Consider the following 60,948-nt stretch of genomic DNA (forward strand, 5'->3'; position numbering starts at 1 on the left):
TCTCTAATCCTTATTGCCTTGAAAGACTGTATTGTTGTTTTCATCACTTGACCCATTACTCTTTTCATCATTTAATTAAATTATAAACTCTGTTGCTGATGCCGCTTGCTTGGATATTTTCCCATCCTTTTTTGTATGAACTCCTGGTCACCTACTAGTTTTTCAATTTTCTAATCTGCCTTGCCATTAACATCACTGCTGGAAGTTAGAAGCTGACACACAAATCCATTTAAAGTAAGGTCTGGGTCTATTTTTTGATCTGATACACATTTAATCAAAAAAAGCTTGATGAAATTGCACCATTTCCACTCCTTTAAGCAAGTGCAAGAAGAATGAATAGCTGTCTGTTCTCCCATCATGCGTAGGAGGTGACCTGGCCTGCATTTGTATAGAGTAGATGGGCTTTTGGAGGTATGCTGTAGAACAGTCACAGTTCTCTGTAACAGGAGAACACTTTTCTCCTTCTTTCAGGATAATCAGAATGATTTTTGCAAAGTAAAACCAGCTCAGCAAGTTTCCACTGACATATCATGAGCAATGCTTGCAACGATTTATTTTCATTAAGTCTGTTCAATTTATCATGTCCCCAAGCTCCTGAAAAAAAGAAGAGAGAAATCTCTCCCCACAGCATTAACTGGTACTCTTGCCACACCATGAGAACTTTACTAAAGCTGGTATTTGTCATTGCAGAAAGCCTCCTTTCTGGAGAGATGTGGCTGCACACACCAGCAGAACTAGGACAAACAAGGTAGCATATTCATGTTTTGTTTGTCTGTCTCAGTGCTACCATGCTGACAACATGCATGCTCTGTGTGCTCTGCAGCGCTCACTACCACATTTCCAAGAAAGGAAGAAGATTGCAAATGAAAGTGCTTTGTCCATCATGGAATCAACTTCCTAACTTCCAAACCAAGCAGGTCTAAAGTCTGATATAAGTTTACTTCACTGTGGTGCTGGAGGGGAACTGTATGCTGTGTTTCTGATATGTATATCTAAGAATTTCCTTGCAGAGCTGGCAGGCGTGCATGGATACACAAAAATAATTTTCTGTAGTTAGAACTGTTAGATGTGGTCCATCTGCATCGCTGCTATTTGTACTGGTAGAAAGTTTCTTCCCTTAAAGCTGGTTTAAGTAAAATGATTTAATTATTATCTATGATCACCTGGGCTGTACTTCTGTATCATTCCCCTTTCATGCTCTGGTTTTGTTTTCTTGCTGAGAACAGCAGCTTCTATACCATTAACGTTATAAATAGCAGAAACCTTTTCCAATTGAGCCGATTACTGTGATCAAGGCCAGTCTGTTAATACTGGACGACAGAGAATGTTAAATGAGGGTGTTTGTAAATCAAGTAAGTGAATACCACTTCTTTTACAGTTACTCTGCTTCCACTGAAATGTCTTCATTGGCTACATATCCCTGTTGTGAATTCCTTGATTGAAAAAGTAAATACAACTACTTTTCAACTTCAAGAGTAGCATCAGGCCCTAGAAGTATTCATAATAAGATATTCAGCGTCTTTCCAGAACAGTGCCCTTACTATCATTACCTCATTTAATATACAGTACTGTATTGCCAAGAAGGCATTTTCCCATAAAATCACAATCACTACAGAATGCATTGAAATAATTATTTAATTAACAAACTAGTTAATAATTAAGTTTTCTACCTATATTTCTTCTCTTATTTGTACTGCTATTGCATGTATGCACAGGCCTCACAAAGCTAGAAGCTGTATACCCATGTAACAAAAAACCCCCATCTGTACTCAAGCAACAATAGTCTGGTGAAAGGAGTTCAGTCTTGATTAATGAATGGTAAGATACAATAATTAAAAGGTACAGGTTGCAGAAGGAATAAAAGGAAAGCCAGAAAATTTCACACCATAATCCATAACCTCAGCCTACCACATGCTCTGCAGAATGCTAATATGCACAAAGCACAGGAGAAAACCACAACTGATACTTTTTTCCCTGCTCATTTGTGGTGAACAGTTTTTTATTATGTGGCCTGAATGGCTCTGATGTCATCACGCATCTACATTCAGTGTTTCTTACATCATTCAAGCCAAGTGACTGCTAGGAAAGACATCACTCATTGGAGGTTTTCCATCAGTGGATTTTCATCCATCATCCTTTCCATGTACACAACAGTTCATCCAGGCTTCCAGAGGGCCTCACCTCTGGCAGATCTCTTTTACAGGTGAAAGTGAAAACCCCAGCTTTGAGAGAAAAGCCACACAAATAAAAATTTTCTTAATTCCCTTAGACTAGGAAGGAAATACACGCTTTCATCTGGTTACTCTATTCAAGGCCATCCCTTTGTGTTTTGCCTCTCATACCATACAGATTGGAGAGTTTGTATCACCTTCCTCCCACATGCTTTCCCTTAGCCCAGGGAGCAGGTTCTGGCAGAGGGGCACGTGTCTGTGTCAGGATCTGACCTCATTCTAAACAGGAGAGCAAGGAGTAATGTTTATTCACAGACTCTGCTCTCCACCTTCTGATTCCTAAGGCTTGTAAGCAGACTCTTAATGCTTCCAACATTTGGTTGGAATTTTTGGATTGGAATGTTTTAAGATGCAGTTGATGTTTTGGTTTAACGTAACAACCAGCCTTCCAGTTTGGTATGACTGACTGAAAAGCTGACAGGCTGAGCAACCGATTACAACCAACTTGTCTTTCTCATCTGAAGGGAAAAGAAGCACGTTTAGAAAAATCCAGTGACAGTCTGCTGTATAAGTTCAGATGTCACAACAGGCTGAAAAAGCACATCTTCTGTTTCACAGGGCTCCCTAAGGAGCTTTTTACACATAAAAAATGAATTAATAAAAAAATAACTAGGTTTAGTCATGAAAACATAGTTATGTAAAATACTGTCACACTGCAGAGATCACTAGATCAACATTGTATCGCCCTCTCTATAAGCTTCCTGTGTCCCCAGGGCAACATTTGACTTCAGCTCCATTCATCCTGGTCTCTCTCTGTATTGAGCTACTGAAAAATAGATCCTCTGCCCCATGCTATTTATCTTCCATAGCTCCTCCACTGCCACAGGTGTGCTGTGTCAAATAATTGGCAGGGCAGAGGGGGAAGAAGGGGGGAGTACCCTCCTCAGCTGTGTTTAGATTCCAGCTTGGTGATAACGTTATGAAAGGAAATTCTTTAATTTGAGCACTGAAGGCAGAGAGACTTGCAAACCAATTGCTCATCTACATTGAAGAACAGGAGCTGGCCCAGCAGTAGTGCAGGGGAAAGATCTTTTCACACAGACTGCTTCAAAAGGCAGTAAGAAATTAAGGCTTACTGGATCAGATCAGAGTTCTGCCTTGCCCAGGATCTTGCTTCTGACAGTAATTGGTAGAAGGTGTGTAGGGCAAGTAAAAAAGCAAAAGGACTATGTAGTGGTACATCCCCACAATGTTCTCCTATCTTCCAGTGATTTGTTGCTCTCAAAGCAGAAGTGGTGTTTTTGCATTTAATAATCCTTGAAAGAGTTTTCTTCAGCAACTTTGTCCCATCATTTTTGAACCTATATAAACTCTGATTGCCCACAATGTCCTGTGGCAAAGAAATCTATGGCTCATGTATGTGTAATGTGAAAAAGTATTTCCTTTTGTTTGTTTTGAAAGCTCTGGCTTCACCTGATACCTTCTAGTTCCTGCACTGAAAGAGCTTCCCAAACATCATCCCCAGCTTCATGTCCTTCATGACCTCTGTCACAAGGCCATCCACTCCTTCCTTTTCCAGGTATAAGTGTGCCCCCAGCCTGTTTGGGTCTTGTGTTGAAGCCACTCCACACTGCTGTTCCTCCCCTCTGTGTCTGTCATAGCCCTATGGTATCTTTTCTGAGATAAAAAGGACTGAACACAGAAAAAGGCCTCAGTAGAACAGTACTGAGCACTGAGGCAACTATTTCATATATGTATTTATTAAAACATGAAGATTTTATTCCTGAGTGGTAACAGTAACTCAGAGCCTATCCTAACAGGTGTAAGGGTTGGGGCAGTTGGAGGTGGAGCCTGCATTTTTCTGTGTTGAATTCCATCTGACAATTACTATGACAATGTCTTCCTGAAGTTTCACATCATTTTTAGGACCAGTTGGAAGCAAATCATCTACTGCATCCTGTGCAAAGAAGGATCCTAGTGTAGAAAAATTTCCAAGCTGCTGCAGTGGAAACAAAATTTTGCACGTCTTCTTAAAGAGAATGTAATTCAGCTTTTTATGACTAAATCACGTCTTGTCCTACAGATCCTCTGGCAAGCTACCTCTTCCTAACATGTTTGAAAAATGATTTATTATGCGTGTTCATGTCTTTTGCAAATAGTTTCTCAAACTTACTGTTTTTGAGGGTGGGGGGAGGTATTCTTCATTTTAAAGTCCCAGAGCTTATGATCTTTGCTATTTTCCTGAATTGGACACAACCTTAGTATGATGAGGGATGCCTTCTTCAATCTGTTGCCCTCCTACCAGCTTGCTTCTTGTCTTTCCATGGTCTTTTTAAAGACTAGTTATGTATTTGCTCTGTGCCTCTGATATACCATTGCTGTGGTTTAACCCGGCAGGCAGCTAAACACCACACAGCTGTTCACTCACTCCTCCCTTGTAGGATGAGGGAAAGAATCAGAAAAAAGGTAAAACTCATGGACTGAGGACAGAAAGGAAGGGAAAATAATAATGATAAATGAATATACAAAACAAGTGATACACAATGCAATTACTCACCACCAGCTGACCAATGCCCTGTCTGTCCCCGAGCAGCCTGTTTGCCCCCCCCCAGCCAACTCCCCCCAGTTTTACTGTTCAGCATGATGTCATATGGCCTGGAATATTCCTTTGGCCAGTTGGGGTCAGCTGTCCTCACTGTGTCCCTTCCGAGCTTCTTGGGCACCCCCAGCCTCCTTGCTGGCAGGACAGTATGAGAAAGCTGAAAAAGTCCTTGACAATGTAAGCACTGCTCAGCAACAACTAAAACATCAGTGTGTTAGCAACACAATTCTTATCCCAATCCAAAACACAGCAACATACCCGCTACTAGGAAGAAAATTAACTCCATCCCAGCTGAAAGCAGGACTACTGCCTTTCAATTATCTGCATGTCATCTGTAAAGACTTTATTCTTTACAAGTTTGAAGTTTCTTTTCTTATGTAATCCTGCATGTTTTCAAACACATTTTTGCACAATTCCCCTTTTTGAAATTAGGCACAATGGTATACATATTGAGTGGTTTTATGGGTCCTGCTAGGGTGCCGGATCTGAAGATATTTTGTCCCCTGTTATAGACTGCTTGTTCCACAGCAGCATTTATGAATCAAGTCCAACATTGCTGAGGGCAAAGTAAAGAGCTGATCGTTCCATCTGAGGTTCCCTGAGTACTTGGTCCAGGAGGACATCATTAAGAATAACTAAATGCTTAACTTTGACATCACATCCCAGCACAGCGTTGACCAATATACCCAGGAGCGTTTGCAGTCTTGTGCCACAGCCGAGTTTCCTGTTCTTGTGTTCTCATCTCCACCAGCATGTCACAGGCACTGCCACATTCCAGTGGATCACTGGGTCATATAGGTGTCGTACAGATGACACAGGAAGGACAGGCCCATTAAGCCTTGCCAAAAGTAATGCAAATGACAAGAGGACAGGAATATTTCTAACCTGCTTAGAAAAGTCAATGAAGTTTCAAGGACTGAAACAGACAGACTGATGAATTTAGAAATATAGAACTAGTGTTGGAACTAACACTAGAGAAGTTCTAATACATATGAGGGTCTTGCCTGCTGTAAGTGCTTAACCTGTAGGCAGCTTTGAATGTATCACCCAAGAGACTGTTTCTACATCTTTGCACTGTATTAAACTGCAAAGAGATGCAAGCAGAAAACTGTTCAGTAAGGTTGGCTTATTACTGTAGGAGGTCCCACAGGGACTGATACTCTGTAACAAAACTGTAATGATTCACACAAAAGCCAGGCTAGCTACAACAGCTAGTGAAGGTAAGGATGGGGGAACGGAATGAAAGAGTATTTAAAGAAATGGTACAATAAAAAGAGGGATAAATATAAATAAGTCTCTTGTCTTTCCAATCTTGAAACATTCATGCCCTTGTTCATTCTGAACAAGATGCCCAAGACAAGTAGGGTATTGTACTGAAAAATATTGGCTGCCTGATGGCTTTGGAAAAAAAATATGCCATGTTCACAATTACCGCCCCTGACCTGTTTATTAAAAAGGACAATAAATGACTGAGCAGTATATATATTCAGGGCCTGGGAGATTTTATCAGACATAATGTTTCTGAAAAAAATTGTATGATACAGTTGGCTGTGGGAAGAACTATGAGTTCAGATCTTTCTCAGGTCAGCTGATTCTGTCCCCTTTCCAATTCCATGTACAGTTGCTATTTAACATTTTGCCTGTCTTCTGGGAAAGTCTGTCAAACAAAGGTTTTGAACGTTACTTGCACAGATTGCTGACTGCCTTTCACAGTCTGAACATTTTATGAAGTCCTTCACGGATGACCGTGTTTTGTTGTATTTTTTAATGTATTCCATAAAGGAAGAATTCTGAACTAAGCCACTGTGATTGCACTTAATCAACTTGCAAACAACACACAGAAAAGAATTCATTCTACTACTATAATGAATTCCTGCTATTTAAGGATAGTATCGTTATGAATAGATCTTATTGAAACCAAACTGCCCAAATTTATTTATAGTTCTTATGTACAAATGACAGGAGCAAGGGAGTTTGAAAACAGCCAATATGCTTGCTCTGATGTTGACTTTCCTGGAAGTTTGCTGCAGTAGGGATAGGTCACCAAGAGTAAGGCTTTGTGCTCAATGTTCAGCTGTATCTACTGCTGTTGAAGGCTGCAGGAAATCCTTCGTTTACCTCACAGGAAACAGAATTATGCCAATGCTAAGCTCTTCCAAAAATACATTTGAAAAATACAGACAACTGCAACTAATATAATTCTAGTGTTTCAGCAGCACTAGGAAGCAGCATTTAAAAATGCTAAGTGTTTTGCTCTTGGAACTATAGAAATGTTTTAGAAGTCATTATCAGGCATTCAGGAGGGTTGATTTTGTAGCCAGAAGTAATACAAATAAATAACCCCTCAGTAACATGCGCTCCCTGTGCCATGATGCTTAAAGGTACTTCTCTAAAAAATCCCCAATAGATTTACACAATATATTATTAAGATAATATTCTTTTTATCTGCCTGGGAAGAGTAGCAGCTTTACTAAGTTACAAAAGAGAACTTTTTTAGACCATATTTAATCACATGGAGGAAAGATGATCCAGTTAGTGGTTTCAAATATTTCATACCACTGTGTAATTTCTGGTGCCAGCATACCACTAACATCTGTACTATTTCACAGAAAGGAATGCTACAGACACTGTATCTGCTACCAAATATTCATGGCTTACATATCAAGGTACTACTGCTACACTGCACTGACGTCAGTCAAGAAGAGCCCCACAGGAGCAGTGGAGTTACCCCAGCAGAGGAGAAGGGTTCAATCAAAATCAGACCTTATATCACCACTAAAGAACTATTGTTTTTTTATTAAATGTGTAACACATTAAAAACAAATACCCCACTAATTCAATCTCTTTCATAATCAGGGAGTTAGGCATTTCCTGACCCTGGCCTAAGTCATATATCACGTTAATTTATTGAAAGAACTGCACAGATTGACTTTTGACAACTTTTATTATTATTATTGTTACTACTATTTACTTATGATAATCAGAGCACACAGTCTACTAGTCATTGTCCCAAAGAGCTTACTAAAAGGGCTTTCTCCTTGCCCACTGACTTCCAAGGGACATGGACTGAAGCCAAGTGGAGTTGCAAGACATTTTCACTTGAGGGTCATATCCTAGCATGGAATCTATTTTAAGCTGAGCTGACTAGGAATTTGGCTCACTTGTACTTTGGCTCACGGTGGTGTTGCCCATCAGGTTCATGATGACAAGTGAACAGGAAATTTCACCACTGCGTCATCAGATTGCTCCAGGTGCAGCATGGAGCCAACCTTTCTGTACAAACCCTGAGATGTGATACACAATGAAATCACTGTCTCTTGCTCTTCTGACAGCATGCTTGAATAGACTGTGGTGAAACCTCCCCCGAGAAACAACGGAAGCCCTATCACTTCAGTGATTTAGAGCTGGATAGTAGGAAACACTTATGAATGTACTGTAGGGAGCAATTCTTCTTGGCAGGGGCTATGTTAAGTGATGTAAGAGAGGGCTTTTCAGCTCTTACTTCTATGCCTTTGAGGATATAGTGTTGCTATTTGGCATTTTTAAGCAGATGCCTGAGCCTAGGAATGATACAAATGAGGAGATAATCAAATAGCTGATTTCCTTGCATGCTTTCCCTGTATTCAGGGAGTCTTCAGAAGTGAGATACTGGGCTAGAGGTAAACACTGATAGAGTTATGAGGAGCTGAGAAGAAAAGTGTCTATTGTGTCCCTCTGGGTCTGCTTTTTCTGTTATTATTTTCATATTTGCTGTCATACAACCGTGAACAGATGCTTTCCTTGAATAACACTTCAAGGTTTCAAATTCCTGTCCAAGATTTTTATGTGCTCTGACATCTACAAGAAACTGGTGGATAATCATAGCTTTGTAGATTCAAATTGGGAATAGTGCAATTAAAAAAACTGGAAACAATATTTATTACTAATCAGATGGTGGTCAATGATAGATATACAAGTGCTGTAATCATGTTCATGCTAGTTCTTGCTAATCTTCTATCAGCCTTTTTTTTTTTTTTGCCTCTTCAGCAGGTTTTTCATTAAGCAGATGGAGCTCTGCCAGATTCAGCTTTCATTCATATCATTGTAAATTATGGCTGAAACCTGTGGTATTATTCCTGCTTTCTCCATGTTCAACTTAGATGAGCTTTTAGGCTGTTGCCTTAGGGCTCGATACATCTTGATACCTTTTGGAAAAATATTTGAAGAGTGAAAGAACAGCTCTGAGCCATCTTTCCTATTCTTCTCTTCTCTCTTCTCTTCTCTTCTCTTCTCCTCTCCTCTCCTCTCCTCTCCTCTCCTCTCCTCTCCTCTCCTCTCCTCTCCTCTCCTCTCCTCTTTTCTCTTCTCTTCCCTTCCCTTCCTTCTTTTTCCCCCTTCTTTCGCTTGCCTGCTGCCCCAGGCTCATGTCATCTCCCCTGACTTTCTGAAAAAAATTGGAAAAATGCAGTTGTGATGAGCTAGTGAGGTAATTTGGAACTTCTCCCGGCATTCCAGCAATGTTGTGGTAAAAGTGAAATACCTGCATTTCAGAGTTGCTACAATGGCATACCTACTCCTTCTGCCATCTGTTTGTTCTCTCACCTGCAAGCCTGTTCACATGCTAAAATCCTCTCATGTCAAAAATCATGCACAATGTCAAGCTTCATAAAGGCATGAAATGTGAGACTCCAGTAACAGCAGCATTCTTAAATAACAACGTTTGCACTAGGATTTTCTTACTGCCTTAGGTGGAATTCAAGTATTTTCTTTTATATCCCGCCTTTAAGAAAATAAATTATTTAATTGTTACCTTTTTGGTTGACTCAAGTCTGAAATTAGTGCTGCTTCAAGCATCCTGACTATCATTTTAAAATGCCCCAGGCTTTTGTTAGCTGGGGAACCTCTCGGTAAGGCTGTGGTCTATTAAAACAGGTACAAGTATGGTCAGTGGAGTACCAGGCCATTCAGTAAGTTATGAAGGCAGGTGTGCTTTGAAAATACCTATGCAGTTACATAGAATAGATACGGTAGATGACACAACAACCCCTCACTGAAACTGGCTTCCAATCCCAATTAGGTCACAAGTGAATTAATTTCAAATTTCAAATTCAATGTGTTGTAAACCACCAAGTAATTGTTGTAGACGGCAATGTCTGCTCAGCAGCTGCTGAAGATGACAGTCACTGGACTCAGAACAATGATGTTCTCCAGTACGCCAGCTGGGTTTACAAAGATGAAGCACCTCCAGCATGTGCAGGTGCTCACTATTCAGCCTGGCACAGAGTTGTGCTGTGTATCAGGCACCACGCTAACAGGGTGCCCCAGAGCATTTTGTTCCTAAGAATTTCTTTCTTCCTCTTTCTTTTTTGCTCTCTTCACATGATCCTGCTACAACCCAGATCCACTATACACCTCAAACTACAAATTTTGCTTGAAATAGGGCAGCAAAACCTTGCCGGTGTCAGAGCCTTGGAAAACCAGGATGGAAGACACTGCTGAAGAGTAAGGCCAAAAACACAGGGTTGCAGTTTCTGCTGAGGCAACCTGGACTGTTTCTGCCTTCACTTCCAACATTCCTTGGAAGCTGTACCTATCTTGCTTCTCCTAGCCTCTTCCTGCAGCTCTGTTCCAGCTCTGAGCATGGGTGGAATAATCGGGCCCCTGCCTGGCACAAGCCCTGATGTTTGGGGCAGCTGACATCAGTTTTGCTTATGCTGCAGGTAAGTTTTGAACTGGTTCCTGTTACCTAGTCACAAGATTCAAGTCTTACCTTAAAAAGTATGATTTATTTCAGTTCTTTCTGCATCTTCCTCAGCAGGTTACACTGTCCCTTAGTTGTATCATCCTTACACAGGCCTGATATTACTTGAGATAGGAGATCACACAGTGAGTATATGCATTCCTTTAGGACTAATTATTTAAAGTTTGCTTCCAGCATTTTTTGGTGCATATAGTCTAGGGCCAAAGGACATAGCCCGCCTTAGTGTTTAGGAGATGCTAGATAAAGAGAAGTTGAAGAAAACGTGCTGTGTTGAGTGTTGTAATTGCTGACACATTCCTGTGGTATACTTGATCATTAGAACAGCTCACTTAAAACAATATTTTCTTTATAGAAAGGAAGTTAGTAATCGAGTTGTCATGCTTCTCTGCTTTGCATTTTCAGTTTAAATATTCAGCTGGCATTCAGTGTATGGTTATTGGTTACCAGAGCATGTTGATTCAAATTTTCATTATCTGACTGGAAGATGATTTTGTCGAATGCTGTTTAAGCACTTGGTTGCTGCAGATTTTCATGTATGGGCCTTTTGGACTTAAGTCATGAATGTGGGCCATTTGAAACTGCTGTAATCTCTAACTGCTCTGTGATTACAATGGATGTGACACAGATTTGAATTTGGTCAAGTCTGTCCCTATACCACTGTGACCAAAATGAACAGGTTGCAGAAACCATGCAAGGAAATACATTATGTAAAGTGCAAATCTAGCTCTTAAGTGTATGAGAATAAGTGGAGTCTTGCTAAAACAACCCATTTTATTGGCTGGGGATGAGCTACACCTGTACTTTTGACGAGTTTCAAGTGCTTGTGGCTGGAGTCTAAAGTGATGTATAGGGAAAGAGTAGTCCTACACAAGTCCAACTTCTTCCCTCTAACCCAAGCTGTTCCCATTTCAGTATTGTCACCCCCCACCACTCAGTGTCATTCTGCTAGCCGAGCCATTCCCACTCTCTGCTGTGAAATGTCCTCATCTCACTGTTGCCCTCACTGCCCTGCAGCATGCAAGCCCTATCTGAATCCTAGGTTCTTCTCTCTGAACTACTTTCCCTGTGCAGACTTCCCTTGCCTATATCATCCTTCCTCAACTTTTTTTTGGCACTTTCGAAACCAACACAATGCATTCAGAGGGGGTTATGTGATGAAAATGAAACAAAGAGAAAAGGGAAAAGATAATCTACCTCTTCCTGTGAAACAGTCTTTCCAGCAGAAAGGATTCTCCTTCTCAAAAAAGCCTGATGCTAGTTACTAACTGCCTTGAAACCTCTATGAAAAAGAATCTGCAGTGAGATAATACAGACTATGGACTTCGTTGGGCTGGGATTCATCTGATCTCTCTTCAAGTTAGGTGTCTTGTCCGCATATGCCATCTCTGCTCCTTTGGAAGAAGTAATACTGGAACCTCAGGAAAGTAATTCAGTGCACCTATCTGAAACCTCTGCTTTAAGATAGCGTTACCTGTGTCTCTCCACTGAAAATAGAAGTTGTCTAGACAAGTAACTTAGGCAAGGTGCTAACTTTTTCTGTCTTGGATTAGGTCAGCTGAATCCTGCATCAAAAGAGTAATTGTGGTAGCTTTTACAGAGCATGTAGGACAGGAGAGGGTTGTATTTCCAAGCAGGAATTTACAAAATTATTTACTATGATATTATTCTTCAACACAGACTAAGAGGTTAGGAACTCACTCTGAATGAAGTCCTATGGGTGAGTTAAACCTATGGTGCCTCACTTAGTAACAGCCACTCTCTTATTTATTATAGAAATGGAAAATGAATACCTCAAAACACTCCTGGAAAATCCCAAAATAATTAATGCAGATATAAGTTGCCTGGACACGTCAGTTAAAACTTTAAATCCTGCATGCTTGATTTAAAAGACAATTTATGTCTCAGAAAACTACTGAGGTCAATAAATCCTCCATTAAAACAGAAGTGTGCTCATAAAAGTCATCTAGTCTGTGGACTAGATCTTTTGTCAGCAGTGACTCCCTGTGCTCCCTTGTCTTTGTGAATGAAATGCGTATCCCTGCCATGAAACACTGATTTCACACTATATCCAGATTTTTTATAAGGTCTGTAGTCTTTCAATACTGCTTGAGAACAGTTTGTAAACAGTATTCAAAGTCCCAGTCTGTGATCTGATAGGATACATTTCTGCAATGAATTAACACAGAAATAATAGCTAAGTCCAGACAGATCACTTAACTTTCTTTGCTGGTCAACAGCAAGAAAAATTCACAGGGAGAGTCGTCTCTTCCTGAAAAAGGCACATAAACAACTAGGAAAGCCTTTCTAGAAAGGATATGAGGGTACTATTTAGGTATAGGTGAATAAATTTTTTGTTAGCCTAATGTCAGACAAGATGAACAGAACACCCTTCTTTTCAGGACAGTAGAACATAACCCTTGCAAAGCAAACATCTGATCAGGCAGCTGGAAGTTGTCATGAAGTAATACCGTCTCTGACTCTATTTCAAGTTTTAGCATGTGAAATTATTTCTAAGAAGCCTAATTAAAAGAGGATTAAAAATTTCAGCTAATATTTGCAGATGTTACCATATTGCCCCACTTCCATAAACATAGACTTTTGCTTGCTTCACCTTTTGTTTTTAAGATCTATTTTTAGTTCACTTGTTCTTAGAAGTGCTTCACACTGTTGAACACTAAACTGCACTGGAAGCTCAGGAAGAATGACAGTGAAAGATTTACAACATGGATTTCTTGAAGCTCCAGTTTTCTTTCAGAGACTGTTATAAGACTATTGGATTGGTTTTCAAGCCAGGCTTCAAAAGAGTAAGTAACAGAACTACTTCAGATTTAATTGTTAAATGGAGCAATTACTGCATAGTGCGAATGTCTCAAGTTCAGCCTCCAAGTATTCTCTGAGCTTGAAATGTGTTGCACCAACAAATGGCCTCACAATTTAATGTAAGCAACCCCTTCTACTGACATAAATTTTTCTGTACTCACCATGAGGGAAGGAAAAAGGGACGTATGGGATCAGTTCTCCCTCCTGTAAGTCTCAGATATTGTTTATTCTGCAATGCATTATTTGTTTTAGCTTGGTATTTCCTTTTAAAATGTCTTTACTAGACTAGTGTGCTACAAATTTAAGCCTCACAAGGAAACTTTAGCAAGTTATGAATAACCAGGGAGTGGGATTTCAATGTAATTCAGGAATGAGAACTAAGCAAAGAGAAGAATATTCAACCTTTTCATGGAAGGATTGAGTATTCTTTTCAAAGTCATATATCAAAAAGCCACATACAATGGAAACATTCTCTCTCCCTAGAACATAAAAGAAGAGGGAACTGCCTGTTATGTGTTCTGAAATGATCCCTTTTCATTACAACTTCAGAATTTTTCTCTCTGGGGATCTCTGACTTCAAACCATGAAGAAAGGGAGAAACGACATCATACTATTTCCATTAAAAGCAGCCATGCGTAACCTATATTTTTTCCTTTCCTCTTTTTTTTCCTATTTCACAATAATATTTGCATTCCAAAAAACTTATTCTTTTTTTTTTCAATGCACTGAGGTTAAGCAAATGAGGTTGCTGCCGACAATGTTGTTCATACCACTTGCATCCGCCTTGTTTTAAGCCAGCAGCAGAGAAACTGCTACATCTGTGTGAAATTCATTAGAAAACAAAACAGTCCATCTTTCTTCATTTGGCCTGATCCTTTCTTGTTTACCATAATTAAGTTATAAGGAAATGATCTTATGCAATAGCAACACAAAATTCTCTCAGTCTTGTAAATGCATAAGCTAGAATTGACTTGATTTTTTTTAATGATCCCATGTATAGTATATCCAGAAACCTCTTGTATATGAACAGTTAGAAATAAGAATAAATGATTCAGAAACAGTAGAAGAAACCTGGAGAAAAGACAATAATTATGATAAAGCAAAGGTTTCATCTGACTTTTATTACAGTGAAGAAAAATAAAATTAACAAAGAACAGCCAGTAAAACACAAGAAGTATGAAAAGAAAGAACAACATAGTCCAGAAAAGAATTTTTCTAGGTCCAATGAAACTGAAGCAGGAAGCTAACTGGACATTTCAATATTAGAAATATAAGAATACTGTAGGAAAAGTTTAGAGGAGAGAGATAAAAAATGAATGTGAGACATAAATAGACTAATTAATGAAAGAGAAAACAGCACTCCTCATTCACATATTGTTCTTCAGTGTACAGTAAGCGGTGTACAGACATTATCAATTAAGTCCCATATAATATCTGTTTAAGGCAGGTAGATTTGTTAATGCCCTTTCTACAAATCAGGAGACTAAAATAGAAATGTAAAATGGCTTGACTAGGGACTACATAATTGGATGAGACCACTTTAGTCTCATTCTTGTGTTTATTCCCACAGATAATAATGCAGCACTAATCAAAAGACATGTCTAAAGCATACTGCTTAATGCAGATTTTCAATTTTCTACTGTCAAATCACGGCAGTTACAGGTGCCATGATTCTTTATGAAATTCTGAAATGTGAGCTATCAGAAAAAAAGATAATGGTATGAAATTATTAAAAAGTCAGAAAAAAAATGTATTAAAGATTTCATATTTTTTTTAAAAAAGGCAATGTGAAATCATTCAGATGGTAGTGTCTGGAGGCCTTAAATGGTTTCTCAAAGCATATTTTACCAAGCCCATTGCTGTGGTTTCTCAAGCCTAGACTCTTCCAACTTTGTGCTAATAATATCTAAAGCAATTCACAGTTTAGAAGCAAAATTAGCAAATGTATTTAACATGTGTATGTAGATGCAAATGCATGATGGTTTATGAACTTGTCATAAGCTTCAAATTCCTGACCTTTGCAACACCTGCATGACACTTACCTTTCTGCAGCCACACAGTTAGCAAGACTCTGTGAAAGCAATCTATGTACATAACTGGAATTGCTAGTGAACATCAGGAAAAACTGTTTTGAGTTCATTAGAAAAAGTCATCTTCTCAGGAAGTGAAGACGGTAAAACTTGCTATGGGATTTGAAATTAAAAGGCCGTCTAAATATGTTCATTGTTATTACCAGTGTAAAGAAAATGGCACTTACAATACAATGTTTGAACAGGATATACGATTGCTGTTGTCTCATATTGTTTGCTAGAATAATAACACATTATAGCAGCACTAATTTTGTACTGTCTTTTCTGGAGTTTAGGAGCATAACATTGGATACTGCAGACACTTCTATTTCCTCCTGGTGCTTCCAAAGACTAAGACATGAATATATTTCTTTCTTTGTCATTGATTCATTCTCACATCTATATTAGTTTTAAAAATGTTTTCAAAAATGTTTGCTGAATAGCTACGGGAAGTGATCTGGACATCCGGTATATTCCAAGTGATGTTAGATTCTTTCTTGGTTTTATGAAAGTTGTGTTCTGTATTATTCCCAGCCTTTAAGTGTTTTATGATCTTTTCCCACTGCAAGTCATCTGCAAAACTGATTAATATGCTTTCTTCTAATCATTCCTGAAACTATTGCACACAGAAAAGCCCAGGAGACACCTTCTCTCAATTAACACTGGAGTTTTTTTGAAGGCATTTATTTGCATTCCCATACTACAGATTATGACATCAAACAATTGAGATTAGGATCAGAGTCTGAGCGAGCAGGAAGGACATATGTTCTTAGGGGGAAAGATCTCACACACAGAGATATTTTCAGTAAAAGGCAGATTATAAAAGGTCAGCAAAAGCCCAGGCTTTAAATTGGCTTATTTTTGGCTGTTCATTCCTCTGGCACTTTTAAAACAACATTTGGTCCTCGTGAAAACAGAAAACTGAGAGCATGAGACCTAGTCAGTCTTAGCAAAAGTCTGGAGAAGGCACCTCTTATATGGAAGCTTTTGCCAGATCCCCATGCTTGATGTTTCCAGCTTTCACCATGTTTTCCTGAGGAACTAAGATTCAGACTTCAGACAACTCTAACGTGACCAAGAGGAGCCCTTTCTGATGGGCCATCTCCTTCCTTTCTGCCTCCAAAGGAAGAACAACCCAGGCATGGGCAGAAAGGCAGAAGATGACAGGAAGTTTTTCCTGAGGGAAGGCAATTCTAGCCATCATGCTTCTGCTCATTCAAGTTGTCTTTTCTCCTTGCACAAGCAAGGATGGTGGGAAGAGAGACATTTGAGGTGCCACCTAGCCACAGGCCTTTCCTTTCCAGGGTTGGAGAGGGAGCAGGGAGGTGAAATAAAGGCTGGATCCCCCCAGGCTCTGTCTGCATGGTGATTTTTGACCCTTTTGAGGTCTGCCAATGCACAGAAGGAGGGTCATCCTTATTCCGGAGTCCCTGCATTATGGAGAGCCCCATATGCTCTTGGGTATAGAGCACTGAGATAAGAAAAAAAATGAATGTTCATGCCACCGGGGTGATTCTTATCTTTTCTGTATGGTTTTGCATAGTGTCATGATCAAAGACCGGCTTCAAGGCAGTGGCCAAATTATGCTCAAAGCTAGACACCAACAGTTTATTTTAATAAAAAAGTGAACAATATTAGTCATGATTAATAAATAATGAGTCTTTAATATATAATCCTATTAGATACATTTTAAAGAGTATATGATTTTTAACTTGATGTTAACATAAAAGCATACTGGATGTAGACAACAGTAGATTATTTTGATAGTGTAGAGTAGCATTCCCATATATAGTGTTTGGATATCAAAAATGAATAAAGACCTTGATTTTGGGGGCCCACTTGCTGCCTTCTTATCTACTTAAATCAGGCACAAACTTGCAGAAACACAAGTGTGATGATATTAGAAATTAGGGCCCATATTTTGCCAGTTAGACGTATAAACCTAGCTAGTTTTTTGTTAATAAAAAATTCTAAAATTAATCCCTTTGGTCTTCCAAAGACCTGCTTGGCATTTTCCTCAGTGATGTACCTTTGTCCAGTGAAAAAAATAGCTACACAAGCTGTCGAATGCATTTGAGCATTCATTATTTCCATAACCAATAACACAAGAGCTGCATGACAACAGAAGCAGCAAAGCAATTTAACTCACATCAGTAGGAAAGAGCTGCTTGTTTAGTCCCACTATGTTAAATGGAAATGTTATTGTTTAAAATCACAGCTAGCCCTGACTGAAGCTGTAAGGGAGTGGAAATAGCCAGAAGAGTGCAGTGAGAAGTGCATTTAAACTTTTTCTTGTCACTTGGAGGAATTTCTTTTTTCTACATAAAATCTAAACTAACATTTATTTTTGAGTTTTTTTAAAAAAAATTACAGCACGTGCACTGCCTACATAAAATGACACAAATTTATTGGTTTGCCTGACATTTTTGCATGAACTCAAAGCACATTGTGACCTTCCTAATAAGCTAAACATAGTAATTTTTAGAATGTGTCTTAATCAACGTAAAACTTTAAAAGTGATCAGATGAAAATATATGTCTTTTAAAATACCAGTAAACTGTATATTTAACCACTTAATTCTCTTTCTACTTGAATTCAAAGGAACAATTGATCTGATCCAAGTGTTTCTTCATACATAGAGAAGAAAAGTATCTTAAGACAAAGAAAATATTTTAATTCAGTGGTCTGATCCTATATTATCTGGAGACCTGAAAATATCATTCTAACATTTCCCCTGAAAGGGATTCATTCATACAGAAAAACAAAGGGAAAGGAAGTGGGAAGGTTGTCAGGCAATGCTTATTTTTTGTGAACCTACAAGCTCAGGCTAGAGTTGGTTTATTGGGTCAAATGATACTTTGTCATATGAAGAAACATATTTAAGAAATTAGGAACATCCTAGTGGTTTACTATGAGAATTCTTTTTATATTTGAATGAATTAAACAATGCGTTTTCTTGAGAGGGAAAAGGAAACTTTCCTCCCCCTAGTCTTCTGAAGTTTAATTTTAAAGTTTTCCAACTGCATATGGTTGATGTTCTTAGGATTGCTGAAGCAATGAAACCAAGAATGAGAGTTTAGCACTACAATTTCATGAACATTAGGAGATATAAGGGCCCATTGTTAAGAAGTATTGATTGACCTAAAAATCAATCTCTTGAATATACTACTAGTTAAAAAGAATATGATTCAATTGATTACAGTAGCCTTCATTATGCTGTGGGTTAGAAGTTGAGATGGCAATTATTATATAAAAAGACAGAAGGTAGGATGCAAAAGAGGGACTTAATGTATAGCAAAATAAAAGACAAATTTTATTGTATACAGGTTTGCTACTGCCTGGATGAACAGAAATACAAAGTTGCTACGATAATATTTTCTCCTGGAAGTAGGAAAGGTAAACAGCATTTTTGAGGACAGCCATGGATATTGATGTCTAAAACCCTTGCGAGTATAAAAGTAAAAGGAAGATGGAAATAAAGAGCTAATTCCCTTGTTTCTAGAAGGTAAGGGGCCAATAACAGGAAGGGAAAGGCACAGGCATAGACCTGCTTGAGGTCACTCTGATACGTTTATCTGATTTTTTTTCTACTCCTGGCACTTACAGAAAATGCAGGAAAGAACTGAAAAAGGTAGACTTTTTGGTAGCCTCCTTTTCAAAATGGAAATCTTTCTTCAAATGCTAAGTACCTTCACCTGCCTCTTCAGGTGGGAAAATTCATAGAAAGATCTGGAAAAGTTTCACCTTTTTAACTTCAGCTGGTAGGTATTTCATGGAAGTTGATCCATGTGAATGATAACGAAGGGCAAATTTGGGCTAGTAAAACTGAATTATACTTAGGCCAAGGGCTGAAAAGTGAGCCAGAAGTGAATTAAAATAATTAGCACTTGATTTTAATTCTGTGGGCAATGGGATAGTAAGTGAGTAAAGTTAAGAGAAGAGAGATGAAGCCCCTTAGCAAATGATGTGGTCTGACTGCAGTTTACTGGGCACTTTAAAGTCTAGTGAGTATGGCTTCGAGAGACCATTAAAATGAGAATTACAGTAGCTGACACAGGGAATAATTATGGTGTGGTTAAGAAGGATGGTTACAGGGGTGGATCCTGGTAATGTTTCAGAGAAAGCAGTAGAAATTCAGATACGGAAACAAAAACCAAAACATTTTTGTCAAAGGATAATCACAGATTTGGAGTTTCAGAAGTAAAGTTCAGACTTGAGATACAGATAGTGGAAACAATGTCACAGTGATGGAGCTTTTTACTGACAAAATAGCTTGATTCAGAAAAATATAGTACACAGAGAAGCTGAAAATCCTGGCAGGAAAGGAGAGTATGGAGATATCAGAGAGGTACTTCTCTGATCAGACAGGGATCTGCAGCTGTCATTTATGGTACTTGTAACAAATTAGTTTATTGAGCAAGCAGTGAGCACGTTTCTTTCTCCATTTGCTTCATATCTCTCTAGCAGCATTTTCATTCCTAGTAAAGGCTTTACATTTTCTCCCTGTCTTTCCCTTGAGGGAGTGTGCAAGGTGCTTCTTTACTTTGTCTTTCTCATGGGTGATTCATAGCTAGTGTCAGCTCTGGTCATCCTCTGCACACATTAAAAAAAAATTATATTAACCTTTAATCATCTGTTTTTCATCTTAGGATGCTTCACTCACAGAAGCAAAGTTTCTGAAGCACTTGCCAACTAGTCCAAAAGTATGATTTATAGTTGCACTTTGTCTATGGAGAAACATTTGTACAAAACATGAAATGCAAACATACAGTTTATAGACATCACTGACAAATACCACTAAGAGCAAGGTAGACAAATAGGACACAATGGCTTTTTCATTGTCACCTCCCTCTGCGTAGCCTAGAGCTTAATATAAGAGCTAATAAAGACTAGCTGCAACTTTGCAGTTCATCCACCAATTTTTAAAGCTTTAAAAATTAAAGAAAATATTCTTGCTCTGAAATAGCAACTTCTGTCCTAAAGTATTTAATTCTTGATTAGCAAGTATTTTTGTCCCAACTATAATAAGGTCTGCAGCTTTTTTCTTCTTTGTTTTTGTTTTACAAAATGAATGTTCATGGTTTTAGGATAATATTCTTGTACAAAAGGTGTACTTATGTACTTAAAATTTTATTTTTCAATTCAAAGATACTTATGGAAAATTTTCAGTTGCTCTATCACTTCTAGATTGCCCACTTATGTGAAGGGCAAAGCATTTTTGAAACTGTGCTCTCTATCCAAGTCTTGCCAGCACTTTGTTCTCTTTTTTCAGCTTAAATAAATCGGACCCATCAAAAGACTTTGTGTTGCTCTTCTTCCTGTTTCATTCTATGCCAGGCTACTTCACAATATGCAGCTCTTCCTTCCTTCCAGTTCCTTTCAACATTTTTACAGTATTTTCTGACTGTAGCAGCTCCCTGTTTTTGAAATCTGTTCATGTAATTTAGTGATCCTAAAGACTTGACTCTCCTTTTGTACTTATGTTTATCACATTCAAAACTCATTTTCAACTCTTCTGACATTATTTCCACTAGACCACATGGGAGAACACTGAATACGCTTCATAAATTCCTGTACTTAAGCATCAAAGAACCTATACCAGCCCTACTGGCATTGCAAGCCATATTACATCTTTTGTAGATTGATACACATCTGCAGGGGGCAAGATCTTTCTCATATTTCTTGAAAACTGTGGCTTAAAACTTTAAAAAGATGAATTAATACAAGAACATCATTTACTTGTGAAAACGCACTGAAGTCATCCAGAACAGCATACTCCAAACAGAAGTATACCACATAAAACATGCCCCTCTCTGTGGCTACAACTCTCTGTTTCTTGTATACAGATGTTAGTGCGGACAGTATGGGGAACATCTCATGTTGCACTCTGATGACTACCAAGAAATACTACTGACAGTCTCTGCTCTCTGTTTCTCTCCCTCTGCATTCAGCTCAGCCCTCATCTCCACTGTAGGGAGTTTACAGTATAAATTACAGGGACACTAGAAACTTCTGGAGGGGTGCTTAAAGTACCTCAGAGACTTTGGGCTCTTTGCAGAAAAGGATGTGTTTATGAATATAAATCTTGGCTCTCAGTGACTTCAGTGGGGACTACAGGTCTGTATGAATCTGGAAGGTGGTGAGGAGAAGGCTCTATGGAGGAGTGATACAGCCACATACTACACCAGGTGACACTGGTGGCTCCCCCATCCTCACAGGAAATGTTAATCTGCCCCTGGGCTTAGGTCATGACACCTGGTTCCTGTCCTCACATACATAAAAATCTGAGCATCACAATGCCTAGATTTTGTACTTCACAGAGGAATTCAGAATCCCTGTGGGGCATCTCAGACTCCCTGCCCTGTACATACACAGCAATAGCCTACGGTGTGGGACAGTTATGAGTAGTACCTTGGTTTCTCCACTTTATGGCACCCAAAGCAAGGAACAGCCTAAATTTAACATGCCAACCTTACCTACAGCTACAATTAAATTGGGCTGGAGGGAGGGCATGCTTTCTGACTTGGAAGAGCTGTTCCATAAAATACACTTCCTTGCAGCAAAAACCAGCAGCTATCTGAGTTCCTCAATTGCTGGTGATGTGCTTTCTGATGCTGCTTTTTGTAGGTAACCAGTTCAAAGTACATTTTTGAGGCTACTCCAAGAACACTTTTTGGCTGTGCAGGTCTAAGGATCTAGATTAAGGAAAGACATATCTTTGGACCTTGATCAGGCTTAGATGTCAATTGGAACTTGGCTGTCCAACTATGTTATGGCCAAGGTGCTTTCGCTCATTCCCCATGGTAGACCTTTCGGGTGTCTGTACAGTTTTAGGCTGTAAAATTTCTTTAAATTTAGGTGCAACCTGGATTACTTGAAACTGCATAAAGACTTCCAGGATTTTATCTTTCAATCTAGTCAATCAGTTTTCTCTGGAGTTGTATTTTCTTCCACTAGATCCATCTGCTTTAGATTTGTTCACTGAATGGGGAAGGACTGGGCTATGTCTTGCAGAAGCAACAAATTCTTGCAAAGTTCATCCATTATGTCATTTTTCTGCCAGGTAATGGAAAAGTTTTATATATTTGTGCCTTTTTTATGAACAGTTTTGTTGCAACTTTTTTAATGGAGATAAACTGCACTGTTAATTGACAGATGTGGATCAAGATGTTGGCCATGGGAAAGCATGCACTTTGACACGAACTAGAGCAGGAAAAGGAGAGAAGAAAAAAGCATCGTAAAGGATAGCACTAAGGAATTTTACTTTTTTTGTGGGAATGTGAGGGGTGAAAAGCTGAGGAAACCTATGTTGTTCATTAAAAGAACACAACATTGTTCAGGCATGACCCTGCTTCTTCCCATTAAAGGCAGTATCGACATCTGATCCAATCTGGGGGTAAATGGCTGATGAAAAAAGGGATTTCAGTGAATAGATTTTTATTTAAACCTAGTGACAGCAAGACAATGAGGACATATAAGCAGCTTTCTTAGACTTAATTCAGTAAAGGTTTAAGGAAGCAGAAAGGCCCTCAGAAGGCTGATACAGTCTGGTGGCAGGGCATAGCAGGCTTCCAGTGCTTCTGTAGAAGATCTGTGATTACCTAAAAATAGAAAACACTTATTAAAATTGTAGCTTTCTCCTCAGTTTTTGACCAGTACTATTTATTAGTCGATATGCCACTGATTCCAAAAGGCCAAGCCAGTTCCTATGCAATTAGAAGAAAAGTGTGCTTTGGCTCCCAGGAAAGTTTCCCTCCCAGCTCCGAGTTTCCTGCTCAGGTTCTTTGTGAGGTGAGTGGTGAAACCAGCTTTTATGAAGAAGAACCACACATGCAATCCAGACCTCTTCAGGCAAGGCACCTTCATTCACATCACTCACATGTTAACCAACACTCCGGTTGTGTTGCTAGAGCAATGGCACTGGAGCCGTGAGCACATCCCTGTTAAACACTCCCCCAAGGGCAACAAGGCTGGAGGGCAACAGGACCAGGTGGTTCCACTCATTCCCAGCAGCTGGCCATTGCTCTGCATAGGTCCAACTGGTAGCCACTTTCCAATCGTTCAGCTGGCTCAGACGGCTTGTGGGTTGTTTTTCTTTAATTGCCTCTTTTTGAGAAACATATCAAAGGCCATTTTCTTCTTCTAAGCAACTCATTTGGCCACTCAAAATATTTCCAGGCTGTGTGGGCTGCAGCAGCAGTGTGAAGGGTCACTGGGGTGTTGAAACACAGATGCACAAGGGGCAGGAGCAAGAAGCAGATGGCTGCTGAGACTCGCAGCCATAAAGGGCTGCTGCCTTCCCCCTGGCCTCTGCCAGTGGCTTTCTGTGTGGCACAACTCTCTGCAAAACCCCCGGGTATTTGGACAGCCACATGCATTTGTGATGAGGGCGCAGGAGCTGTCGTGGGAATGGGAGCAGGAGAGTGCACTGATGCCAGAAAAGAATGCACTTGGACGCTTTCCTTTCTCTTCTTTTTTTCACACAAAGGTTAAAAAAAATTAGTGGGGCATACCTGCTTTAATTCTATTTGTTTTATTCTCATTTCTCTTTGCTTGGGGGGGGATAGCACATCAACGGAGGCGGGTTGCCACAAAACATGAGTTTCTCATCTTGCCTGCGTGTGCAGATCCAGTTTCCTGTCCTTGATCCCAGATTATTTTCTCCTGTCAGGAGACAGCTGCTTTGGCAGAGCTGAGTGTGGGGCGGCTCCGCAGACAGCACCGGGGTTGTCGGGTGCGGGGCGGGGGCAGGAGGGCCGCCATGGCCGGGCAGCTGAGCTGTGCTTGGGGCAGCCTGTGGGTGACCGGCAGCAGCAAGAGGTCCTGTGAAAGCTGGTGGGGCAGCCTCCCCTGGCTGCCCTCCAACCGGGCCTCTTCACAGGCCTGTTCTCAGCCTCGCCTCTTCCATAGAGCCCAACTGGGGACAGAAAATGAATTGCTTTTTTATCAGCCTCAAAGAGGCCCTTTGACGGGCAGGCCTACGCCTGCCATTGCTGTTTGATCCCCCTCCTGCTGGGCTGACCCTGGTGCCCCTGCCCTCGCCCCAGCCTGGTAGCAGGTGACTTTCCCCCAACCCACGGGTGCCCTGAGGGGGTCTGAGCCCCGGCACAGGGCACGGCCAGACCACAGCATCTCCACTGGGACCTGTGCTCAGGGCCAAGGCCTGCACCCCGCACACACAGCCCCTGCAGCTGTCAGCGGCTTCCAGGAGCAGGAGGTGGCCACTTGCAGGGTGTTTATAGCATGTTTCCCTGGCTAGGCGTTTTTCTTTCCCCCCACAGCTGCCCTAGGAGCAGCTTTTGGAGGGAGCCTGCCCTTCCCGATGACACAGCAGTTGATCCCCACGGGCAGTCCTGGCTGCTCGTGCCCTGTTCCGGAGGCCGCAGAGCAGGCGTCCCCTCAGCACCATGGCACGGGCAAGCCTTCGCGCCGCTGCTGCGAGGGGGCTGTTTGACATCGTGTGGTGTCTGGGTTTTGTAGTTGTGCTCTGGAGACCATATATCCTGGCTTTTGTGCACCTCAGGAAAGGAGCGGGAATTGGCTCAAGGAAAATAAATAAGGACTTTTAAAGACATATTTATTTATGGACTGGCTTTCATGCATGCATCTTACAGCACTCCGCATAAAATATAATTAAAACAAGCATCATGCTGAATATGATTCAGAAAATAAAAATGTCTTTAAATACAGTTTAACTGCCAGCAGCTCGACATACTTCATTCCTCAGGGGAAGGAATAACAGAGACATGAAGTTATGTGACTACAGAAGCCACAAGATGTGGGTATTTTTAGGGGAAGTACAACTGGGGGAAGTAACTGACCTGTGACAAGGGTTTAATACAAGAAACGCTCCCGAAGCCGCCCAGCTCCTGAGGGCAGTCAGGCGGCCTCAGATGGCAGTCGGGCCCTTTGGGAGGAGGATGAAGAGGGAGGCCAAGACCCACCAGCTCTGCTGCTGTGGCTGGCCTTGGGACCCCATGGAGGCATACCATCACCCTAACAAATCTATTGGCAGGGCTGTCTGAGGGCTAGTTAACATCAGTAAAACAGTGTGGGATCCCGAATGCCTGCCACGAGTTTCTACTATTTCTGCCTTTCCTATTCAGGTGCCTCTAGGGAGGCACATAAAGCTGCCTGGGGGGCACCCTGTGATGCCATGCAGCCAGAGCCACGGGAGGTACTTCCCACTGCTCCACACAATATTATACAGTACCTGCTACTAAATCGGGAGAGTAGGAGTTTGGTTACAGCCCTTAAAAACTGGAGGTGCTTTTCTGCATTTGTCACTGCATTTGCCACTAGCGCTGAGATAACACAGTGTGCTTGATCGCAGCCTCTGTTGAGCAATCAAGGATGAACACATGTCGAACCTGAAATAACCTCAACTTGTAGTTTTCTTTGTCTTGCCTCCTCATTGTCATACTTGCCAAGTCAGAAAAGCACCTTTTTTGGAGGTAAATACTGGTCCGCTATTGCACCGTAGAGTTGGGAAGGAGAGTATGGACTCACCTAATGTTTTTTACCTATAGACATTTTACCACTTGTGTGACTTTTTGAAGACTTTTGCTAGCATTCTTTCCATTAGACATACCAGGGCAAGAGTGTTTCTCATGGGATTTGAAAGAGACTTTATTTTAAATACCTCTGGAAAATAATATGTCAGTCTAGTACTGTCTATGATTTTCCCACATTCTTCACAGCAACATAGGGAACTTTCAACCTTTCTTCCCTGTTAAGTTTCATATTTTCTGTTTATTATTTGAAAATTTTTTAGGGGAAGAGCCTTAAATTCATTTACACAGAACTGTTGTTCTAAACCTCAAGCAAGAGCATGCAAACATTGTAAGGCACTGAGGAACCAGGGTTTTTTTAGCTAATGATTTAATACTGTAGATTTAATTTTTTTCTTTCTTGTTTACTCCAAGTCATCTCAACATGTACAGCATAATTGGTACCTGTCCCTGTTTTTTAATTTCCTCATTCTGTTTTCAAAAGAAAATACAATTCTTCTTTAGCTCCTGTTGCCGTTGAGAGCAATACTAAAAACCCCAAAGAACACAGATGGAGTCAGGATGAATCTTGTTTAACTGTAAAATCTATAAAATAAAAGTAACCCCAAAGAAAATCCAGATTTAGATTACAGATTCATGAAAACAGAGCCCTAAAGTGATAGATTTATACGTATCTTTGCAAATTCTTGAAACAAACATTCTTATTCATTCTTATTTATTGTTAGAAATACTAAATACTTTACCTGCATAAATGTAATTATACTGCTATAGCTCATGTCTTTTGGAAAATGAAAACTGCATATAGAAGAGTGATCTATGTTCTTACTATTTCATTTTAAGTATGTTTTCCAAGAGGTTGGATTCAAGCCTTAGTTTCCTTTTTCTTATACCAAATGTTTAAATTTATTTCTAGATTTGTGTATATGATGGATGGGTTCTCTGGTTTGATGGATATCCTTTCTACTTTGCATGCACCTAAGTAGACAAATAAATGATACAGACATCAAAAAAATAAATCCAACTCAAAGTTGTGTATTAGTGTGTTATACAAATATAGGTGCTTTAAATGCAGGAGTTTTATCTTCAGCTTCAGCTTCCCATTGCACCCTGAGAGAACTGGTAACAGGTAAGGAAATGAAGAGTCAGATTTAGAGCAAGGTTTTCTCTGCTGAATTGATTGGAACTTTTCCACCGATTTTACAAGGGACATGTCTGAACCAGCATTTACCCCAGCTGCATAAAGTTTAAGTCTGCCACTTATTCCAGATTATACACAATACAGTGGCTTTCTTCATGAGGCAATAGATAGTGACTAGGTCAATGCATTTGACCTAGGCAATGTCATCTATCAACCTCAGTTTCCACTAATACAGGCAAACCAACAACATTCATGAAAAATAAACAGACTGTGTGTGGTCATATATTTCTGTACATAAATGTATACCAGCAGTCAAGGCGCTACTATGCCCAGGTGTTAGCTGTTTAATGTGCATGAGTGGATTTGGAGGAGGAAAGGATTCAAATAGTGCAGCAGAGCTAGGAAGGTGAAAGTGGTACAATGATGCAGAAAAGTATTCAGATTAGTATAGAGAACAGCAGTTCCCTTTTAACTTGCTACATTTGAGGAACTTCCCAAAATTTTTTACCTTTTTGTCCACTTGTCCAGCAGTTTGGTGGTCTGAACAGAGAAGACAAAAGGACAAAACAGTATTTGCAAACAAAAAAGCAATGCTGAACATCCTTTATAACCCTTGCAGGTATGACTTTGGCACCTTGGAGACCTAACACTCTGCCACAGGTTAAGATGAACTTGATCTCCAAAACAGATTCTTGTAACCAGTATAAAACCTACAGGTGCAAAGTCTCAAACTGCTGAATAAATGGACTCCACCATCATCAAACTGCTCATTTTCAGGTATCTAAATGCAGATTTGTAAAAATTACTTCTTGTCTCTCAAGGCTAAAAAACGTGGTTTGTGTTCCTTACTGATCACCAAATATCTCAGCTGTGTCCAAATGCGTGGCCGTGTTTTCCCATGCACCGGGAGGAAATGGAGCGTCTCATTGCCCTGCAGCTGTGACTCCCCCCACAGTGAATAGGTGATGACAGACGGGACATTGGTTTTGGAATTCACATGATTTCTGAAATCCCATGTGCTTGCTGGTGGGCATGGCAGTATTTATTCTCATCATTTTACACCCTGATTTCCCCTCTGCTGGCTTATCTTAGAACAGATAAAGACAATTACTCTGTGTGTATGTATACATTACTATTATTTGAAAAAAAACTCAGATATTTCCTGCTCTTTTTCCATTCCTGCCTCCCACTATAGCCCAGCCCAGCCCACCCCACCCCGGGGAAATACTCTTCATGCTGAGGGCGCGCATTGTGTGGGTACTGGCAAGTGCTCAGAGGTTACGCTAGGAGGGAGGCAGCAGCTGAGTCAGAAGCACTGTGGTAGCGCTGGGCTGGGGGCAGTCAGCAAAGAAACAGCAGAGGCAGTTCTTCTGCTTCTGGCTGCTAATGAGCTTTCTGGTGGCAGTTCCCTTCTCATCAGGACTATTTGTTTTAACAGGCTGCTCTTTGTTGACTTTAGGCTTGTTTTCCTTGCCATGCAATACAAATATTCTCAGGCGTTAAGCTTTCCTTGCCCCTACTGCCTTCTTTTCATCTGGGACCCTGTAGGAGCTAAATTTAAACTTGATTGATAGCGTTTAATCCAGAGAGGGTCAGGGTGCTATTTTCCTGTTAAATGTTCTTTGGTTTGCATCTTCTGTTTACAATCACGTCTCTAAAGAACTGTAGTCAGCCCTGCTTCCCAATGAAATCTCTTCTGCTTTCCTTGCCACTGTGGGATAGTTGCTCTTAATTATGTGGAGCCTCATGCTGCTTTGTCTGATCCTAGATGGAAAAGAACAACAGCTATGGGCCTTTAAACCAGATGATGCCATGACTTAGATAGTCTTTCTGTTATAATAGATAGCAGGCCCCAAATTCCACTATTGTAAACCACTAAACATGGAAATACGAAAGCAGTCCTTGTTGTTTTCCCTTTCCTGACAGTCTTTGAGAAACATCTTCCTTGAACAACCACATGTTCAGCATAACCATATGAGTTCTTTTTTATAGCTCTGAAGACAGCAATCTTACTGTCTGTTTCAGTTACTGGATGTAAGTAAAAAATTTCTCTCTACCAGATGTCTGTGCAATCTTATACATGTTATTTGCACATACTTTGAGCATGACACCTCTTGCTGATGTCAGCTAACTGTATGCATAGGCTTTTATTGACTGTACCTAGTTACTTTATATTGCCATTGCCTCTGTGGTAAAATTCTGATATTCCTAGCAAGATGGAGGGGTTTAGGGCTGGGGAAAGAAAGGCAGGATGTCTTGACTTACGACCTTACACATTTTCACTTTTTCGGGAGAGTATACACTCTTTTGTTGAGGAGTTACAGTCTTCTGTTTTCAAAAATAAATCCTCTATCACCGATGATATATGCACACATGCACACACATGAAAGCAAATGAAAGAAAAACACCTGAGCCACTATGTGAGGTTAGAATACTTTTTAATAGTTTTAAAAGCCTTCTTCATTTGTTTGCCTCTATAGTCATGCCATATTCTTCATGATATACCTGCAGTGTTCCAATGTACAAGAAGTACATTGACAGTCCTCTGCCTGCACATGTGTATAAGGTTAACTAGTCAGTACTCTTCCATGGTAGAGTCAATCAGGGTTAGAAATTGTATTTTATGAGTTGTTGACAAATTTATCCTAAAAAATGCATGTCCTGACTCTAACACTGCTCTCAAGTAGCTGGTGCTTTCTGTTCAGGCAACCTGTCAAAAAAAATTCTTTAATACACAGAATTTTGAGTATGAATTATTTTCAAAATATATCATAGCAGAGAGAAGCCAGCAGCACTAGACTGGCTTATATGTTAAAAATGATACTGGATGAAATAATACTTGTCAATTGGAAGTGCAAAATTTTGAAGCAGAAAATTACTCTCCTGAGAAACACAAAAATAATGCAAAAAAACCCCAACCAAACCCCTCCAAAAACCTAACAAGAAAACATGAAGAAAGTAGATGGGAAGAACTGGGGACTAGTACTTGTTGAAGACCCTGTGAACTGCTTGAAAATAGGAGAAGGATCAACTCATTTTTCAAGAAAGAATCACAAGAAAAAAGATGAGGAGATCTCTGCATCTTATATATACAAGATGAGGGCTTAAATTTGCCTAGTTTAGTTGTATAAAAATTAGGTGTCTGTCTTGGGTAGTGCCTTCATCTCACTTTGTCAGCATGGGATGCAGGAGTGGCCACAGGAATGTATGTACTAGTTGAGAGCAGACGTCACTCTTACCTGGTCTTCCTTTTCCAACAGAGTCCATAAATGCATGATTAGGAGTAAATAAGGACAGAAAAAGTATGCGTTATTCTTACCTCTTTAAGTCCTGTGCCATACCCAACATTTTTTAGCTGAGGAGGATTTTGGGGGACCTGCTGCAGTTTGTCTGTTTAACAGCCTTTGGCAGCTCCTTCCTCCAAATACTTGTCCAGTCTGTCTTTGAGCCCATGTGAATTCTTTCCTTAGACAAGAACAGCTATAGATCTATGTTGCATGAAGAACCATCTCCATTTTTTGCTCCATACCTGGATCTTACTGCCTTTGTGTGATGGTTCCTAGTTCGTATATTGGAAGAGAGAGGGAAAAGGTAATTCCTAAGCATCTTCTTAAGGCCACTCATGATTTTGTAGACATCCATCATATTTCACTCAAGTTGCCTCTTTTCCAGCCTGCGGACTCCTACTACTACTCAGTTGTTCCTTATGTAGAAGATGTTTCATGCCTTTCCCATCTTTATGGCTCTTTCCTAGTTTTCATATGTCGTTTTCAAAAGAAGGTGACCAGTACATTACACACTGATACAGCATCTAACTTCCCTGAGTGATCATCACTTAGCATTTCTGGACTTTCTAGAGGGCATTTTGCTCCTATGTGCTAGAAGAATTTAGTCCTGTTTTTGACTCCTTCAGCATTTGCTTCTTGCTCTTTTTTGGTTTCCTTATGTTTTTATATTTGATATGCTAGAATGCAGATTACTGTATATGTTCCACCATATGTATATGTATATGTATATGTATATGTATATGTATATGTATATGTATATGTATATGTATATGTATATGTGTATGTGTATGTGTATGTGTATGCGTATGCATATGTATACGTATACGTATACGTATACGTATATGTATATGCATATGCATATGTATATGTATATGTATACCACTTCCATCTTTTTTAAGAGTATCTTGTGTCTAATTAAGTGCCCTATTTTGCTATTTGATCATATCAGCTTCCCTTTAACCTTTTTCAAGGCTTACCTAATAGATGACAAATGAGGAACCACTAGCAAGATTTCAGCACTGAGTCCTGCACTATTATCTCCATCACATTTTTATCTGCATCTTCTACCTTATTTTTAACAAAATTCTTGTAAAATCAAAACAAACCAAAACAAACCAAAATACAGTTCTCATCTGGAAGCTGAGCACAAGGTTTTGGATTTCTTTACCTATGGTGTCCTGAAAGACACCAAATTTAAGCACATTGGAGTCATGGTACATGGAGACGGCGAGTAGCCCCAAGGGGATTTATTCCCCCATCTTAAAACTAGACTGGAAACTGCCTATCTTGTCTCATCGCTGACTACAGCGGGATCTGGGTGACCAACTTAGATATGAGGCTAGATGACTCATGGTTAATGTGCTATAGTTAGTTTAATTTCAGTGTCAAATAATCCGATGCTGCTTTCTCAGTCAGCTTGGAAAAGCACCAATGTTAGGTAAGAAACACATCGCTTTGTTTCTTGGGTAGAAGCATGTGAAATAAAGGCTCTGATGAAGACAGTGGTTACTGGAGATTAGCTGCAGAAGTAATTTGACAAGAACAGCTGATTTTTCCCAACTTTAGTTGAATCAAATATACTTGAATCTATTGGTGTTAGATTTATATAACTTGAAGTTATTTGTCCAAAGCATTCAATATTTTCCTCCATCTTCCTGCTTTCCTTTAAGCTCCTGCAGCTTTTCCTTCACCCTCATATAACTGTAAGTAGGGAGGAGGTTTGATAGTGATGTTTTCTATTCTCACTTTCCTTTTGCTTACCTAGCTGATCTAAGTTGGTGTGTGGTGTGTGATCCCAAGATTCTATTGTCAGTAAAGGGACTTGGGGAGATGTATAACAGGAGATAGTGAAAGAGGGACCAACAGCTTTGGCACAAGTTTGCTCATAGACTGGACTAAGCCAGTCGTGAAACCTCACCCTTGATTTATAAACACTAATTATCTTTTAATGTTGCCATTGTAATTAATACTCTATTCCCATTTTTTTGTTTATGCCACTCCCTGGGGGAACAATTTATATTTTCATTGTGTTTCTTTGTAGAGAAAAGGCTAGGAACATTTTAAAAATGCATGAAAGCTTAGTAGTCCCTTCATACCCTATTTTAAATGAGTTGATGTTAAATGACTCACAATAACATTACCTTAAATCTTAGTAAGTGTAATATGTCTGTGGCCAAGGCAAAACTGTCTAAGCAACTAGTCTGAACACCACTTTGTGCAAATTTCATGACTGCAGAAGAAAATCTGGGTGTAGCATTGAAACTCAGTTTTACATTTTTGCTCTCCTACATGCAAATGTGTATGTCCAATAAGACAGTGGTGGTGTTCATGTGGGGTTCTCGCAAAAGGCAGCTGAGTTTTTGTTACTAGGGTCCTACCAGGTATGCTGACCACTTCAGGGGAACATCAGGAGGCAACTTGTCTAGTAATAAATAATGTTTATGAGAAACATCATGATAAACATATGAAAGGCTAACATAGAAAAATGTGGGAAAGGTCTTCATCTTCAAAATGAATACTCAGCTTGTGACACTGCATGAGTTTTGCTTTTCCAGAGCAACTTATACAGAGGACAAAACTATACATCCCTCTTTTCAGTGCCTTGCCTTTAGCCTCTCAGCCTTCATATGTTTTTAAATGAAGGCCTTTATGTATTAGGTCACAAATGCCTGAGCTTCCAGAAAGCACTTCTAATAAAAAGCAGTTGTGTAGGGTCTTAAATGGGACTCAATAATTCACAGCTTTCAGACTTTCCTCTTCTATCCTGTTTAATGTCTCTGTTTGCCCGAGTTCAGAATTGTGGAAGAATCATTCTTCCTCTCCCTTATTACTAATGGCAATGACTAAACCGTTACTGGTTTCAATGCTGCACTTAAACCCAAAATTACTTCAGGTCCTCAACCTCAACACAGCTTATCATGAACACAAGATAAAAACTCTCTTCCTCCATCTTGGTGGCGTGTTGCTAAAGTTAGTTAATTCATGGTGTTTGATATTTTTTTAATTCACATATGAAGTAATACCCCGTATCTGTGTGCTCAGGACATGACCCTACCATCAACTTCTGTAAATGGGGAGCATCCTGCAGATTTCGATACGTTGCTTTTGAAACATACCTTTCTGGCATTTCTGGGGTACTTTCCTACTGTAGGATGCTCTGCTTAGAGTATTTGTCTTTCCCCCCTCCTTTCCTCACTCACCCTTTTTCCTATTAATGGAACCAAAATATCAAAAAAGAGACTACAGCTGTGGACACTACACAGATGCCCTGGCAGTATGTCAAACACTTCCTGTTTTCACATTGAGACTGAAAAAAGTTCCTTCTCTCTTCCTTTGCTCCTGAGTCTACCAGCCTCTCCACAGCTGTCATTTTGCCAGACTTTGCTAGTCAATAACTGAACAACCAAATTGACAGCATGGCCACGGTAAGATAACTTCTATAATAACTATGATGATCTGAAACGAAATACATTGCAGAAATATCTTTCATTGAATGAGAAGACAAGGACAAGGTGTCCTGTGAGGTCCTAAAAAGTCCAGAAGTTACAAGTTTGGTCTTGCATATTTCAGTTTCATCGTGTGTAGTAAAGGAGCAGAAGAGTAAAAAAACCAAAAAACCAAAAAACCAACAAACCGACAACAAACTTCTGAGTCTCTTTCAATCCAAAGCAACTGCCTGAGGGGCAGTCTTGTCTATTATGTGCTTTTCTCATAGGCTGTTTCTGGTAAACAGTTTGCCTTAAAAATGTCTGTCACTATTATCCCTGCACTTACAGGGAATGCTATTATTTTGAATGCACAACATGCCCCACTGAGACAGCCATGTAATCAATACAAGACTGCCTGATGATGTTCTGAAAAATATTCCTTGAGGATCTTTCTGTATAGCTATTTCTTGAACTTGCTCCCTGTGGTAAAGTACAATTGCCTGAATTTTTCCAGTAGAGAAACCTCTAGTAAAAAAAGCCCCCTATAAAAGTAGCCTGGTGAGCTGCAGGACAAGAACCTTTGTGTGGGCTTTTCTCGGTAATAAACCTTTTTCTTTTTTCATTGCACTGCTTAGTTACTCTGAAAGATGAGTGGCCATTTCTTACTATTTGACACATGGACTTTCTGAAAATCAAAGTCCAAGCTACATGCTATTCCCTCCTTAACTGCCAGATAGATTGTATTTCTCTCTACTTTGTTACATGTACTGCCAGGAAGAACCTGAAAAAAAATATCAAAAGCACTGCAAATTCAGACAGCATGTATACAGTGGTGGTGTATGGGACACTCTAAGAATAAAAAGAAGTAACACAAACATTGACTGACTTTGGGAAAGTACTACAGGTCTATCTCTGTCACTCTACAATCTTGCCCCTTTTGGAGGCAAAAATATTTTTACAGTACAATTCAGTTCCTGAACCATGACTGAAGATCAGTTGTAAAATATTGAAGTGACCAATATAAATCACAAAGTTACATTCCAATTTGAGGAGAGTTCATCAAGATCCTCACATCTACCAAGACAAAGGAGGAGCTCAGAATTCCCACCTACATTTTATTTCTATTTATTGTAGATTAACATTGTTACTGCAAAGAAGGAAGACTTCTAAAGTGTAAATTCAGAAATTTTATTCATAAAATGTAGGAGGTTATTGTCTCCTCTTCCTCTGGTGAGACGTCCATAGTGCAAACCTCTCCTGGGGAAACGAAGTGACCTTGGGACCCCAGGACACCACCTCATGTGAAGCATGCAGTAAGAAGAATAGAAGGAAGAAGGAGCTAAGGATAGGGAAATTTGACCTATGACAAGAGTCAGAGGAAGGGAGTTTGTTTAGTCTGGAATGGTAAAAAATGAGAGAGGTCATGATGGCAGTTTTTTAATACGTAAGCAGTTACAAAAAGATTAATTAATATTAAAGAAATATTGAAACAGTAGCACACGCAGCTAGGGAAGGTAGAAGGTTTCCTCCACTGGAGATTTTTGAAAGGAGGTAAGATAAACCTCCCATTCAGATTGTCTTGGTAAATGTCATCTTACCTCTAAGCAAAAGGAGGGCATAGATAATCCTCTGTGGTACTTTGCAGCTCTGTATTCCTATGATTCTAGGATTCATTTCTGGAGATGTGTAAGATCTCTGGCAGTACCCTGCTCTTTCCAAAGCTGCTCAGCAGCCTTCCCACCTCCCTGGAAAACCCATGGCACCTGCAGAGCTGGATCATAGACCCTTTTCCACCTTGGCCACCCCACAGAACCTTGCTATGCCTACTGGATGCAGAGAGAGTGTGTGCTGATAGATACCCAAGATGATTCTATTTCACCCTGGAAATGTCAGGCATTATCTTCTTTTCAACCACCTACAAAAGGCTACATTCAAGAAATCCACAGACACATAATAAAATGCATGAGGATGGAAGATCAAAGCAGTCAGCCAGAACCTTATAGTTTTAATATACAAATGCCACAGATGGACAGCAGGTGAGAACAAAGTCTGTTTTTCCTGTTGTCCATCTTCGAAACATTCTTAGCAATTACATTCAGCATCTGCTACTGTCGAGGTCTTGACCATACTTGTCCAATTATGACAGAAAGATTTCTCTTCTGTTTTTCCCACTCTTCTGCCTAAAATAAAACCATGTATTTTACAGCTTCCATTTTCTGCTGTCTCGCCAATAAATATCAAAAGTGCCCTGTATAAAGGAGGAAGCTTATGTGTCTCTATTCACCGCACAGCCAGAAACAACTAAAATGGGAACCAAGGAAATTGTTTGGCTATTAAGTTCTGAGGTTTGATAAAAAAGACGTTTCTTTAGAATTGTGGTTTTTTCTTGCTAGGTCTTCCTTTCTTCTAGTATCCTCCCAAATCAGATCTGTTCTTTACTTACCAAAATGTGAAATGCTTGTAATGGTGACCAAGAAGGGAAAAGTAATTGAGGAAAAGAAGAGATGGTTTCTTGCTAGTGCACCTCACTTAATATTCTTCAGCTATCTTCTATCCTTAGTGATCCCTGCTGAGTTACCTGATCAGAGGAGTTCCTAACATTCTTTGTGAATGTGACTGATTCAAACCCTCTTATTCAAAACTAAACCCTTTTTTCCCCCTTTCCATGGACTCACCTGTCCATGATGGGTCCGTGAGGATGTCTCCAAAGGCTCTGCAGTCCCATACCAGGCCTGTAACAGAGCATACAAGAATGCCCTGTGAGAAGGAATGCAGGGAGGCCACCAAGCTCTGCTTCGTCAGTTCTCGCCATCCCATTGGGGAGAATAAAACTCTTAAATTATTTCTTGTTCCACAAAGTTGTCTTTACTCTTTTAATTACAACTGCATTGTTGAGCAATCAAGTACGTGATTTCTAACAACCCCAGCCAACAGCCATTGCCCCAGTCTCTTCAAATTTGGCTTGAAGCAAGCTGTAGGTTGCACAACTCCTCATCTGATCACAATATACATAGGCAGTTTAATGAAATACCTGATTCTTCTCTAAAATGTAAAATCCATTGCTTTTCTATAAAGATGGTATCCCAACACCTTCTGTCACCCTTTGCCATGGCATCCTTTATTCAAGTAATTTCATTGTTTCAAAATCCTAATTGTGTTGCTGTAATGCTGCCATCTCACTGTAGCTAAAAAATTAGTTACAGTAACTATAAGCCACATTTTCCTTCATTTTCCTTCTTTCTTTTTACCACAAGACATGCTGCCATATATGAAAACGGTCATGTCAAGCTAAAAAATTGCCTGTAATCCATCCATTCATCCTTAGCGTTTGAGATTCCTATACACTTTCTCTGTGAAAATTTCTTCCCATGTAATTCTTTTTTTTATTTTGATCAACAAGCTGTCAATATTCTCCACGTTAACTCTGTTTTGGATTCTCCATAGCATCTTCACTCCCTGTCCCCTACTTTCTCCTTCCAGCAGCATTCACAGTCTATTGTATCAACCAAAGTCCTTTCCTCTGAGTTTAACAGATCTTATTCAAAGTGGGACCTTGATCAAGGGTTGCAGTTTACTCAGAAATTGGTCACCTTGAACTATGGAAATGATCCTTATGCAGTTAATGATAAAGATTATCATCTATTTTTCACATGTATTCCACACACAATTCCTTTTCAATATTCTTTATATCAAAGGCATTAGGTCCACAACACGTGAATTTTCTTATTCCAGAACACTAGCACAGACAATGCTCGGCAGAACCATGGGTTAAACAGGTTTGTATTGTCTGGAGCAGTTACAGAAATGCTTTAGGGACTCATTGGAGAACTCTGTGTTGTGTTGTCATTGAAAAGCTCAATGCCACAACCAAATCTGCCACGAACTGTTGTAAAATTTGTCAGAAGTGAAGGAATGTGATTTAAAGATATGGTTGTTTTATGATCGTTGAAATTGGATCCAGAGAAAATAATGATACAGTGGGCACTGAATTCTTTGTGTTTCCATTTGTACCAGAGAGACTATTAATAATTTCAGCAGAGTCACAGCAACAAAAAGCAGGTGGGATTTGGGTCCATGTCCCTGTGTAGTGGAAGGTGTGCATTTGAGAAACACCATCCTGAGAACATTTCTGCTGAAAGGACCATAACCCTGAGCCTACACAAGAGTTGTTTGTGGCATCTCCTACTTAACTCAAAGGAAGACCCTTACCTCAGATGCTGTTTGCCTTCCCTGATGTTTGCTTACAACACGATTGCATGCTCTGGGTCTCACACTTTTCCTGTCTTTTTAGTACTGGGATTTGAATGAAAACAAGAAATTCAATTCAGATTCTAAAAAACTGTCTGCTCCAGAGCACTAGTGGCTCTTGTAACATCTGAACTGGAATAGAAGCCCTACAGTGCTGATGGGTCCCTATATGGGCAGAAAGAGGCCACAGAAGTAGCTATTTTGTTCATGTTTCTGGCATATAATGACACCAGTGGTGATATGGTGTTTCCCAGGAAGATCAGACCATGAGAATCACTTCCCATTTACCAGTGGCTCTCCCTGGTGACTGCTCACAGGCAACACAGTAAACACTGTTTGCTATAGACCATCTTCTCCCCTCAGTTAAATCCTCCTTGCTCCCTTGGTCCCTGGTCTGTAGGGTACAAACCCTTCCCTGTTACAGCAACAATGTTCATAACCTTGGTTGATGATCATTGAGTTCAGCCGTCTTTGGGAAGCAATTTCTGCCTCCAGTTGCAAGGAAGCGGCACCAGGTTACCCAGATGCTTAGGAGAACAGAGCACTTTCTGCCCTCCACATGGGATGCTGCATCCATCTCATCAGGAAAATGAGGGAAAAGTGAGAGCTTTTCTTTCCCCTTCCCTCTAGTTTAAATACCCTGAAAATGAGATGCTGGCTTCCTCAGAGACAAGGAGTGTGCAGTCTGCTCTGCTGGTTGTTAGCAATGAAAGTCATGTAAATTCTTTGGATTTTCAGGCATCAGCCAAGCCCAAAACCTTTAAGTGTGAACCTGCCATGTGCATGACTGGCTGATGAACTGCATCGGCCCAGACAAGCTTGACTAGTATAGAGATGTGGCTGTAGGTAGACCTGATGCAATGATGTGATAAGACTAGATCACAGGTCCTAAACTGACAAGGGAAGCGCGATGGGAGTCAACTCAATGTTTGGAGCCTAAAGGGGAAGTGTCTCAGCCCCTCCACCAAGGGATGAGCTTGCTGCACATGGCATAAGGAACATTGCTGCTGCCTTCATCATAGACACATTGAGTTACAGTGGTCTGTTTTACACATCTGTAGATCAGAAGATTAAAGAGAAGACAAAGCTGTGAGTGGATCACCCATATAAAATGAATTTGCTGTTTCACTTTGTTCATTTATGAGCAGAATACAAACATTGAAATTGTAGCTGAAATACAAAAGACGTCATACCTGAGTCTGCCTTCAGTTAAGTATTTCATCTATGTCTTTAAGAGATACAAACTGGTGAAACTCTGAAGGTAGAGTGAACATAACTTACTCTGCACATATAGAGATGTAAGAGAGAAATTACATGTCATGAGTGTTACAGTACAGCATTTAACAGTATGGTAGGGAACTCCTCTTAGCGCTGAAAGTTACAAAAATAACAAAAAAACCTAGACTCAACTTTCATTTTGAGCATTTCATCATACTAAAATTTGAATTATAACTTATTTATTGTGCACTGTTTTGAATTTCTAACCCAGATAAAAATTCCAGTAACTGGTTTCACAAAGGCCTGAGTAAGGCATTGAGAACTGGAAGCATTGTTTTTGTGTGATAGTTTCACAAACAGATGGGCATGTCTTTGAATGAAACCAATGAGAATATTAAACATTGCCTTCTGGGAATATTAAACATGGAGATTATTAGCGGATCTCCAAGAACACAGCTTTGTGTCAGGTTCTATTTTCTCTGTTTCTACACATAAATACTGCATGGGCAGTATGGGTGGAGCAATTTGCTTTCATACTTCCTCGTTTAAAATTGTGTTTAGTAGCTTAGATCAAGACCGGGTTTATATTTTCATCTTTCTTTTTCCTCTTAGAATTTGGTTTTGATATGGGGTTTGCAGATGTAGGGGTACCTGGGGTGTGGGAGGCAATGTGGAAGAGGAAGCTGGACTGGGAGCATGTAGTGCATTTTTGGTTCCTCCCTGGGGCAGAGATGACAGCTGGGATTCGTGTGCCTAAGCAGCCTCTAATGTGGGAATGCTCGCGGGCAAAGTGCCATGCCACAGGCTACGGCATAAGACATTGAGAAACGAAAGGAAGAAAACCATGTTAACATCTGAAAGTTACTTAAAACTTAAGGAAAGAAAACTTTGCCTGTCTTACACAAAATACTTAAGAAAACAAGCCTTAAACAAAAGGATTTTTGGAAGTATTCTCAATAGCTTCAAATGGCATTGTTCCAAAGTGTCTTTTGGAAATAAGGAAGAGAAGATTTATTTAAAGGTGCCTGTAGGGGGAGATGGTTGCCCAGGAGATGGGCAGTAAACATTTCATCTCCAGGTCACCAGCCCAAGCCAGCTCTGCTCACCAGTGGCCAAAAGCCTAGTGTATTATTGTCATTAGGAAAGGACATGAATCATCTGAGGGACTGTGGAGACATGAAAATGTCTGGTTCAATAACATATATAAATTGTTGTCTTATAATCCTTCTGGGGACTTCTGAAGTACACACAAACACAAACATCTTTCTGAATGTTTATACAAACAGTAGTCTAGAAAATACTAGTCATTTTAATTTTAGAAAAATCACTAACTACAGCAACTAACTTAAAATCTCTCCTCTCTCCTTCCCTTCCTTCCTTCCTTCCTCCCTTCCTTCCTTCCTTCCTTCCTTCCTTCCTCCCTCGCTCCCTCCCTTCCTCCCTTCCTCCCTCCCTCCCTCCCTCCCTTCCATCCTTCCTTCCTTCCTCCCTTCCTTCCTTCCTTCCTTCCTTCCTCCCTTCCTCCCTTCCTTCCTTCCTTCCTTCCTTCCTTCCTTCCTCTTTCTCTTTCTTTCTTTCCTCCCCCTTCTCTCTTTTGCTTTCTTTTGTAAATAATTTCAGCTGACTTGTGAAGTCCCTTGAAGAAGACACAGAACTTTATAAGAAGCCTTTATCATCTGTTTTCTTTTAAAGTATAGCAGACCATTGGAATTTTGGAGAAAAATAAATTATGTTTGGGGCCATTTTTCCTCTAGAAAAACAATAATAAACAAGGCACTAAACAAAATGTTTTGCAGCAGCCACTGTCTGAGGTGTATTGTAGGAAGGCATGATATGCTAAAAGGCAATTTGATCAGATTTGATTCAGGGTGATGTCTTTCTTTAATCCACTGGAGAAGAGAACAAAGCTTAAATGATTTTATTTAATAACAAACAGACAATAATATCAATAGTACTTCCCATTTAACTTATGGCAACCATTAATATGTGTTGTGCGCATACCCAAGAAAAAAAAAGGCATTTTCCCCATTTGGTTGGTTTCATCTTTTGAAGCATGTCTCCACCAAAAAGCAGATTTCAATTTCCTTCAGGGACCACAAAATACCCAGCTCTTTTCCCCTCCCTCACTGTGGTTAGAAGTTTATTTTTCAGTTGTGGTAAGCACTTTGCACCATATTTATCTGCATGTTGTTTGTTTTAGGAATGGAGCATAGAACATACTATTTTCAACATAGTCTTCTACCAGGGAGAAGACTAACAAGCAAAAGGCTGTACAGAAGTAGTTTAATGAAACTGTTATGGGTAACCATACTGGTTGAATCAGAAAGTCTGCAAGAGTCTCTAGATCATAGCTGAGGAGCTTCTGCAAGAAATATGTGACTGAGGCATGCACACAGACCCAGCCAGCAATGAATCTGGATTGCCCTTGACTCTGGAAAACTTTCCAGAAGTTTTGTCCATATAAGGGACATCTTCTTTATAATTTCTGCCCTTGCTTCTCTCAGTGGCCTTACAGCCTGTTAGGACTGACATGTACAAATTGACATTGACAGCTGGTGAAAGCATAAAGTATCATGGAAGTAGGCAAGCCGTTCTAGGAGGGCTCCTAGGTTCTGTAATTTGTTTGTGTGATGATTCTACCACTGGCAGTTTCAGTAACTCCCATACATTTCTAAGCGATTTGCAGGTATGTAAGCCTGAACAGGAACTGGCCTTCTTTTGGAGGACATCAGAGATGTGGTGGTGGAAGTGATCACAGTGTAACACGATGAAAAGGTTTGTCATCTTCTTTTCTTCTATTTACTCTGAGGCAAAGAGGAAAAATAATAGTTAAACCAATATCAAAATGCTTGTTAAATATGTTTGTGTGTGCATGAATGTGTGCACACATATTTTTCACATTACAAATGCAAAGTTGACTATATTTTTCTTCCTAATAATTATCTCCATGAATAGAGAACAAATATTGTAAGGTATCTCTAAGTAAAATCTCAGCAGTTTTGGAAAGATGATTTTAATTTATTGTATATTTATTTGTTGTGAACATCTGTTTAGTACAAATAGTCTATAAATCATTGAACGAGATGACCTAGAAGATTCTATCTGAATGCAAGAAAGAAGCAGATGAAATTCTGATACTTCCAGGTAAGACTCACGAGGAAAAATGTGTATATTTCTCATTTACACATAGAAAACATGTTTTACTTGAGTTGTCAGGTTTATTTTATACATTTTTGCTTTGAATTTGCTCCGTAAGATTCTGGTGCTTATTTGCTATGTAAACAACTGCAGATTTTGTACTTGCAGTGATTCTGATCCTGGTTTCATTACAGTATCGCTCCTCCATCTTCTGATACTATTATGTTGAAATCAGAATAAAATCAGTGTGTCTCTCAGTCTTGTCACAACATCCCTCTTACATATCACTACTCTTTTTCTGAAGTGACTCTTAAGAGGTATTCCAAATTTATTTTTCTGAAAAAGTGGTTTTGTTTCTATTTCCAGAAATCCTGCCCTGTCTTAATGCAGAAGTAATTTTTCATCTCTACATTTTTTGTCCTTAGTTATTTTACCTGTGCAATGAACAGTACAATAGATTCTTTGCCTTCTATAGTTGCCCATATATGTATTGCCCTTATACAGAGCTGCATTAGGCAGTGTCACCAGCAGGTCAAGGGAGGTGATCCTTTGTCTCTGCTCATCACTAATGAGAACACACCTGGAGGCGCTGGCTCCAGTTCCAGGCTCCCCAGTGCAAGAAAGACATGGACATCCTGGAGCCAGTCCAGCAAATGCCACCAAACTGGTTGTGAGCTGCAGCATGTGATTTCTGAGGAGAGGCTGTGGGATGTGGGCCAGCTCAGTGTTAAGAGGAGAAGGCCTGATGGGATCCTTGGTGGGATCTTCAGGATTTGGAATTGCCTTTTCTCATAAAGAAATTCTGCATTGAAAATGAACATAATTTCATAGTTAAAAGGAAAATAAGGCAGCAGATATGTCTTACCAGTCTGCTGAGGTTTCCAACAGCTACAAGGAAATATTGCATGAATCACAGAATAACAAAGCAGGTGATAAGGCATGCAGTACAGAGGTATCTAAATCTTGGAAAAGTGTGTTATTTGTTTCACCAATAAATGTAGCATACCAAACCAATAATGTCAGAGAAAAAGCTGGCTCACTGTTTTGAACATCATTATTCTAAGTCATGACATGTCTCTGACTGAGGGAAGTTAAGGATTTGAGTATGCAACACGTGCCCCCAGAAGTCAAAATAATATAGCTGAGGAAATGCTCTCTATTACCTGTTGGATAATAAATTGATAACATAAACTTTCAGGACTTTTGGAAAATTCTCTTTTCTACATCAGTTGGGTTTTTTGGGGAGAAGGGGCATGGAACAACTTAAAATTGATGACACTGAGGCAACATTGCTGTGCATATTGGATAACATTTATGTGTAGTGTTATTTCATAGAATCACAGCATGGTTTGGGTTGGAAGGGACCTTAAAGATCACTTAGTTCCAACCCCCCTGCCATGGGCAGGGACACCTTCCACCAGAGCAGGTTGCCCAGAGCCCCATCCAGCCTGGCCTGGAACACTTCCAAGGATGGGGCACCCACAGCTTCTCTGAGCAACTGCCCTCACAGTAAAGAATTTCTTCCAAATAGCTCATCTAAATCTACCCTCTTCCAGTTTAAAACTGTTACCCCTTGTCCTATCACTACACTCCCTGACAAAAAGTCCCTCCTCATCTTTCCTGTAGGCACCCTTTAAGTACAAGAAGGCTGATACAATGGGTTTCCCTCAGAAGATGAATTCGACCCACTGAAAATGGGGTCTGCTTGTTCATAGCTGAGAAGGCTTTGGCTTTCATTAGTTTTTGGCACATGGAACATTTTGGAAGAAAGTATTCTATTTAATTAAATAGAAAAAGTGGATAGAGCCTAAACAGCAAATAAAATATATGAATGAAAGTGGGTGGGCCCTTAAATGGACATGAACTGATGGGGCTGCTCTATGACATTTTTCAAATCTACAATCCAGTTCTTTCCCCTGCATGCTTTTCGGGTTTGGGGTTGGGGTTGGGGTTTTAGGTTTGGTTGTGGGTTTTTTTGCATGTACTTGCATGTATGTATTGGTATTTTGTATTAGCCTGCAAAGAAATGTCTGATTTAAAACAGAAAGAATGGAATTTTAGCAGCTCTACTAACTCTAACAAAAGCCATATTCCACAAAGGACTTTCATCTAAATCCCTGCTTAAGCAGCATTGAGAAGTACTAAGGGTTTACTGAAGAAAAGATGGAATTAACAGATTTATTTATTTTTTGGGGGGTGGGGGGGGTGCGGGTAGTGTAATTAAAAATGAATCAAATCCAGCAGCCTTGATAGCTTTTGAAAAATCATTTTTCAGGACAATCTCCACCAATATTGATGAAAGCCTTGACAGAGTGTAGACTGAATTAATATTAAGAAATACCTACAGTTAAGCCAGAAGGGTTTTTTTACTGCAAGCCTATAACATACTCTGTTTTAGGGCCATTTCCAAGTTTTTAAAACCTGCATTTAAACAGATTTTTCTTTTTTAATACCTAGTTTCATGTCAAAGGGAGCTTAAGAAAGTTTCATGCTGAATTGCGGGCACATCGTCATTAATGCTAAAAGTGAACCCCCCTTTTTTCTTTCACTTTGGTTCATGTGAACTCATACCTCTGTACCTTTTAGGCACTATATTCAACCAAACCCCCTGTCAACGTGCAGCTTAACTGAACTGTACAGGACAGTGAATCTTGCATGATTCCAGTTCACAGTTTCCCCCAGCTTTTCTAGCTGCTGACCTCAGGGTACTACCCATCAGTATGCAGCAGTTGTGTTGCAGAGCTCACCTCAGATGTGGGATGATTTCCAGCAGCCTGCTCAGGCTCTGGTGCGAGGTTCACATGGGAGGCTTGGCAGGAGCACGGCGCTTCCCTTTGGGAGTGTTTGGTGGGAGGAGGTGGCAAAGCCATTGCTGACCTTCCCTGAAATGAGTGCTCATCCCCCAGGGCAGAGGGATCTACAGGGAACAGCTGCTAATGCCAGGCACACCGAGGCTGTCCTGTGCTGTGCTGTAACTGCATGAAATGACAGCTTGGTTTTCGAATAGTACAAATTTGGGGGTCGATCTAGGTTTTATTTACACACGAACCCCCAACTCATTACAAGACCAGCTGGGGCATAAACTGGGGCTTTGCTGCTCAGGAAAATGGTACATGACTACCAGCAGGGAACCTGTCAGCTACTACTGACTCTGCATTAAGTAAAGATGCTGAATAATGTTAAGTACTGTGGCTGTTGACAGGTTAATGAAAGCAAGAGGTCTACAACCTAGCTAGCCCAAAGAGACCTGCAGCTTTAGCTGAAAATGCCTGCAAGCAGAAAGAGCTCCAACAGCAGTGAAGAGGGTGTTTTTGTGGTCAGCTGTTTTTGCAGCGTAGTGGTTACTGTGCATATGTACGAAATGTGTACAGTTAACTATGTAGCTAATTAGCAAATGTATGCTACTGTATTTTATAAGTATGTTGTTTATATAGAGATGGGCTAGTGACTTCTGGATCCTAGCTGCAGGGTGCTGTACCCATTGCTTGATGTTTAGCCAGTATTCTGCTGCCTGTCACACTGCCTGAATGAAGGAAACTTGAGTAATGAGTCTGATACCAAGTAAAATTTGTAGCAAGGAGGGGGTCTCATGTCTCCAGTTAATGGGAGTGGTAGCCCTGGGAGAAAAAGTCATTTCCATCTCCTAGGAATCCTAACTCCATGCCAATGCCTGCTCCACAAGACCAGCATTGTCTCAAGCACTGATTCTAATCAGAGACCAACGCAGAGTCTGCCTTGTTCATGCCCAGCTCCATTTATCCAGCAGCTCTCTTAAAAGAACCAACAGTGCTGATAGCGTATGCTGTTAGCATGAAGTCTTGGCCTACACAAAGGCATGTGTAGGGTGTGCTTTCGGGACAGACCTTCTGCCTAAAGGATCCTAGACCTCTCATGTGGGCATCTAGTGCCTTCTACCATGACAATAACAGTCTCTAATTGTCAGTCACAGCTACTTAGCTCTTTTTGACCCTGGTTCTTTGCTGCAGGACTCACCCTGCAATGAGAAGACAGGATGCCACGTGCTTCCCAACAGCACCTGCAAAAATTTAAATGAAGATTTCTGGTCTAGTTAGTGTATATCATATCATTACAAGTTTTAGTACACTCCATACTACTTCTAAGACTTCATGGTCCTAGGACCAACTTTTCCTTAGACCCTTTCAGCAAGACAAGCAATTATGTGCTGAATTCAATAGAAAGGATTGCAGATTAAAGCCTGCTGAAGGTACAGGGACATTCCCCTTGTCTGACTGGGAGGAAGAAGCTATTAAGCAGCACCAGGAAAAGAGTTAAAGAGCCGTGTGATGATGTGATTGCCCTGTATGATTAATTGTCATTTCAACTTCTGGAAAGCCAGAGTAAATGTGATGTCAAGAGGGCAGTATTCTATATCCCCCTTGTATAATGAGAACAGCTACCTAAAATATAAAGCAGCAGCATCACACTCAGTATCTCCTGCTGAAACTGAGAGAAAATTAGTTGTCCAACTTTAGTTACTTGTTCTGGAATTTGGCCAAGATAACAAGGCTAATCTCATTCTTGCCAAATCTATGTCACAGGGTATTCATGTGGTCAGCACCTTGGCAGCTGCATTGTACACAGCCCCTGTTTAGATAATTCTTTTCATACAAATACTGTAGAAGGACCTGGCTTTTACACACAATGTAATTGTGAACTGGAATGTACTTATTGCATGAGTGCAGCAAAATATTTCTGGAAAATTGTTTTCCTCCTCCCCGCTAATCGGCTACAATCTCATGGAATAGCCAGGGTGTAGAGCAGATGGAAACAATCAGGAAAATATTCAGTTTCCATTAGGAGACTTTTTTTCCCCAAAGCTTAGTGTTTGATTACTCTTATTTTGACGTTCTTCAGTCTCTTCTCCTAAAACATCTTAATTACAAGTTTTGGAGTTTGGGTTTTAATTCAATAGAACTGTTGACTTCTGTAGAGAGGAACCCCATGTCTTGCTCTAGGTGATTCTCTGTAGACTTCCACCATAATCAATGGAATGACAGATGCTCTTCCAACTGATGATTCGCAGCTTCCACTTCAGGCTCCTACTCTGAATCTGGCAATGACACCAAAATTAGGTGTGTAAAGTGAGACCAAGTGAATTCTTTCCCTGGGTTCTTTCTGATGACTAATGGGCCAACTTGCAGGAGATTTGCTAAGGTATATGTTTATTTTCAGAGAAAATAGCTAATATCCAGATAAATGGTTTAGATATGTACAAACAAAGCAGGAAAGAAATGTTCCTAGCTGCCACTTTGCAGTTGGTTGACATTTGCTTTGTGGCAAGAAAAAATACCGAGGGGTCCACAATGTCCCTTACTATTCCTTGTACCAAAAGGTTGTCCTCATCCTAACCTCTGTGCAGAGAGTTCCAGCAGAAGGCATTTTGAGGACAAGCTGAGGAAGTGAGATGAAATGCCTAAAGGAATTTCGTACATTGTAGAGGATCATTCCAAAAGGGATGCATGTTGGGGTTACTGGTACTGTACCAAGTTGATGCATATCAGGCCTCAAAAAATTCCATATCATTACCATTGACACAAGGATATATTTCCCTGTTATGCTTGTATAGAGGAAAAAGTACTGAAGGGAAGGCATGAGGGATGTGAATCACCTCTATTAACTTGAAAAAGTCATGTACATGTGTCAAAACAGCATATTAAAATGGATTAGCCATTCATACAAATAAGAACAACATGTGCATTTGTTTCAGCTAGGATAAAAATCACAAAGGCAATCAATTCTCATACAGCATATGTGAAAGAAAACTTGGCACAAAGGACAGCTTACCCCAAGTGTTCAGATAGACATTTCAAGTACGCATATTTTTTTCAGGTTACTAGTCTGCTCCAGCAGGTCATGGGAAACCACACCTTGAAGGGAAAAATAACAACTTTACACTCCCAATATATTCTCTGAAGTCACTATTTTTTTCTTGTTTGTACTTTTTTCCATGTAGCTTTAAATCCTATTCACATAGCCATGCTAAAATGACATTAAACTGTACAGTAAATACATTGTAATAAATATAGTTTTCTGGATAATAAATATATGTTTGGGCATTTTTTCCATGACACTTTTTAATGACAATTTTACCATATACAGAGCTGCCACTTAGCATGCATAGAGCACATCTTCCAGCAGTTGGACTCCTACTGTTCATCATGCGTGGCAACCATGTTGACAGATGGACTGTATTTACTCAAAAGGTTTTGCACCAAAGAAGGAGGTTACAACTTAGAGAAGCACAAGTATTTTGTTATTACCACACAATATTCCCAATAATTTGGTCCTTTCATTGGGATTTCGTAAACAGCTCCCAGTCATGTTTCGGAGATGATAAGAAGTGCCACTTTGCTCATTGGTTTTCACATGCAGCAGAAATTTGTTGTTGACTAAGAGCATGAAGCCATGTCATATAAAAAAAAAAGGGTTGGGGGGGGGGGGGGAGAAGAGCAGTATATCGCTTGGTAAAGTTGTGATTTCTTAGCTTCAAAATCACTTCCACAAGCTCTCTGCCAGAACAGGGATCAGAGTCACAGTTAGACATACACCCAACCTCACTGCCTTACAGGTATGCCTTCTGAAAAGTAGAGAGATACAAACATCTGAGGTAGATAAAATCGTAGTAGTCAATTCTCCCTCATTTCCTCTGACAGCTCAGCTTATCCACATATTGCACACTCTTAAATTAGACCCCAGTGTTCTGTTTATGTCAATGGCAATGACAAACTTAGAGAACTACAGTATCGCTCTGGAAAACGATTAAAAAGCCTGAGATATTCTTTTGGTCACACTTTGGGTAAGTGCCCTGGCAATTCCAGATGCTGCCACAGTTGCCCTATGTTTCCAAGCATAGAAGTGTCAGTTTCTCTTTTGAAGCAGAAGCACTTATGCCTTGTGCAAATTGCATCAACACACAGCCCTGACAGGACAAGCTTACTGCTAGCGGCGTCAGGCTGCGAGGCAAGGCAAGCTAGGAGCCTCAGGGTTTGCTGGTGGGTTTTGTTAAGTGTTGGCTATATTCAGTCTTGGGTAAATTAGGGGAATGTGATATAATCACAGCAGCAGGTATCAGGTAGTGGCCATACATGAAGATTGCTGCCTGCTGCTGTTGAGCCAAATTGGCTTTGTTGCTGATATCAATAGCAAGGGATTTGATTCTCAGGCATCTGGCTGCTAATTCACTTGAAATCTTTTAATTGATTTCAAATAATGTTTTTTTCTCAAATATACTTATATATATTTATAAAAATATATTTACTTGTACAAAAATCAAGTGAATTAAAACCCTCAGCCATTCCTGAGCTTTTTTGCATTTCTGTCATTCAGACATGGAAAGAAATTTCTGTTTTAATTAATTAGGGAATAAAAATCAGTATCCAGCTGAGATATGGGGTCTTTTTTCCCCCGTAGAATCACTTCTCCCACAGAAAATAGGCGCTTGTGCTGGAAATGTAGGCTCAGACGAAATCAGAAGACTGTGATCAGGGATGTCAAGAGCACCAGAGATTAAGGTTGCATTAAATCCTTGTGGTCGAATAGAAGCCACAACAGTCAAGCCCCTTCTCCCTGGACACCTGCTATGTTTCTTTGCCCTCCAGGTTCTCCCTTCTTTCTCATATTTCATGACGTGGGTGTATATGTGTGTGTGCATACACATATGTGGGAGGGTGCTAAGCTGTATTCTCATTATGGTCTGTTTCCTCTGGTAGTGCCTGCTTCCTCCCTGCTGCTTGCGTTGCCGTGTGTCCCAGTAAGATCTGTGCACACTCAGTGAATTATGCGGGGTTGCTTCAGAAGCCAAAGGAGGAGGTGACAATTGGTGGACATCTTTCTCTGCCTGACAGCATATGTAGAAGCAATCCAGCTGGACAGATTTCTTTCTGTGCTGAGGGGACCATCAGATTATTTTTGCTATTTACTGGCTTGAAAGCTCAGCATTTTAATGCCTCACTGACTAGAAAACTACTGGGTACAAAATCCTGAGAACATGAGAACTGGCCTTGGAAAATGGTGTTTGTTCCTCCCCCTATTTTTCCATCCTCATTTCAGCAGGCAAAAAGTATAGTCAGTGTTGAAAGGAGAGGTATAATAATGCTGGTAATTTATAAGCTGGCAATGGGATGTAGTTTATAGAGGCAAGCAACACCCATTCAAGTTTCTGAAAATCCCTGTAACAAGCACAATTGTAGCTGAAGTTGTTTTGCCTTCCTCCTGTCTCTTCAGAGAAAGCTCAGCTGGTAATAAAAAGCAATGGAAACAGAAGCGGGCTTTCATTCACAGAGATGGTCCCTTCAGCTCAGGTGGAAGTACAAGGGCAAGGAAAGATAAAAAACAAATACTGCTGCTGCATCAGCCATAGTTGCAAGTCTCTGGTCTCAGCATCAGGTAATGCCACATCTTTCAAGATCTGGAATTTTTTTTAACTCTTACAAGAGTTTAAAGGTTACTGTTATTTTAATGAAACCTAAAGCAGGATGTGCAGGGGGCAGGTGAAAGGGACTGTCATTCTGCTAGCAACACGCCCATCACCAGTGTGGGAGCAGACTGCTTGTTCATGTACTTGCCAATGAGTTTCCTGTCAAAGGCCCTTGTCTTGCCCAAAAGACCATTCAGTTCTCAAGGGAATTATCTTCTTGGGCTGGATCTACCCTGAGTGATACTCTGTGCTGTGCCTCTGAAGTCTTATCTTGTCCAGGAAAAAAAAAAGGCTGGTCCTCTGGGCAAGTTTGCTCAGAGCTCCCAGCATTAGCTGAAGCATCTCTAGGGAGCTAACTTCCAAGCTGGCCTCCACGGTCTTGTGCCTAGCTCTGTCACTAATGGTGCTTTTGCTGTGCATTGCCAAAAGGTCTTCAGCACTAGGCCTGACACCATCCCCCCAAAGTAGCAGAGATGCTGCAGAACCTCTCCTTGGCAGCACTCACGGACTTTTGAGCACCCCTACTTGGTTTAAAGAGACCATCAAAGAGATTCTGCACTCCAGCTGCCTTTGCAGGCGAATTGTCTTAGAAAGCAATTGTTCTCCCCAAACCTTGGGGAATAGTCTTTTGCCATTACAATCTTTGTAAAGGCAGTGACCTAAATGCAATGGTGCTTGTGCAGTGGGTGCATAAGCAGTTTCCCTGTATGATCTTGTTTGTGAAAAACAAGCCACATTTTGAATCAGCATGTCTTGGTACAGGCCTTTTGGGCAATCAAAGGATATGCGATAGACAAATGATGTTTCCTTTGACAGAAAAGTCCTGGTGCCCTTAGGAGAGCCAGGAGAAGTTCTTTTTAATTTATGCATTTGGACAAACACCAAATATTATGAGCCAGATAGCGTAAAGAGGCTCTGTATGAACATTTGACTTGTAATGTGATTATTCAAGTGCTTAAACTGGGACAGGCTTCGACATTTTCCCGAGTTCGGCATCATACAGTCAGTTACTACCTCCCCTGCTGCCATGGAAAACATAAACTCAGTGTTGCTCAGATCATGCTGCAGTCTTTCAAGAATGGGATGGCACAGATCTGGATTCCTCTTTGCCTGATCCATGAGCAAGTTGTAAGCACAGAGTTTCTCCATGTGTCTTCTATGTGCATTGTTTAGGGCAAAGAGCACTTGTCTATTTATCTCTTATAGTGTAAAAGATCACATTTCCCTGGTATTGCAATGCTAATTTGTCCCAGAGCTATTTATACTTTTCTTGTAAAGGAAAAACATAATCTTCAGGTTTTTTGTGTAGGCAGGGTTTCACATCTGCAATATTCAGGGTTTTTTTTAGAAAATGGGAAATCCTAAAGCAATCTCATGACAGGAAGTGAAAAACAGACAAAGAATACAAAAAAGCTTGGCGCTGGAAAGTAAACTGTTTTTTGAGGTAATTGAGCTTCGTACAGTAAAATAAAAGCTATAGTTCTTTACCTTTGACAAGCTGAAGGACTGTTTTTGTATGAAAGATTTAATTTTCTCCTTTATCATGCATGTTTCAAAAGGAGTCATACTAAAAAATAAAAGATGCACAGAAACAAAAGGCTTGGATATAAATAAAGATGACGTACAACAGGTCTGGGACACATTATCTTCCAAATGTAAAAACGGAACAACCACAAAAAACTCAACTCATAATATTTTATGTTATCATATCAATGAATGGAAGTTCTAGTCTATGGTCATTTTCAAGATGCTTCCTAAAACCTATCTGGAACTTGAATGAAGTCATGTTGTGTACTTACTTCAAATCTGTAAAGCCAAGTAACTTGGCCTAACTATGTCTCTTTAGTGTTAATTTAGAAATGGAAGGCATTACTTCTCTAAGACAAGTAAACTTTTCTAAAACAAGCAGTTTTACTGCTCAAAGAATTACTTATTGACCATCCTATATGTATCAAAAATGGTAAGTAAGCATAGTAAGAAAACCTGCTGGTTTTGACTATTCGTGTAAGGTTATTTGTGTATATAGATGCACACCCATCTATATACATCTGTGTTTGTAAAAAAGCCCTTCTGGATACGATGTACATGTCAGGCAATTCTTAGAACAGCAGGTATGTGCAGCTATGCTGGTGGATCTCTGCAACCATCACACAGGGTATTTCTGTTTCTTGCTGCTATTGCCACTGCTTTCATGAAACATCCCCTGCAGCCTTCACACACATGCTTCCCACCTTCCAGACACACAGGCGTAGCCACACATATACGTGTATACGTGCAGATGTAGTCTCAGAGAATTTACAGCTATTCCTTACCAATACCTAACCCGCTCTGCCTGGAAAACTCATTATTACATACGGAAGACTCAACTAGACTGAGCAGGAGGTGATTCATTAGCCCCCTATTTAAATTTAATCTTCATAATCTTGGAAAGAAATATTGTCAGTCTTTGCAATGGAGTTCCACTGGATTTCCCTAACAATTTCAGGTTTGCAAGATACCTGCCTGCAGGGGAACTCCTATTGTAGCTCCCTAAAGCACACAGGCTGGCACTTTCAACTCCGGCATCATTTGTGTTGTCACAGGTTACCCAGCAATTGCAATTATTTATTGCTGGGTATAGTATTCCTGCATTCTCTACAGATCCTGCAAGCAACTTAGTTTTCTTTCAGGCACCAGTGGTTCTGCTGACATCAACTGAAGTCAGATGAATCTAAATTTATTGTTTAAAAGTGTTCAGGATACTGCTTGGGCTTTTTCTGAAATTTAGTGCAACAGCTAGGAAGACAGGCCAGCTGCTTGGTACTTCAGAAAACCTCAGAAATAAATTCTGAAGAGCTTTCTGCAAGTCTTGTTAGTTTCGAAGACAACGGAAACTTGGATGCTCCATATTTTTGAGCAAATGGAGAGAGGTCAGCTCAATGAAACTTTTCCAAGTAACTTAACTGTAGCCTTAAAAGCACCCAGGCAAAGTCAGGGTTGGAGCACTGAAGTCATAATCAGCACCATGTTCCTGTATTTTCCAGCAGCCTAGCTCAAAGTGACCTGCCTGTATGAAAACGTTTCCCTGCCCTGGTGAAAAGGCTGGAAAAGCACTACTGGCCAGCAACTCCGACAGTGATTTTATGCCCAGGTTTCCCTCCTCTTGAGTCAGGGACAGGACTCAGCCTGCAGAATACTGTCATCCAACCTATCCACAAGCCTCTTTCTGCTTTAGCCCATGCCCCTAACTTCACCCTCACGGCTCTGGAGGGTCCCCAGGATGGCTTTCCATGGTGCCTACACAGCTCAGCCAGGTTCAGCATTGCCTGTCTTCAACTCATTCCAATCTGAGTGTCCTCCTGCCACTGCTACTGGACTGTGACCACAGCTTCACAGGTCCTCCCATGATGATTGCTTATGATGGATGGAGGCAGGTGAAGGAAGTTCAGAGACCGAAGGAAAAAAAGGGAAGGAAAAGCCTTCTCTTTTATCTATTTCAGTAAAATCTGTAACCATCAAATGCATGTTCTCTTTCCTGAAGGGATAATCCCTCCCCCTTCCTGCATGACCCAGCTGTAACTCTGGGAGGAGGAAGTAATTTATTTCAAGTCTTGTTTTTTTAAATGCGTCTCAGCCTTTAGGCTGGCATCTGAGGTCACCTGAGACATGTTTTTCACCTGCCTGCCTTCTCGTCTGTCTCCAGTCACCCGGCAAGCAGAGCTGGGGACTGGGCAGCTGCAGCAGGAGCCCCGCACAAAGGGCTAACATGAGAGCACAAGTGAGGCTTATTTGTTTCACACCATTTCCCCAGCACCCGTGCTGACAGACAGACAGCCTCCCACCAGTCCCCATGGGGCACTGAGCAGCCCTGACACCGCGGGAGTGCAGCTGGGAGGATGCCAGTGCTCTGCATCTCCTACCTGTTGCCTTAGAAACAAACAAAGGGACATAGGCTTTTTTCTTTCCTCTTTTCATTTTCTTTTTTCTTTTCCTCCTTTTTGCTCCTTGGGTAATGTGCTGTGTGCCAAGTCTCAAGGTGGGAGGGAAGAGAGAGGAGAGAAAAAAGAAAGGAGAGGAGTGAGGATATCAAGACCAGGAAACATATTCTGAGACTCAATATGAAAGCAAGACGCATCGAGACAGCTACTGGGCTGGTCCCTGACTGCCGCCCTTCTGTGGTGTGCAGCAGGAGGTCACGGCTGCCACACCGAGAGCAGTCTTATGAACCAGCTGTGACATCTGGCTTACATTGAGGGATCTGAATGCTGGAACCGGACAATGTTTGTTTTCCCTTGCTTGAGCCCGAATCAAAGTTTTAATTAAAGAAGGCTCAAAGATGCTTTCAGTGACACTGCCCAGGGTCAGTATGCAGAGGGTGCTTTTTCAGGGGTATGAGCTGTTCATGGTCCGACCCCACTCCCTAAAGTGACGGGTGCATTTTGAGGCAAGGGAAGACTTGCAGAGCCTAAAGCAAGAGAGAGAGATTACACTCAGAAGGATTCTCTAGCTGCCTTTGCATACATACATGGATGCCCAGACCCCAGGGAATAACAACTGTCCCCAAGGATCCCGTTGCCTCCTGTATGCTTCATCTTTTTGCCAGCAGCTATTCCTGTGGCTGATCAGCCTTGCTGCCCTTCTCCTTGTAAAATCACCTGGTTCTTCCTATGGTTCCACCCTCATTTAAAGCTAGTCCTAGGGTTCTCCTCTCACCATTCCCAATGAGAACCACCGCAGTGAGGCTGTCTGCCACCACTGGCTGTAGCTCTGTTGCTGCTTAGCTACTACTGTAAGCTATTCTTCTCAAACTTTAGTATTAGGCAATACTTTTTTCCAGATAATTGTTTTTCAGACTGTTAGTAACTCTGTAGGATAATTTCTGAAATAGAACAGCCTTATCCCAACTTCTGAGCAGCCAGTACCACCATAATAAAATACTTCAAACATATCAGATCTCTACAAACCCCTTGAGTCAGTTCCCAAAATTGCATCAGCAGTTCATCTCTCCAGGGCTACACTTGTTTATTTTGAAAAACACCTGGCACACATCCTACACCTCCAACGCAAAGTACACCCTGTACAGCTGCAGCTTAGGCAATTCAGCCCAGAGCCAATGTCACAGTCAATCTGTACCAACCACCACAAAAGAGAAACCCAAAGCAGAGAGGTAGGTTTGTGGGATCCTCTTCTACAAAGAATGGTATTAAAGGGCTTTAGTCTGTTGGATATAGCTGAGACTTCCAGATTGGCTGCTGGTGATGTCACAGCCACCCATGTGCCCTATAAATCTATTTTTTTGTTTTTATGTATAAATGATGTAATGCCCACAAGCTTCCTCAGTCAGGGTTCATTATTTAATTTCTCAGGTGGCTGAAGTCATAGGCTTTGTGGCGTCTATGGCCACCCACAATGTGCTCTCACTGCCCAGAAATGAACTTCCTCTTAGGCCTTGTTTTCTAATTGGCATCTGCAGAATTAAAAGTCCACTGACCACTGAATGTCATGGGAACACTTTGGAAAGTATCTCTGGAATGATAAAATGATTTTGATCTCAAAATAATGCGTGTGCTTAAACTAAGGCCTTCTCTGATAGAAAGAAGACAATTATAGCCAAGTTTTGATTAAGAAAAACCTTTGGTTTTATGAGCAAACATCTACTTGGAAAATAACAATTGCCAAGCAACATAAAATCCTTGCTTTAGCTAATCTAATATTCCACCTTTGACAGAATTTTATCCTGAATTTTCTTTACAAAGTGGGAGCGCGTCTTTACAAACATCATTGGGCTCCTAACTTGTTCCTGGAGGTGGTTCTCACCAGTGGAGTCATGAGGGTTTATCTGTCTCCTTTGTATTACCTATTGATGATAAACACATCTCAGGCTTTCTTTTAATCCTGCTAAACTCACATCTTTGGTGTTGTTTTACCTAAATGTTTATAAATCCAAGGAGTTAATCATCCATGAAAAACAGTTTCCTGAACACAGAGGCTTTCCTACACTGGCCCAATTGTCCCTGAGAAATTAGCCTTCTCCGTAACACTGCCTAGTGTCATGGTACCAAAGCCAGTGGGTTTCTGATACCTGTGATCCTTCACTTTTTGGCAAACTGAAATATTGTGCCTTATTAGCAATTTAAATAAATTGAATGGAGCAGTGCAGAGGTCAAATTATAACCGTTTATAAACACTGATTAGCATTCCTTAAACTGTGTAAATCCTTAAAGCCTGAAGGGATAATCTTTACAAATTACAGTTACTTCCATGACCCTGGAATCAAGCATCTCAAAAAAAAAAAAAAAGAAGCTTTTAGAAGGGCCTGATCCAAAGCACAATGAAATCTATGAAAATCAGGTGCATCCCAAAGATGCAGTAAAGTAAACTTCCTCCCTGCCAGACTTAGGATTCTTACTGAGGAAACAGAGTACAAACAACAAGAGTAGATGAAAGCATGTGTTTATATAGGAACACAAATATATTTGCAAATATATACTTGCAGGCAAGTTCATTAGCTAATTCTTCTACATGAGTAAAGTCATATACGAGACACTTTATTTAATTTGAGTCTATACATCATAAGTATTAAAAGAAGAAGCACAGGGAGAAACATAATTTTCTCACAGAACAAAATCTGATTAATAGGATTTTTAGTTTACATGGTTGTGAATGACTAAAGCATATTATTTATCCTCTGAAAGAGCTTAAGCAAAAAAATAGCACCATGAGAAAAATGGAAGTTCATACTGTAGACAATACAAGTGGTCCCGGCCTTTTCTCACACTGAAAATCCTCAAAGAACGTTTTTTGACAGGATTTTCCAGCAGAGTCTCAAAACGGCATTTTACTTTCTCTCCATTGAACATAAACCAGAAATTAAAAGGTGGCAACGAGAAAAAAAAAAACAACTCATAAGGAAACCTTCTGTCCTCAGCAACACCTTTTTACTCGTGGAGAATTTTAGCTGTGGAAGAAGAGGCAAGAGCAAAGGTCCATTGGGCAAGTGCAGCTAGTCAAAGGCTTTGCTCCCAAATATTTGTTCCTGTATTTTTATTCAGTCTTTTCTACACCAGATGTCTATTGACCAGGGTTGCATTGCTGTAAACCTATTCTGTCAACCTTCCATCTGATTTTGATGTCTTTGGCTTATTTTAGGATTTATGTTCCTCCCCCTGCTTTCCTTTAAATCGACCTTCTCAGTGGCCTATGGCCATTTACCTTCTGCTTTGCTTGTTTTCCCCACCCAGCGCTTCTGTCTAGCTGGAGCACTGCACCACAGGCATGGAGGTTACAGGGCAGGTCCTGAGGGACTGAGTGATGTACCAAACCAAAACAAATTTGGCAGTGCTAACTTCCAAATATTGCAAAGTGATACTGTTTCCACAGAGGGTATGAGCAGGGACCTTGACCTGAGGACCTCCTGCACTTTGCAGGATGGCAGCCATTCAGGGACGCCCTCTCTGTGCCCAGCCTGTGGGGTTCGATGGCAACACTTGGCCATCTGGAAAAGTCACCTCACCCCACAGACCCGCAGCTGACATCCAGAAAGCCACACCGTGAGGACAGCCAGGCTTTAACCCACCTCTGCATACACACAAGGTCTGCTGCTTCCCAGGTCTTGAGATGTCTGCCCAGGCCCCAAGGGTTGCATTGTGGAGGGCAAAAAATAAACAGCCAAGCACCGCAGGCTGCCGCCGGGCACCCTGCATTCCCATGAGAAACTTGCAAAGTCTGATAAACTGCGTCACAGCAGCCTGCAAACCGGGGGCCTGGGTGGTTTAAAAATACTGCCTGCTGCAGATTTCCCAGGCCATATATAGTTCACACATCTCACGGTAGCAGGAAGGAGCTGCAAAGACATACAGAGATACAGAGAAGGAAGAAAGTAACAGAGGACACGACTGCCAGCGTGCAACAAAACAGGTTAAAAATAGCCTGGGCTGCAACAGCTCCCTCCTGGCAGGGGGTGCGGGGGCTGCTGGTTCTCCCTGCCCTCACTAGCCCCTCTCTCAGCTGCCTATTTTCTGCCAGGAAGAACGGGGAGGAAGGAAGCGTTTGGTTCCTGTAGGTAGAAGGAGAGAAAATGACAGTCGTGCTTGTTTTGACACCAGGCAGGCTCACCAAGGCTTGCACAGACACCTGGCTGGTGCTGCAGGACCCCCTCCCTGGGGGGTGGGCTGGGGACGCAGGGAGAGCACAGCCTTGGATGGCCTCACACACAGCCCCCAGCAGCAGCAGGTGTGACCCTGGGGGATGTGGTGCCACGCTGCCCTAAAATGCGGTGCCACGCTGCCCGGATGGGAATGCAGCCTGTGCTTTGAAACTAGTCTCCTCTTCCTCCCCCAACCCTGTGCGTGTGCAGTCCTGACCTGGAGGCGAAGACAAGCTGTCCACCTCTACTCTGGTAAAATAAAGAGAAAGCAAAAAACACTTGTTCTGCCCATCACCCCTCCCACAGCCCAGCTGCCCTGAGGGCCATTGCAAAAGGAGAGAAGTCATGTGACGAATGGGGTTGTCTCTCTGCCAGAATCTTCTCCATCGCTTTCTCCTAGCCCAGTCCCTCGCAGGAAAAGCCGGAGTATGAAAGCAGGTGCCATCAGGCCAGCGTGTGTGACCTTAGTTTCCTGAAATCTCTTTGCTTGTTGGGGTTTCCAGCAGCCGGGTGAGCACTGCCTAACCTGTGGCATGGGTGGAAAGACAGAGGTGTTGGTAAGTCCCCAAAGGCCACACAATTCATCATGGGGCCAGTTTTAAATCGTTTGTTAGAGTGCAGGGGGGGGTTTCTTTTGTTCTTCGTCATTTGCATCCTGCAGGCCTGGCTGCCCCAGCTGCAAACAACTTCTGTCAACTCCTAGATGCCAACACGAGGCACTGAGAGGGGTCCAAGCCAAAAGCCCAGATTCCAAACATCCCTGAACTTTGGAGAAGTTCAAATCAGAGCACACATCTTCAGCTAGAAGAGGAAAGCTGTAACATGATCCTGGCCCTGGGCAATAGAGGTAACACTCCAGTGTGGTCTGAAGGTGACTTCCAGAATATGTGGTGTGGAGCAGAGCAGAGGAAGAGAGGGAAAAGCATGAAGGCAATTTTCATATGTTAAAAAAATAAAAAGCTCTAGGAGGGAGCTGGGTGCCTGCTCTCTGTGGGAGGGTGAGGAAGGTTGCTGACAGAGTAAAGGGTGTTAAGAGAGGTGGATGAACTCTGAATGAAACAAGGAGTGATACCAAAGAGCTGTCAGAGAGGTGTCAAAAGTTGGGAAGGAACAGAAAGACCAAGAATGCTAGCATTCAGGGGGAAGTCCATCAGATCACATCTGCATATCTATGAGATCTTGAGACTGACAGCTGCATTCAGGCTCACACACGTCCCTGCCATGCTCTCTGCCTGCCTTTCACATGGATCAAAATCCTTCTAATGCCTCAGCTCCAGTTCTGTTTGCGGGGGAAGGATGCCTTCAGCTAGAAGGTCAGTGCTGAGCACTGGTTGTGCTGTGTGTGGGACCATGAGCAGCATCAGCACCTCCACATGCTGCCGGCAGCACCTACCCCAGCATTTCCAGCTAGAGGGGCAACGCCAGACTTTTACTTCTGGAGCCAAGAAGCTGCATGCTGCTTCTCCAGCTCTCCATCAGACTGCATCTCGGTTTGTCACTTAGGCTTGCAAGAACTGAGGCTGGGCACTAACAATGTCAGGCTGCACAAGCAGAGATGCCTTTTTCACTCCACATCAGGATACAGACTCTTTGATTCCTCTTCCCAGAAAGACTCCTTGGATGGCCCACAGGGAGGCAGCAAACAGCCCGATCGGGTTTGCCTAATGCTATATCGATGCACTGGGTGTGCTTAGACACACCAGTCTCTGTATGCCCCAGGAACAAGCTTTAGCCTGAACTTTGAGGGCTGCAGACTTGGGGATCCGCATTTAAGGCCAGAGCAGTGCACAGCTTAAGGTGAGGGTGGCTCAGACCGTGCTTTGCAGGCAGGTGGGATAACAATCCCAAGCGTGACCATGCATGTGGTGTGTGTGCGTGCTGTGCCCCTCTCATGGGCTAGAGGACAAACTCCTGGAGATACCTACCCTCTCTTCAGCCAGCTGCCAGTCACTTTCATGCCATGCCATGCCACTGGCCACAAAGAGTAAAGGATAGCTTCCTGGCTCTCGCTTCCTC

The 60,948-nt window shown here is 41.0% G+C and overlaps 1 long non-coding RNA gene across 1 annotated transcript; it reads right to left on the minus strand.

The window, feature by feature from the left end:
* Positions 1-41,135: 41,135 nt before the first annotated feature.
* On the minus strand, positions 41,136-58,562 carry LOC129736404 (uncharacterized). Its single transcript, XR_008732956.1, has 3 exons — positions 58,363-58,562; positions 48,176-48,258; positions 41,136-42,036 (listed from the first exon to the last, which is right to left on the minus strand). It is a non-coding gene; the product is annotated as an uncharacterized LOC129736404 (long non-coding RNA).
* Between the last annotated feature and the right edge of the window lie 2,386 nt (positions 58,563-60,948).

The sequence above is a fragment of the Falco cherrug genome, chromosome 6 (assembly GCF_023634085.1).
Source record: "Falco cherrug isolate bFalChe1 chromosome 6, bFalChe1.pri, whole genome shotgun sequence".
NCBI classification, from domain to species: Eukaryota; Metazoa; Chordata; class Aves; order Falconiformes; family Falconidae; genus Falco; species Falco cherrug.